Genomic DNA, 69,190 nt, shown 5'->3' with positions numbered 1-69,190 from the left:
GGACTTGACTCAATTGAGAGTAGTGGAGTTGATCAGTGCTTTACAAGCACAAGAGCAGAGGAGGCTAATAAGGCAGAAAAGAAGCATAGAAAGAAGTATAGAAGGAGCATTGAAGACTACGATGCAGCAAGGCGAAAAAGGAGAGGAACGGAAGTGGAATGGGAAGAAGAGTGATTGCAATAGTGGTTCAGAAACTGTTGCAAAAGGTAATAGTACTGAAAATTATAATAAGTATTCTTCATGTAAGTATTGTGGAAAATAGAATCATCCCCATTTTAGATGTTAGAGAAGGCCAGATGTGAAATGCAGAAGGTGTAACTTGATGGGGCATATTGAGAGGTTTTGCAAGGAATCGAGAAATCAGCAGCAGGGTGGAGTACATTCTGTAGTTGAAGAAGAAAATGATCATTTGTTTTTCGTCTCTTACTTCTCATCAAGCATTTTATGTGACAGTTGGTTAGTTGATAGTGGTTGTACCAATCACATGACTTATGATGAGAAGCTGTTTAAAGACTTTGACAGGTCATTGAAGTCGAAAGTCAGAATAGGAAATGGAGAATACCTAGAAGTGAAGGGAAGAGGCAAAGTAGCAATAGAGAGCTGTGCTGGAACTATGTTGATTTTAGATGTTCTATTTGTAGCTGAGATTGATCAAAACTTGTTGAGTGTGGGTCAATTGGTAGAGAAGAGATTCAAGGTGATGTTCAAAGAGGGAATATGTCTGATCCTTGACTCTAGTGGCAATGAATTGTTTAGGATCAAGATACAAAAGAAGATGTTCTCATTGAATCCATTTGAGGAGGAGCAAGTGGCATCCAAGTGTCAGAAAGATAATCCTATCGTGCAAGAACAACTGCAAATCAAGTGTTTTGAGAATGAGGAGTTGCATGCAAAGGTAACTCTCTTGGAGCAGCAGGTGACATCTCTTTCTGATGAACTATCATCTTTTGCACATGAAATATCTGAAGAACATGCTGAGGAGCCACGGAAAAAGAATCTATCTCAAGAGATAAAGAGTAATATGCAACTTTTAGAAGAGAATAGTGGGTTATGTTTCCAAAATCAAAAGCCGACTGAAGATGCTTCATATGCGAAAGAATTGACATCTATAGATGTTCTTGAGTTTAAGAATTTAGTTGGTAAAGTGATTAAGCTTTCAATGCAAAATAAAAAATTGAAAAATGAATTATTAGCTGCGAGAAGATTGGTTAATCAAACTATAAATCGTATTAATCACAAGTATAGTGACAAAACAAGATCTTGAAAGAAGGGAAAGCACTCTGGCCACTTTCATGACTTTTCTAGAGCAACTTGTGATGATTTTGAATTATGGAATTTTGATTTAGATGGCATTGCATGCTAGGAAACAATTAGAGGCAACTCTTGAAGCTACACTAGTCGAGAAGGAATTCATAGAAGGCGAATATTGAAGAAACTGGTTTTCAGAGATCAGATGACGGATATTTTACTACATTTTTCATGTTAATCGTTTTGAGTTTCTTAAGAATAAATTTGGTGTCTGCAGCACTTGAGTTAGGAGGAGAATGTTAGTATCTCAAGGCTGCAGCTATTTTTAAAAAAAATAACGCTAAGTCTTAGGGGATTTGTTAGCTTGTTAGTAGGAGTAGGAGTTGTTAGCTTGTTAGTAGCAATTTGAATTTATTTTTGTTGAGGTTGTTACTTGGGACTTGTATATAAGGGCTGCTTTGTTAGTCAATGAAATCATCCCTTCATTCATATTTTGTTCTATACTTCAATTAGTTCTTTGCTAAACCAACAAATTCACTATGATGAGTGATGGAATGTAGGATCAATCTAGCTAGCCTATCAACCACTTTATTAAGTTCTTATGGCACGTGAGTAATCAGAACGAACCAAAATTGTGATGAGTCTTTGAATTCTTCTGGAAATTGGCAAATTCCCCTCTTCACCTCCTTTGAAAATGTCGATTGTTTTCTTGGAATCCATTTCCAGCACAATTTTTCTAACACCCCTCTCCCATGCGACTGAAAATCCCTCATAAGCTCCCTATAATTCTGCCTCTAATATAGGGCATGAACCAATCCTTTTGCTAAACCCCAAATGCAGCAACTATCATCTTGTGCAACTAATTCTACTGCCACCATTGCAACTCTTTCTACTGCCGCCATAGAGTTAAAGCTTGATATAAATGCATTTGTATTACCTTTAAACCACACAAAGTCTGGAGGACACCACACAAGAGAATGAAACCTGTGATTATTGGCCCTCTTTTGCTGTTGTAGCAAAATATAAAATACAAATTCGAGTATCAAAAATGATTTTTTTTATATATTATTTAGACTAATCAATCAAATAAACCTATCAACGTACCAATTTAAACTAAAAAAATTAAACCAACCTTTAAATGAACCACTCGATATCGATAAAAACAAAAATTGAAAGGAAAGAAAATGATTGAATCAATTTATAAGGGTATAGTACCAATAAAGGCCCATTTCTGAAATTATTTACGAAAATGGGTTGTTCCAAAAAATAATAATGGGAATGGACCGAAAACCCAAAAAAGCACTGACGTGGATGCGTTTTCAAGGATAACGTAAAAAAGCACATTGACAAGGACGCGTTTTTTCTTGTGTTAGGCAAAAGCACGCTGACGTGGATGCGCTTTAGTAAAAAGCGCTGACAGGAAGGCACTTCTAGCTTTGTAGTCTCCCGTGGGTTATTTGCAAATTAGGGCTTAGGTTTAGGGTTTTTGGTTTGATTAGGGTTTAAGAAAATTAAATTAGGGTTTAAAGTTTATGGTTTGGGGGGTTTAGAGTTTATTTTTTTTAATTGCTAAGTATTGTTCTAGGAAAAATAAATTTGACGTGATGTGTTCTGAAAAATTATTTTAACGAGATGGATTTTATTTTATTTTATTTTTGAAAAAACGCTCTAAGTAGGATGCGCAATCAGTAATAGTACAGAAAAAGTTTCCAGCTAGACGATTGTTTTGTACTGATGATTCTGAAAAAAAATTCTCGGGATTCCCGAAAAATCTGATAGTTGGGATTGAGAAACGCTCCAAGCAGTATGCATTGTCAGCAAAAGTACTGAAAAAACTCTCAATTGGATGCTCTTTTTAGTAGTGCTGGTGACAGTGCATCCTTCTTGAAGCGTTTTTCCCTACAAATTTCAACCTCCACTATCCAGGGAATTATACAGAAATGATCATCCCACTATCCCTTAAGCTATAAATGACCCAAATTTCATTCTATTGTTGCATAAGTTACAGCAAGCAAAATTGAAGAAGTTCGGAAGAATAAAAATTGAAGAAGATGAGAATGTATAAGTTGATTTATCGTGTTAATATTTATACGAATCATTATATTTTTGCATAATGTTTTTGTTTTGAATTTCTTTCGACAGATAATTTGGCTGAAAATGAGTGGACATATTAGTGATGTTATTTACTACGATGGTGAGGTCATAAACACCGAGAACGGTGTTGTTTTTTTATTGGAGAACACAGCATGACTGGTTTTTAACCAAAACATAGAATTGACAGAACTTCGTAAAAGAATTAGTCACAAAATATTCAAAATGAAGCCAATGAGAGTTTCGTCTATTAAGTATCAATTTTGTCCTTCGGCTAATCCCGTGACATATGACTCGCTTGATATCAAAGGTGCTCGTGGCTTAGAGGTGATGGTGCAGATGCACCTTATAGAGCCCAAATTTTGCTCGGGCCCAACAAGCAAAACCCAAAACACAAAATAAATTAACAGTCCAATTTACACCCCACTAAACCGACTACTAACTTCATCACCCCACTTGCCTGCAAAAAGAAAGAGGCAATCGGTTAGCAAACAAGTTGTAAAATTTGGCTATAAAAGTCATTCAAAACCATTGTAATGGGGGTTCTTTTTTTTGGAGAAAAAATGAGAGAGATTCAAATACAAGAACAAAAGAGACTTTCAATACAAGAAATACACGAGATTAATCAAAAATCAAAGCAAAAGAGGTATTTTTTTCATCTATTCTCGTTTTAAGTTCCTTGCTTATTTTATTTTATCTTTCAATTTTATTTTGTTTTTTTTACATACGAAAGTAAAAATAACGGGAAGAAACTTACCCATTTTGAAATTGTCTTAAACTAACAGCAAAACCTTAATCCCTCCAGCGCCGCTCCCACACCATGTCAATAGGCACGCCCCATTATCGCCATGTTACCTGCAAAAAAAACAGAGAAAGAGGAAGAACAAAAACAAAGATAAAGAAAAAATAAAATATGTTGTAATATTCAACTATAAATCGAAGCCACCATGTAACACAAAGAAGAGAGAGAAAAAAAAGGAATAGAAGTTTGAAAAAAAAAAGTTGTTCTTTTATTATTTATTTTTAATTTTCAAAGCAAAGAAAAAAAAACAAAAGATTTAATTTTTTTTTTACCTATTAAACTGCCATCGTGGAAACCCCCTTTTTTTTACTTGAGAAGCCTCGGAACCCCTAGGGTTCTGTCGAAGGCCTCGTCGAAAAAAGGAGAAACCGAAGGGTTTCTTGGTCCATAGCCGAACTTTAGCTGAGTTTTTGGGAATTTTAACCTCGAATCTGTATTCCACGTGAAAAGAGGGCAAAAAGGGATTTTTTTGAGAATTTTCAGCCACCGGAGGCGGCGATCGCCGACGTCGATACCAGTGGCTGCGGCAGCATGCAGCAACCTTATAGCCGAAGGCAAAGAGGGGATTTGAGAGAAAAAAGAAGAAATGGAATAGTTTTTTAAAAAAAAAACTAATAAAAATGAATTTTCTTTTTAACATTTTAACTTATATAGCCCCTTCAAAACGACGTCGTTTTTGGCTTGGCTTCAGACGCCCAAAACGACGTCGTTTCAAGGCTGACCTGAATATCCGACCCGATCCACCTACGATCCGCGTGTTTTCACAAGGGATGGATCTAATTGCCACTTTGGTCTTTTCGCTTTTTTCCCCTTTTTAATTTCGTCGTATTTCGTTTTTTATCTGTTTTAATTTCACCCCTTTAATTTTAATTTCTTTACAAGTCAGTCCCTTAACCCAGTTTTGGCCTAAGGGAATGAAATGGGTTTGGGATAATTTCCTTTTGAGTCCCTACACTTTTCTATTTTATTTTAAATTGAGCCTTTATGTTCTGTTTTTTTATAATTTATACTTTAAAATTTACTGCATTTTCAATTTAGTCCCTTGTTCATTTAATTAAATCTCCGTACTTACTTTTTTTAATTTTCACCCTTTAAGTTGCATAATTTACATTGTTTTCCCTTGAATTTCCTAATTATTTTATTTTAGTCCTTTATTTTAATTATTGATACTATTAATACTATTAAGTGATCATCGTTGCTAATTAATATTATTTTTGTTAAAATTTGCTCAAATATCAATATTTTATGTAATTATATTATTATTATACATTTTTTATTATTTAATTATTTTTATCATTATTATATAATATTATTAATTGAAATTTTTTATTGTTATTATTATTTCTTATTATTGTATTCACTATAGTATTGTCATTTTATTTCATTATTTACGTTGTTATTTTGTTAATATCATAGTTTTGCCATCATCATACATTGAAAATATTGCTACATACATTCATTCGTTTTTCTACGCAAGCGCATAAAGAGAAAAAATAATTAAAATCGAGGCAATGTTCGTTATTTTTGGGATTCGAGGAGTCATGCTCCTAACTTACGGAGTATGGCCTCTTCCTAGAACCGAAATAATCAAACATCCTTTTAAAATTCAGTACACGTGGGACTTAGGTAATAATTAAATGGCTATTATTCTTATTTTCAAGGATTTGAGACCTTGTGCCCTTACTTGCGGGGCATGATCTTTTCTTCTCAATTAACTCGAAATAAGAAGGCATTTTTCATAAAATTTAATTTAGTTAGTGATATTTTAATCAAACAACATCATGTAAAAAAAGGAATCGTAGTTTAAATTTTCTTTGAATTCTCAATTCTCGACACTAAGACATCAAGTAAGCAATTAGGTACCAATTTTGGGCGTTATGAGTTTGCTAATTCTTCCTCATGAGTAACCGACTCACGGACTCATTTCATGGATTTTGTAGACCAAAAATCATCGTTTTAGTAAATTTAACCTTTTATTAAAATGATCAAATTACGAAGTTGATCCGATCACACCTAATAAAAGGATCGGTGGCGACTCTATCTTCGTTTTTAAAATTTAAAGTCAATTTCCAAAAAAGGGTTTCGATAACTTCTAATTTATTAAATGAAACAATATAAAAATAATTTATACAAAAATATTCAAAAAAAAACTTATATTTTATTAAATGAAACAATATAAAAATAATTTGCACAAAAATATTCAAAAAAAAGTTCTATTTTATTAAATGAAACAATATAAAAATAATTTGTACAAAAATATTCAAAAATAAATCAATGCATGTGTCGGTCGGAAACAGTTCCACATAGGAGTGGTCAACGGTTACGCGCTAGATTCCTTCTTGGTTCAGCTTCCAGTAGGGGTTGTGGTTGTTCGGGATCAACTTCTATTTGTGGGTATTGGGAAGATGATCCACCTTGATAGAATAAAGATGGCGGAGGTGTTTGCATCACACACAGCGAATGAACGTAACCGGCTTGAATCTTATAAGGCAATGGGGATTATAAATGAATTGAGCTCTCCGACGGTGCCTCGTGCGATCCCTCCTAGGACGATGGCCTATATATCATCGGTTGACTCAGAGTTATCGGGAAATGAGATGCACTGGGTCATACATTCTAACCTTGCATAGGAGTGGAAAAAGGATACATATAAATATTAGGATACACATAAGGGTTAGGATACGCACATTGCATAATCTGAAAGAGCAATGGTATGGGTATCGTTGCTTGCTTCGTTGGGGCCAGTGATTGCGTGGGCGTTATTGATGCGCCAGCCCTGCCATCCCTTGTCCTTGGATTTAAAGGGCCCCGTCGTTCTCTTTCGACACAAATTTGCCGATGTCTCTCCTCTTCCGAGAGCAAATATGGCTTGCCATGGATCCTAAACCATGGCATGTAATATGGATCGCACGCTAACTCCAAAACCATAATCAGTTTGCATGTAGGTATATTATCATACCGATTTTTCCACATTTCGATATATTCCGAGTGGGAAAGCGGCCAATGCGTATCTAGTCATCGTAAGTCGATTTTGTGCTCATCATTGAGCACTTTAGGTACCACGAGAATCAGTTTTCAGAATCCGAATTGCCGCAACACTTTATTCGTCTGGTGCATCTCAATGGTAGCGAGCTGACCAATGGAACCCTAACGTGCCAGATGTTCAAATTCTGTAGGAATTCATTCGGAATTACAGCCTGAATTGTCGAATCCTCGTATGATATCCATTGAAACTATATGAACATGATAAAAATATTAGCTATATACATAATACTAAATACGAATTCGACTATGCTATGTATATATAGTTCAAAATGAAATAAATACTTACATGCACTTCCAACCGTTGGTCTAATAAAAGTTGTATATCTTCAAGAGCAGTAGGTATGCTCCCGTAACTTGGTGAATGATTCCACCTATTTAAATAAAATTTTAGCATAATATTTTATTTTAAATCTATTTAATAATTATAAAATCTAATATAAATTTTACCTTGTTAAGAGTGAGAATGTATATAGATGATCCACTTGAGGACATAAAAATGGAAAGCGAAACCGAGCCCATGATTGTAGCAGTGAGAGGCAACATCCAATTTTGATTTTATTTGGTTGCGTCGCTCGACACATCTCCCGGTACAATGTTGCCAACACGGTAAACCCTCAACTGAGTTTGTCAGCTGTTCTAAAATCGATGAATTTCAGCAGCCACCTCAGATGTATAAGGCTTCGTGCCTTGTCCGGCATCAGATAACCTCTAAAGATATGAAGGATGTACACCCGAGCATATCGTACTCTTTGTACTTCAGTTGAATCATCCCCTGGCACGGGGAATGTCTCTCATAACCAACCCATATCGATCCGGCCTCTGTAAATAATATTTGGAATCGCACCTAAAAGATCGTAAAATATGGCTCCCCCATTAGCAGATTGAGCTTGCCCGGTGAGTACGGACCTATCCACTGGTAACCCTAACTATAATTGCACATCCTCTAAAGTGATGGTACACTCATCACATGGAAGATGAAATGTGTGCGTCTTAGGTCTCCACCTCTCCACAAACGTGCTAACGAGTTTCGGGTCCAACTTTCACCCTCGGTCATATTGGCCATGTGTCAAAACCCGCTTCCCTCAAGTAATTTTCAATCAACGGTGATGGAAGACCAGATAGATTATGAATAAAACATTGTAACACTCTATCTACCAACAATTATAAAAAAAAATTATAAAAAATATTAATTGAATTATAAAAATAAAATAATAATATTAAATAATATTTAAAAAAAATTAACCCTTACCATTTTCATTTGGTCAACGGAGACATGTTTATCAGGTCATTACTAACACGATAAAATTTCTTAAAAATTATTTAAAAAAATACTAATTCAAACAAAAATTAAAAATTTCGAAAGCTTTAAGAGCTTTTTTGAGAAATTTAGAGAGAATTTTAAAAAAATTATAAAATTGGTGTGAAAAATGGGTAGGGGTTTTATAATTTTTTGTCCAAACCGTTTTGCTCAACAGTAAAATTTTTTAAAAGACCATTGGAGATGACAGTTGGGGGATTACACGAGAAAAAGCGCGTCCCCATCAGCGCGCTTTTGCCTAACATGAGAAAAATGCATCCTTGTCAATGCGCTTTTCTGTGTTATCCCCTAAAAAGACATCCAATCCATACCTATTATTATCTTTTGAAACGGCCAATTTCCATATAATACCCAATTTATAAATCTTTTATTTAATTATTATTAAATCGACAATCAGTCTGAAAACCAACGGTCTAACTACCAAAAAACATTGATTTATAAACCATATTCTGAAATGTCAAAATGCATTTCTTGGGCAGATTTGTTTAGAGGGGAAATCAAAGGAAGTAATAAAGGATGGAGAAGTGGTCAGACTTCCCATTATTTTTATGATTAATCACAATGATTTTCGTAATTAATAAATAAGATCAGCAATGCGAAATGTGAATGAAGAGGATGATGAGCAGAGTGAAGCTGAATGATTTCCAGCTTAAGGAAAAAACAATTGCAATTTAGTAGCAGCCATTTATAATAAATTCAAAGCATTGTATGATTCAACAAACAGCTGCCATTACTTTCTGAGGTTCTCAAATTGTATTTGTTCTCTCTTTTCTTTCTCCCTTTTTACATATGAGAGGTTTCTATAGCTGAATTAACCCCCACCACCCATTGTCTCAACACCAAATGTACCTCAACAGCTTCAGATTTTTAACATTTTTGGACTCTCGTAATTTACAGTCCGGAGTTAGCAGACCGTCCGCCCGTAACAAATCGATGCAATGTAGAGATTTTTTGCCCATTTTTCCTGCAATAACACCACCAGAAACAGTGAATAATCGTCACATATTCAAAAACTAAACTCCTCAAAGAGGTGGAGCTTTTAACGCTTGAACAAGTTACAAACTTCATTGCCAGATGTTTTAAAAAGATAACAAGGGGATGAATATCGGCTTATGCCCACCTTTACATGGGTGCTTGGAAAGGCAGATGTGCGAAGAGTTTCCTGAGTTTCATCCATCGTTTTTCGTTTTGGAATGCTCAGTATGAAGGCAGCTTGATCTACGGTCGCAGCCATAGATGTTATCCGGTAACCACTTTCCCATCGCCGATGTATTCCTTCGCTTGGATACAAAAAATCAAGCTCCACAACCTTGAATCATTAAATTAAATACACAATGAAGTTATAACCAGCTATTTTGGAAATGGAGGGCAGTAGAGAAATAGATGTACATAAAGAGCAAAAGAAAGGAATACCTGGTCAGAGAATCCGGCGTTCCTCGACATCACTACACCCCAGCGACTCGCAGCAGTTGTCATTGATGTTACATGAAACCCCTCTTTCCACTTCTTGTTTATCCATTTGAAGGGAAAAGATTCACTTACTTTGTAGGACTGCTGAGTGTAAGGAGTTCCTACAAATCACAGAATTTCCAAAGCAGCTTAATAACAATCTGAGGCATGCTTAAAACTCATTACTTTAGCCAATCTCAGCTTGCAGCTGACAAAGCTAGACGTTAAGCGCACTTTCTTGCTTAAGGTTTAATTACATCAAACAAGCCTCAATGATACAATCTCTAGGCTGATTTGAAAATCTATTCATATTCATCTGTTAATAATCATCAAGCTATAAATGGCTGCAGCATCTTCGCAGCAGGTCCAGGAATATGCACATAAATGGGAAGTGTATCATCCAGGCTAAATTGTAAATATGAAGTTAGTGCAAGACTATGGTCTTAGAAAATTCAGTGGCATAAATATATTTGGTAGGAAATTACCAACCTTTCGACATAACAACCAAGGAACTCCCGTTATTTGCTCCAGCAATTGAACTAATATAGTAGTTCCTTTCCCACTGCTCCATAATCCAATCCTAATGAAATCAAATTGGGATATTAAAGTAAGTCAAAATGTATGTAATCCGAAAAGAAAAATTGACAGGAACTAGTGCTTTAGAATAATAACCTTGTGCAGAAAGACTGCTGACAATTCATAAACCTGGGAAGAGAAACCTGTTCCTGCATCCATGATCAGGGCCCAGAGATTTGCTGCTGAAGCCACACAACTAATAAACAATCCATCTTCATTACCCTTCTCTACATGCTGATGCAACCTTGAATCTGCTACGTTGTAGTGATATCTACAAGATTGATAAAAAGTTACGGAAAAGTGGAACACCATTTGAGAACTAACCGACAAAGAACAAACTCTATGCAGAGCAATTTGTAAACCTCATGGCTCAATATCTCATATTTTAACAAAGAAGCATGCACCATAAAAACAACATCAAAGAGTGGCAATCTGATTTGAGTGGACCATTTTCAACTTTGAACACCATATATGTTTCATCATCACATATGAGACATCAATAATGGAAGTGTTCTCCAAATATGCTACAATATTACTGTGAAGATGAAAACATGCAGAAACAACGAGATTAATGCAATGCCTGAATAGCTTCTGGCAAATGTTGATATTAATACCACTCAATTAAACCCATAAAGACGGAGTGGAGATATAATGATACAGTGGTACATGATAAAAGCAGAAGTACAAATGAATATTATATTTAACAAGAAAATGTAACTTTACCGCTGCTTCATGGGACGTCGTGCATTGTAAACAGAAACCCACTGAGTAGCAGGACTACCCAGTCGTACTTTTTTCTTGGGTTGCTCATCTTCTTCCAAATTAATGACTAATCTTCCACGCTTTTGCCCAACCTATTTATACAAAAGCAAACAGAGAAAGGTTGTTCATTCGAATACCCTATGCAATCCAGTTTACTTGAGGGGGAAAAACAACAACCTTAAGAGCTCCATCAATTCTAATTGGTCTCAATGGTATGCATGGATCAATTAGACTTTCAAAGAAGGATATGAGCTTGGCATAATTGGGCTCCTCATCAAACTTCATATTTATAACAGCTTCAAGAAACTGCTTAAACGGGGCAGGACAAAAGCAGCACATCAACTCTGGAGATGTACCCATCTTTTTCTTGCAAACCAGAAAACTTTTGTCATCCCCCTGTGCAGTTCCAAAAAGTAAACAAGAATTACTCAGGCAGGAAATAAAATCAGATTATGTAAATCATCAATCAAAACAACAATAGAAACCTGATAACCCTGCCATGGTAACCGTCCTTTTATGAGAAAAATCAATGTGTATGCCAATGACTCAAGGTCATCCCTACGACTTCCAGTCCGACCTAAATGAGCATGTACACTAGCATACCTAATTGTTCCCCTGACAGAAGAAATATCCAAAGATATTAATACCAAGCTTAAGCAATAATTAATGACATTTAAAAAAAAAAAAAAAACAGGTATACGCACCTGAATACATCAGGCCTCTGATCATAATCAATGTGTTTATCAGAGTGTGCATCTTTCCATCTAGAGGCTGATCCAAGAACATGGGAGGCAGGCAGTAATAAGTACCAAATCTTGAATAGCATTTATTACATTTCAATAAGACATGACTGAAAATAAAATAGAAATCTTCCATTGAAGAGAATAAAAACTAGTAGTTAACCATAGTGTGATCATGGTTGACAGTTCAGGAAGAAAATACAATTAACAGGGAAGAGAGGACTGAGGCAAATATACCTAAACCAAGATCAATAAGATATAGCTTCTTCTCATCGACTGATCCTGGTTGACCTAATAGAAAATTCTCAGGTTTCACGTCGCCATGCACAAACCTTTCTTCAAGCAGACAATAAACAATAACAATAAGTTGCTACTATGCAAAACAGGAAGGTGAATTCAATAAAATGCAGAAGGGTAATGTATGACCAACCCCTTTAAATGAAGCTTTTCAAGAATTGATATTGCCTCCACTGCAATGCAGGCAACCATATTTGGTGACATCCTGTCACAGTACAACATGTTACAAAGCTGAAAGAGTATAGCAGACATATGTACTCATGTAGACATGTATGGGTAGGTACAGCAAAGAGAAAAGAAGAAGATTCTATTTCTTACGACTGTCCTAGAGAATTCCAAACATCCCAGAGACTAGGACCAAGCATATCCATTACCTGAAATATTCATTATAGTTTTGTAAGATACATTAAGTAATTAGTGAGTTAAGACACTACAGAGCTAAAAACAAAAACGAAAAAAAAATGAAAAATCACCAGAATGTAGAAGTCTCCCTGGCGACCCTTGTAGTGCACCCCAGGAATCCCATAGCATCCGTTTAGGGTACTGTTCATTTCACGATTAGATTAAAAGGAAAACAGTTAGAATTTCCTCACTGCACCAAAATAGATAGTAATGTTTAATAATTTTTATCATAAAAATGTCATACTTGTAGACTTGCCACTCATAAGGTGGACCATAATTGCAACCTTTACTGTTTCGGTGCTCTAACTTCAAGGCTACCTGTGATGAAAACATCTCATAACATTACATCCCAAGTGGTTTAACCTGGAAAACCCTTAAACAAGGCATGAGTTTCCAAGCCATACCTCAACTGCATCTGGTCCAATTCTATCACTACCGCCACTTACCCTTCGGCCGACATAAACTTGGCCAAAACCACCCTTACCCAATTTCCTTTCTACCTTATATGCAGGAGAATTGCCCACTTGTACCTGCAATGAGTAACAAAGTGATATTCAGTCAAGAGCTTCCTTAAGAAGAACGACTAACTAACGAGGAATGTTTTTGTTGGTAAGAAACTAATGATAAACTCGAAACAGAAATGATTATCCAAATAGTTTTCAGCAAATTTAAAATGCTGAAATAAAGAAACCACTATATCTGAAATTGTATTAGCAACATAGTCAGCTCTTAACTGAAAAAAAGCATACAGGAAAAAAAATTGTACTCAGCTGCTTTTCTCATCAAGAGTGAGGCAACTTAATATGGAAGACTTAAGCTAAAAATAAATATATCAAACAAAAAGGAAATATTAAGTTAGTAATATGAAGCACCATTTCAGGAACCGGGGTTGTGCTAGCTTCTTCTTCAAGTCCCACTATTTTGTCACCACTTCCACCCTCCATCGCAATATCTTTATCTGCCACTACCTCTGCTTGGTTGAAAACAGGTTCAGCCGCAGCCAAAGGTGCAGCCTCAGGAAGAACTTGACAAAGCTCAGGGTCAAAATCTGTCAACCTAATGCCCCGGCCTCTACCAGCAGCTCTTGGCCTTGTGGGTACCGCTGGTGAGGGTCCTTTGGCTACACCTACAGCATTACCCCTTCCTCTTCCACCAACTCTCCTCCTGGATCTGTTTTGAGCAGGCAGTACCCAATTCTCTGCTTGAACAACAGGCTGAGAAGGAGGCTCAAGATCACCAAGGCGTTTCGATCTCCGGGCTCCACTTCGCAATTCTGGCATCCTCACTCCATGCAATTCACATTGCCCGACTTCCCTCAGCACCACTCCAGATCTCCTGTAACCAAAAAAGTAACCAACTTTACCAACATAGAAACTAATAAGCACAGATAGCAAAGCACCACAGATTTGCAAAGATCAAATGATCAATGACTAAGTAATGAAATTTTTTAACGCACCCTTATGAAAAAAAACCAAGATTTACATAAGCTTTTGCTGTCGTGACATTGCCAGATACCAAATTATAAACAATAAAAACACAATCATTGAGTCATTTACCAAAATGTGGAAACATGCAATTCTTGCTATAAATCATCCATTACATTTCTCTCAAAGCGGATACCAAATAGACTATTTAGCAAATACCCTTCAAAAGAGATTTTATTTTTACCAATTACAAAGCAAATGTAGCTGCAACCATACAAAAATCAATGCAAGTACATCACATATTTGATAATAAAAAAATCAAACTTCATAGATCGTGGGAATCAGTCATTCAGTATCAAACAAAATAAACATAAAAAATTTACAATATAAGAAATAATATTTCAGCTCATTAAATCTATCAAACAAAACAACAAAGCTAAATCAGCAATATTCAAATTTCATCACCCCCAAAATATGACATAAGAAACAGAAAAATTGAAATTTTCACATAAAAACTTTTCATTTCACAATCAGTTAAGATCAGATTCTCAGTAACCAAACAATTCTCAAACAGATCATTCAAATTTTCATCAAATATAAATAATCAAGGGTAAAACTGATCATCAAACAAGCTTAGGAAATAAAACATGTACCAACAAAAACAAAAACAAAAAACAAACAAAAGAACTCACAGATCAAATATCCTCAAAACAACTTGTTGGGTCACGCTCAGATCCTTACGAAATGTTGAGAAAAATAATTTTTGGGGCTCAACTTAAATAAAGGGGAAAAACCCCAGAAATAAAAATCAATACTTAGGGGAAAAAAGGCAGCCTTGCTCCTTGGATTTTGGGGACATAAAACGAAGATACAAAACTCAGGGCGATTACGGACAGAAAAAAGGGGAAATTTTGAGAGATTGATTGAAATGGGATGTAAAAGATGATACAAAGAAGTTTATTTGGTGGAGAAATGGGTGAGTCTTTAATAGGTCAAACAAAAAGGAAAAAAGAAAAACAAAATTTTTGTGTGAAAATGAAAATGGTGGTGGAGACAGTGGTGTTCTTTGATGTTGTTAGCTAGTTTATCAACATAAATATAGATGTCTCTTAAAATAATCAATATCTTTTCTTTTCTTTTTAAGTTTCTCTTATTTTCAATAATTATTAGGGTAAACTAATTTGATAGTAATTTAATTATTTAAAATTTTTATTTTAAGCAAATATTTTATAATTTTTATAATTTAGACACGTAGGTTATATAATTCAATCATTTTGATCACTCTTTTAAAATTACTCACATTAAAAATACAACTCTTTCATTTTTAAATTCACGTATTCTTAAAATAATTTTTATAATTAAATGACTATTTATATAACTTACCTAAATATTAATACAATTATTTATATACTACCGCTTGCATATATAAAATTAAAATTAAAATATAATACAAAAGCACATTGTACTATTGAAGAAAGACTTGATTCAAACTTTAAAACAATATTATTAAGAGAAATAGTAATCAAACTCAAAATAATTATTTTTATCGAATGTGAAGATAATCTAATTAAAAATTACTATAAGCATGAAAAGAGGAAAATAAGGAAAAAATATATATAAAGAAAATGTTTAACATGTTATAATAAATATGGTATAATAAATAAATCATAGTAAAATATGTGAAGATCTTTAATATCATCATCATCACCCACGTATGGATTATATAAATTTAATTTCTTTGGATAATTATTACCCATAGTGCGCAAGCCTCAATTGAAAATTGAATTGTAACAGCCAATTTTCAATGAAATCGAAACAGTAGTTTCAGGACTACAAATTCGAGTCTGGAAGAAAAATAATTTTAATATTATTTCATGGTCTGCATTATGATTGAAATATCGTATGAAAATTTAGTAGAGAAATTTTATCGGTTACATGTCTAATTTGATGAAAAGGACCAAATTGCATAAAGTGAAAAAGTTGAATTCTAATAGGTAAAAGGATCAAATAGCTATAAAATTCAAAATTGGAGGTCCTTATATGGAAAATAGACCATTAAGAGGAGTTAATAGATAAGTATGATGATTCATCAATGAAAAATTAAATAAAGAAAATAATGAAATTGGAAGGAAAAAGATGAAAAATAATAAAATAAAATAAAATATCATAATATTATCATCTTTCCTAAAACTTAAGATATGGAAACCCTAGTTTGAAGCTTGAAGAAATAAAATCTTATTTGGCTTAATTAGGTTTGTTTTCTTGTCCCCTTTTTAATAATTTGTATATTTCTGAGATCGTAATAACTTAATCTAGTTATCTCAGGGGTTAATTTGTAAAGTTATCAAAGTACTAGGGTTTGCCATGGATTAGTATGCATGAATTATGAAGTTTTATGGTAGAAGATGAAATGTTGTTGATAGATAAACAACTTTTGTAAACTGAATTTTGATGAAATTGTGATTTTGGGACTAAATTCAAAAGATGTAAAATTCATGGAAAAATTCTAAATTTTATGAAATATATGTGCTACTAATGTTATATGTAAAAATTGACTAGGCTTGGAATAAGGATTAAATTGCATAAATTTCATTTTCCAAGCCTAGGGACGAAATCAGAATTAATTAAAAGTATGGGGTAAAATGGTAATTTTACCTACGTTGTAAATTGAATTGAATTGAGTGTGAATTATATTAAATTAATGATAAATTTATTGTATTAAATTAATGATAAATTCATTCATACAGATCCGGATAGACCAAATACGGAGTTAGATCGAGGAAAAGAAAAAGTATCGGATTAGTAGATTTTGTGTAAACGAACACTAGTCAAGGAAAGTTCATGTAACTAAATTGTATATTTATATTTTTGAATTGAATGTTTGTGTATGTGAACTAAATTGTGTAATTGACATGTATGAAAATTGAACACATATCCAAATATATCCGACAAGTATTAAGTCCCGTTTGAATAAATGAAATTCGATGGATACAGGGTTCCCGAATTGGTTGTGGTCTTGTACGTGTTGCGAACACACCACAGCTCGAAAGAGTGTCCCGTTATATGGTTCAGCGAGCTTCCCATTAATAGCTCTTCGGAGCATCCCGATCGGTTGTGATCATGTATATGTTGTGGACACACCGCAGCTCTTATGAGTGTCTCAACATATGGCTCTTCGTAAGCTTCCCGATTAAAGGCTCTTTGTGAGCTTCCCGTTAATGGCTCTCCGGAGCTTCCCGTTACATGGCTCACATGAGCTTTCCGTTATATGGCTCGAAAGAGCTTCCCGTTTATGTGCTCGTATGAATATTCCTGAATATGAATTAACAGATTACAGATTTGTACACTTCTTGTGTACTACTCGAGTATCCATCGATATTTTAAATGGTTCAACGGGCAAATTTCTGATATGAGATAACATGAATTCAAGATAAAATATTATGAGTAAATGCTTGAAATACATAGATATGGTTTATACATGATATATGGATACATGATGTGGAAAATATATGTATATGGAAATTTGATTATTATTGAGCTCATACATGTTTCTTACTGCTTATATGTAATACATGTCTAACAAGATTGATGAGGATATGTGTTAGGGCTTTTGTCCAATTTGGTTTGAATATGCCTTGAATGCTTACCTTAATTGTGATGAATTGGTAAGTTAAATTCCATGTTATACGAACTTACTAAGCATTAAATGCTTACTCTATTTTATTTTTCCCTGTTTTATAGTAATTCGGAAGCTCATTGGGTTAGAAGCTTGGCGGAGATATTTCACGCTATCCATCGGCCTATTTCGGTACAAATATAAAACTGATTTTGGTTATAATGGCATGTATAAGTTAATTGGCCAATGTTGGCAAGTAAATGTTTTGTTGATATTAGCCATTTGAATGGCTAGTGTTTGGTACATTTTGATGTATGTATATATGTATGTGGTATCATAAATTGGTTGTGTGTGTGGATAAATGAATGAAAGTGAAATGGAGATTGAACATGCATATGAGTAATAGGTAGACATGAAAATAAATTATCACTTGAGGTGCCTAAAGGCACATTGGTTGAATGTGGTAATATGTCATGTTTAAGACATGTTTTTGGCATGTTTTGAGTGATTTGATATGGTTTGTAAATGTGAAATTTATTGTGATAGGTTGATGCCAAAATTGGGTAAGAAATTTGGCTTAAAAATGGTCTTATTTCGTCTACACGGGCAAAGACACCTGCGTGTACACACGTCCTATCACATGGGGGTGTGTTTTGGCCTTGTGTTCCCTGCATCTTAAAATTTTCAAAATATAATGCTCAAAATTGATCACACGGCGTGTACATGGGCGTGTGGCTTGGCCGTGTGACCTAAGTCAAAGAGTTAGATGGGTAAAGACACGGGCTGGGACACGGCCGTGTACCCTATTTTGAATGCCCACACGGGCGTGTCCCTTGACCGTGTGAAACACACGACCTGGCCACACGGCTATGTGTCCCCTTCACCTAGGAAAAATTTTGACGTTTTGCGAAAAATTCTCTAAATACCTGGTTTAGTCCCGACTTATTTCTATTGAGTATTTTGGGCCTCGAATGCTCATATAAAGAACAATATAATTGATTATGATGGATTTCTGAAATGAATGGGAAATAATATAAAATTTTTGTACTTGATCTGTAAACTCCAGTAATGTTCTATAACCCTGTTTCGGTAACGGATATGGGTTAGGGGTGTTACAGAAATTGTAATAGCTTTAGAAGGCAATCGATAACAACTTGAGCAACAGATTTGGAGTGACCATATTATAAAATAAAAAAGAATAGTGTTGGTAACGTGTTATAAAATAAAAAGTATTGAAAATAAAGAACAAATAAAATTGTCGGGGATTGACCCAATTAAGCAACAAATAAGTAAAAATAAAGGAAGAAATTGAGAAATTGAACACACAAAGTTAACGTGGAAAAACACTCCTAAGAGGATAAAAATCACGAGAAAAGATAATTTACTGTAATAGCAAAAAAACGAAGAGTACAAAAGATAGAGATAAAAAAACCAAACACGTCAACACAAAATTCACCTCCAAAAGTGTTATGAGTTCTAATATTTTAACAAGTGTGTTTTCTAAGATTGTAGAAGAGCCTATTTATACTAATAAATGTTAAATCTTCTAGAAAGAAAATATATTGTGTTTAATTTGATTTGCAAGCAATCTATTATTTTATTTAACAGAAATTTGGGTCACACAACTCTAACAAAAATAGGAAAGCAAAAGAGATAGCATAATTTTATTGATCAATAGGAATCTTTACTATGCTTCTCCCAAGTCTATATTTATAGATATAAGAAGTATAAATGAAATATAACTTTACTTCTAATGACTATTAAAATTTAAAGCATATCAAAACAAATTTAGATCTTGATGACATACACTTAATAAAATATTCATGACATAACACAATATTTTTTCCTTAAACTTTTGAATTTCGTAATTACATTGATTCTCAAGTAAATATAGTGTAATAGCTCATTTTTCAATGGTGTCAAAAATAGTGGTTTCGGGACCACAAATCTAACAAGTAAGTTTGTAAATATTATTATTTAATATTTACGAGTCAAATATGGTTTTAAAAAGGTTTTTGATTTAGTAATTGATGTTATATGAATGATCAATTAAGTTCAAATGGTAAGACCCTAAAATCAAGTGGTTTTAGAAAATGAGATATCAGAATCTCATTTCTATAAACCGAGCCATAATTATTTTTACAAATATTTACGGAGTTTTATTAAGGTTGTATTAAAGTTTCGTTAAGAAATTTTAACGTTTCGATAGTTAATTAAGCAAAAAGGACTAAACCGTAATAGTTGAAAAAGTCAATCGTTATTAGCTTAAATGTGTTAATTTATTAAAGAATTATAATTGGATGGCCTTAATGGATAAATTACTCATTCTTAATATGGTGGACGGTTTAAATTTTAATTTCCTTTAATTTTATATGTTTTATATACTATTTTTAATATTAAAATAATATAATAATGTTAAAATAAGAAAACATAAGGTTTTCTTCTTCATTTTTTGTTTTGTTCACCACCGAATTCACCATGAACATGCTTCAAGGTTTGGCTATGGCTATACCTTTCCATGATCAAGATAGAGTGGAAAATCGAGTAAAAAGAAAAATTATCAAATAGCCCTTATATTTTGACATTTATGTGATTTAGTTAAGTAAGTTCGTATGGTTATAATTTAACGTCAATATAAATTGTTGAGTAGATTAACATGGTACAACTTGTATATTTATTTTTAATTGTTGATAATTAATGGTAATTTGAAATATAATATTGAATTTGATACTCAATTTGGATTGAAAGAGGGATAGTGTATAATCGTGATTTGGTGTGTTACAGGGGCTTGGAGTGGAGATGGTATTGGAGGGAGATATCTATATATTACCCTAGTAAATCAAGGTTCAACATTTGTTGCGAACTCTCGTATTATACTCTATGCCTGGTGTGTTTCAGTTGGCCCAGCTCTTATGAGCTACTGTCTGGTGTGTTTCGGTTAAATAAGCTCTTATGAGCATCTGTCTGGTGGGTTCAGTTGATCTGACGATGTACTCTTATTCGTAAGTCGTTCTTCGAATGGAAAATATATGTAAGGTAATCTGTTTAATGAATTTGAAAGATTTGTTATTTATTGAATATTGATATGAACATAGATGAATTCATCGGTTGAAATGGTGAATGACAGGGAATTCTCATGGTTGATTATTACTGTTTAGACTGTTGTATTTACTTCGGTAAGATTTATTGTTTTATTTCGTCGAGCTTACTAAGCATTCATTGCTTACGTAGCCATCTTTCTATTACTTTACAGATTATCGGAAGCTCGGTCAAGTGGGAAGCTTGTCGAAGATTTATCACACTATCCAACAATTATATCGGTAGATTTGATATCTTGATCAAGGTTATAATGGCATGTAGAGGCGGATTTGTGTTTTATGAACTAGTTGTTATGTTTGACTTGTAAATATGGTAATATGGTTGGTGTGCTTTTGGCATTTGATGTCTTAATGGTTGGTGTTTTTATTGCCAAATTGAAGCTTGGGTTAAATGGCCAAAGTGGTATGTGTTGGCATTGTTGAAATGTGGTCAATTAAGTTATGTGTTGGTATGAATGTCTTTTATATTATAGATTTTCGGTAATGCTCCGTAACCCTATTCTAGTGACGGATACGGGTTAGAAGTGTTACATATAGATTCTCAAATAAATTCAAAATTGAGTTGGATAGAATTTTTAAATGAGGTAAAGCTTTATCAAAACTGTTTTATTTGTTTGCAACACTCAAATAGAAAATTTTACTTAAAAATATTAAATTTCTCACAACTTGATTCAAATTAAATATTTCAAAATAAAAACTATTCGATACTAAATATTTAAATTTTGCATATAAGAAAAATTATTTGAAACATTATTAGTGGAGTTTTAGACTCGACAAATAGGATGAGAAAGTTGACAAGCGATATATAGGTGTACAGTTTAATATAAAAAAATAGATAAAAATGTTAAAATTTTAAGACTGTTTGTAAAATAATAAAAGAAATACACTGCTATTTTATCGAATACTCACCCATAAAGAAATTGTTTTTGAAATTTATGAGAGATTTTCACATGATTACAAAACTAGATGAGACCCATCAATTCAACCGAGTAAAAGACTTATTAAAAATCATTTGAAATTTAAACTAATTTAAATCCTTAAGTTAATTATTATAATTTACAAAATGGATGTTTTGTGTACACTATTATTTATTTATGTTTATTATTGTTTCCTTTGACTTATATGAAATTTTTAGATTTTTTAGGAAATTTTATATTATTATATTTAAAAGATAAATTAATCTAATCGATTCAATTATTGATCTAAATAATTCTATTATCAATTCAATTTTCACGGACATTAAATTTTTGTAAACATTTTATAATTATGCGTTGACTAGTTTTTCATAGAAAAGGTCGAATTTTGAGGAAATGTCTTTTAAAAAAAGCTTTTTGGGTAATTTACATTAGCAGTAATCAACTTATTAGTAAATTTTTTATTAGTCATCCAACTATGAAAAATTACAAAATGGTCACTCACCAACAATTTTGTCTTTTTCTAATCACCAGTTGGCTAACACAAAAAAATGAAAACACCCGAATATCTTAGGGTGAACAAAAAAGATAAATTTGAATAGTTAAGTAACTATTTTGTAACCTTTTATAATTGATGACCATAAAAAAAGATTTACTAATAGTTTAGTGACTGCAAATACAAATTACCCTTCTTTTACGAGGAGAAAACATTTTTTTAAATACTATTTCCTTTATTTTTCTACTTTAATGGAATAATCTTAAAATAGAAAACAATTTGCATGTCCTTTTATTTTTAATTTTGGTAATTAATGTCCTCTTATTTTATGTGATAATAAATGCCGATGAGGCATACAAATGTGGCTGTACAGTAGCCTAAAGGAAATTATTATTTTTTAGTAAAGAAATTTAATATTTTAGGCTTACTAATTACGTGACTTTACAATATTAAACGTTATATAATGGAATATCATTTTTTCCCTAATAGAGGCTTATTTTAAGGTTAACATGAGACATAATAAATTTTGAATTCAATTCACATATTTTTATTTTTAAAATTTAGTTTTTTAATTTTTTAATTTTTAATTTTAGGTCTAATTGTTAACAATAGGGTGAGTGTTTGATCGAACCAAATAAAAAAAATCAAGTTAGCGAATCTTATTTTATCATCTTAACTTGATTTGAATTTTTGTGGAATCGAGTTAAGTCGAATCTGATGAAATTGTTTAAGTTAAATTAAAGAATTAAACATGTCAAATTAAAATTTATTACAGTATAATTAATTTCATGTTAGTAGTATGATAAACTTGAATCATTAGTTAACTTATTTAAGTCTCAAAAATATTATTCTAGAAAATTTTAATTTTTATCTTTCTTTATATATTTTTATAAGTTTTTATATTTTAAAATATATATTTTTGGAATTTTATAAATATTTTGAATTTTAATTTTTTTTGAATTTTTTTTTTGTAACTTTTGTTGATAAAGAGACCAATTTGCTTATTTTTAAACTTGTCAGGGACCAAAAGGGTATTTACACCGATATGTTATTCAAATTAGTCGAGTTATTCGAATTGTATCGATTCAAACTTGAAACTCGAATTACTTATTCGAGTTGGCTCGAATAATTCGAATAACTCGATCCGGTTAACTCAAAATTTGAATTTTTTTATTTTTCGAATCGAATCGAGTTTTGCTTATCCTAGTTAACAATATTAATTTAAAAAATATTTATTGATGTATTTTGAAATTAAAAAAATACTAACTTGATAGCGATGTAACTAAAAAAATGAACCAAATTTAACAAAATAATTTTAAATGTGTTTATAGTTAGACTTAATTTTTAAATCTGAAACTAGAGAGATTAAATTCTTATAAATAAAAATATAGGGCTAAATCTTAAATTTACAAATAATATAGGAATTTATGGCATATTTTAACATTATTCCAATTATAACTTAATTCTCACAAAGTTTGGTATCGACCACAAATATTTAAATTTTAGGATCTTAAGCATTCAAGTTCAAATTTTATCACATGAAAATTACTAGTGAGATAGTTATTTTCTTGGAATAGTTAATAGTTTTATAGGATAAATATAAAAACTATACATGAATTTTGAAAAATGTATAATTTCATACATGAACTTTGATTTGTGCGGTTTTACATATAAAATTTTAATTTAATTCAATTTTTACAGACCACTAACAACATTATTGAATTGCATACACAAACAATTATATTAATCCAATATGAAAATAAATTTATATATTTATTTCTTTAAATGTATAGAATTAAATCAAAATCAAAGTTTCACGTATACACATAAAACACAATTCAAGTTTCATGTATATAAATATATATATATAATTGCACTAATTAAAATTCATGTATTAAATTGCACATTAAATCAAAGTTCATGAATTAATTTGATATTTATCCCTAATTTTATTAAAAATTAATATAATTTTAATTTACCTTATCTCATTAATATATATATTTTGAACAAATAAATCATTATAAGTTCGATTATATTTGAGTATATAATTATTTATAACCCTTCCAAACCTATAAATAATTGAATAATGAGTTTCAAGATACTCGAATCCACGTCCTCCTATATTTACAATAATATTCATACCAATTGAATTAAAACTCAATCTACTTATTAAAATATATTATGATAATAGAAACAATATAAAAATTAATTGAAATAGGACGTAAACATAGCCTAGTTTGAATAAATGAATATCTTGAAATCGGAATATTACATTATTCATTATAAGCTGAATTTTCCAATTCAACGTACAGAATTAGTCTTTTAATGAACTTTTACTTTTTTAATATATGGTTTTTATAAGTATTTGTGTAGTAAAAATGGTATAATAGCTTATTTGATCCTCTAATTTTCTTTAAAATGTCATTTTAGTCATATATTTAAATTGTCATCTTTTTAGCTCTTAAACTTATATTATTTGTCAAATCACTCCAAAATCAATAAAAAGTTAACGTATGCTAACTTTGCTATGTGACGATCCACATGTATATCACGTTAGCAATTAATTAATTTTTAAAAATAAAAATATTAATAATTTTTGTAATTTTTAAACTTTGTTGAATTTTTCTAAATTTAAAAATTTATTAATTACTAACGTGACAATTTATCATCTTGATAAAGTTAACAGACGTTAACTTTTTCAACCATTTTATCTGTTAAATTTTTAACTATTTTAGAGTGATTTGATAAATAACACATTTTAAGGATAAAACAGACAAAGATCAAATAAAAATTAAAACAATTTTTTTTTAAGTTAGAACGCATAAATTATTTTACCTAAAAAATTTATAGAAATAAGATACAAATCCCTTTTGTTGTGTTTGTAGGAGGGTTTAATGAATACATTTCATTTATGTTAAGATTTTTAAAATTTCAAAATAAAATTAAATTGTATAAAAAGTGTAAAATCCATATCAAATTTCAAAATAAACTTCAGCTACTTACTATTTGTTCGGTTTCATTAATAGGTAAATAAATAATTGTTTAATTGAAAAATTATAATAATTTTAAAAAGAATATGAAAAAAATTCTTTATTATTTTCACTAAAAATATTTTGTAAAATTGAAAAATAATTAAAAATTGCCTTTTAAAAAATGTTTTGTATACTTAAAAATAATTAAAACGAATTGACACTCATTAAAACCTATATAAAAAAAATACTTTTTCGATACAATATTAGGGGCAGAAAATGAGACAACACGACTCGAATCTGTATTAAAAAAATATTAGAAGAAAATTTAATCATCACTCCATTCAAAGCAAGACCCATATAAAACAAAATTATTTTTTTTGTAAAACCTATATAATACAAAAAAATTGATACATTGACTAAAATTACTCATAGTTCCTCTCTAACCCTTAAATAAGAGGATAATGCACTTCAACGTACTTGACCCACGTTCTCTTACACTAACAACAAAACTAATGCCAATAAAACTAAGACTCAATTGACAAAAATATTAAACATGTTACTAGAATCCAATTTTCTAATTTTATTCCTCATATTTCTATGATAGAAAAATAAGTAAAATATGTTTTCAATTTTCCTTATTGAAAATATTTTTATTCACCAAATTGTTTTTAATTTCACAAAATTATTTAAAAACAAATAAAAATATTTTAAAACCATTTAATTATTAATTCAAATTATTTTTAAAACTACTCAAAATCTTATTTATTTAATTCACATGACTTACTATAAAAATATATAAAACTAAACCACAAAATATAATTTTACAAGCTTTAATATATATTTTTATATTTTATATTAATAAAATCATATTAATATACTTTTTTACAAATTTAATAATACCGATTCATGTCATATATTTATTTTATTACGATTGTTTTTCTTTTATAATTATTTTTAAAAATATTCATCAGCAAACACTAATATTTTTCCATATTTAAAACAGTACATATTAAAATACCATCTATTCAAATTTCTTAAAATTTTAAAATTAACATGAAATAAATAATTAACATATTAAAATTTATAACATAAATATTTTAAATATGATTTTAAATTTCTGACAAAAATATTAATATATACTTTTCTAATATTAGTTATTGAGCCAAACACACAGCAGCCTTTAGATAAAATTCCTATTTTTTTTATCCGAAAGAAGTAAATTTCCAAACAATCAAAGAAGGAAAAGTCGAAGGTCATGGCAACTACACCACCAACTCGGAGCCCCGAACTCCGAAAAGACCCTGTTACAAACCGATGGGTCATCTTCTCGCCGGCCCGAGCCAAGCGTCCTTCCGATTTCAAATCCAAATCGCCGGAAAATCCTAACAATAATTCTTCATCATGCCCCTTCTGCATCGGCAATGAGCACCAGTGTGCACCCGAGATATTTCGAGTCCCGCCGGATCCTAACTGGAAACTCCGGGTTATTGAGAACTTGTATCCAGCTTTGAGCAGGAAACTCGATCACCCAAATGGCCAGAATGACGATTCGAGTAGCGAGTTGAGCGGGTTGGGTCGGGTCGTACCGGGATTCGGGTTTCACGATGTGGTGATTGAAACTCCAGTTCACTCGGTTCAGTTGTCGGATTTGGATCCGAGTGAGATTGGTGATGTTTTGATTGCTTATAAGAGGAGGATTGAGCAGATTAAGCAGTTTGATTCAATCAAATATATTCAGGTAGTGGAAAAGAAAAGCCTTCTCTTTTGCGAATGTGTAATAAAGCATTTCTTTGATATAAATTTCTGTCTTTTCTTGAAATATTTGTGTTTATATGGACCTGTGAACTGTGTAAAGAGTATAGTTTTCAGCTATTTGATGATTGCAAGTGCTTTTAATTTGATGAAATGATCTATTTTAGAGGGCTGTATTTTGCATTTCATAAAATCCTGTACTTATCATTCGTTTCTTGTGATTCAAAATTTTGAGAGCTAATTGCTTCTATTTTCCATGGTTTCTTTTAAATAAGGGTCTAAAATAATGTTTTTTAATTAAACTAGCAATTCGCATTACCTGTTCTTTTGTGGTTGTGTATCATAATCGTGTTTTAAGATATTTTATATTATATAAATGTTGACATATAAATAATTTGTATCATATAAATTTTGATACATTTGCATATTTGTGTCCTGTACTGGTGTTTTTCTGTTTCATGTCATGTTTCAGTTATTTTTATCCTTGTTCGTATTCAATATTGTTAGGTCTACTTTTAATCTGTATGATTGTAGGAATATTCTGTAAATATCTTTCCTAACTTAGAGTTTCCTAAAGTAGTGTCATAGGTTGTATATAAAAACTCTGATTTATGTTCTATTTAGTATAAAAAATACTCTGATTTCTACATGGTATCAGCTTAGGTTACGATTTCTTTTTCAACCTAGACCATGTCCGAAACTCCTTCTCCTACTTCGGAGATTACTTCAAATCCAGAAAATTTTTCTAGTTCCGATGCTCCATCGATTCGTTTGGTCGACTATCACCGCCATCGATTGAATGGCAACAATTTTCTTGAATGGTCCCAATCGGTTAAGATTTTTCTCTTAGGCAGAGAAAGATTGGACTACGTTCTTGGTGAAATCAAGAAGCCTCTTTGTGACTAATGCTGGTTTTGCTAAGTGGATGCGTGACAATGGTCGAGTTATGACTTGGCTCCTTCATTCCATGACCCCAGTATAAGCGAAACTTTCTTCTTTACACCACAGCCGCTGAAATTTGGAGTGCAGTCCGAAACCTACTCTAGCACGGATAACATTGCTGAATTATATCATGTTGAAGATCAAGCAGCCACTCTTAAACAAGGAACCATGCTGTTACTCTCTACTACAATACCCTTATCGCTCTTTGGCAACAATTAGATTTGTATGCACATTATGATTGGGTAGATCCAAGAGATCTGCTCTTTATCGACAAATTGTTACTCAACGAAGACTTTTCAATTTCTCCAAGGCTTAAATAAGAACACGGACGAGGTTTGCGGCGAGGTCTGGCTATTTCTCCTCTTCCTCCTTCGAGAGGCTTCTCTATGGTCAAGAAGGAAGAAAGCCGAAGGTGTGTGATCTTGTCGATGAACCATCTTCCACTTCGAAAGATCGCCTTCTTGACCCATCAATCATCTCCCTCTTCCAAAGCGGGAGACCTTGGTGTGATCATTGCAAAAGCCGGCCACTCTAAGGAGAAGTGTTGGAAGCTTCATGGTAAGCCTCGGGATGGAAGTCCAAGCACTCTCAAGATAATAAATCAAGCCTTGTTGCCACCTCTGTCACTAGTTTCACTAAAGAACAGATTGCTGAACTTCAAAAACTATTTGGAAAGTTTCAAGGGTCTTGTGAGGGTAATCTGGTCATAAAAGATCCAGAAGGTAACCTTTCTTCTACTGCATTTTTCTCCTCCCAGTTGACTCCTAATTGGATCCTCGATTCTGGTGCTACGGATCATATGACTGGTAACAAGGCATTGTTTCACAATTTTTTCCATACCTTTGGTAAAGCTGTCAAAACGGCTGATGGTACCTTGTGCAAAATAGAGGGACATGGCACTGTTATTCTCAATGAACAGATTGCACTTAAAAATGTTCTCTTTGTACCAAATCTGGCGTGCAATCTCATCTCTGTTAGTAAATTGTCCACAGACTTGCACTGCTCTGTAATTTTTAATGATCGTGATTGTACTTTGCAGGCACTGAACTCGAAGAAGATGATTGGTAAGGCCAGCTTGCATAATGGTCTCTACATCCTCCCTACCTCTCCTAAAATCGAGATCTCCAAGTCATTTACCGCTTTAGGAAAAGTTGATACTGTTATGTTATGGCACTTTCGTTTAGGCCATCCTAGTTTCCAATACCTTGCAAAATTGTTTCCTGCTCTATTCATTAATAAAAGGCCTAATTCTTTTTCTTGCAAAGTTTGCTCTCTTGCCAAACATACTAAATCATCTTATTTTCCTTCTACATACAAGCCTTCTTACCCTTTTGCTTTGATCCATAGTGATATTTGGGGCCCTTCTCGGGTGAAGAATGCTGATAATTGTAAGTGGTTTATCACTTTTATTGATGATCACAGTAGGATAACTTGGACTTATTTGCTGAAAGATAAATCTGAAAGCTGCTAGTGTTTTTGTGCAATTTTATAACATGGTTCTCACTCAATTTGGGTCTAAAATCCAGCTCTTTAAATCGATAATGGCGGTGAATTTTTGCTAGGTCTTTGGTGATTTTTTAAGGAAAAAGGCATAGTTGATTAGTTCTTGTGTTGGAACCCCACAAAAAAACGACATTGCGAGAAAGAAAAATAGGCACCTTCTTGAAGTTACTCGTTCTCTTCTATTTACCACTAATGTTCCTAAATATTTGTGGGGAAGCCTTATTAATCGCCACATATTTAATCAACCGGATGCCTAGTAAGGTTTTAAAATTTCAAACGCCTCAATCTATATTTTTGCAAAGACTTTCCTCATTTTAAGCCTATCTCCTCCATTCGCCACTTAAAATTTTTGGTCTGCCTTGTTTTTATCCAAAATATTGCTCCTAATAAGTCCAAGTTAGATCCTAAGTCTTTAAAATGTGTATTGGTTGGGTATTCTTCACTTAAGAAGGGTTATAAATGCTATCATCCTCCTTCTAAACGATTTTTCACCACTATGGATATAACATTTAATGAGCAGATTCCTATTTCACTCATTTGAAATTGGGAAACATGGAGTGATTTTCACCACAACAGTATCTCCTCCTAATCTTCATTTTCAACCTTGAATTGCCATCTTGTTCGCCATTACCTGCAGATCATCACTGTGAATGCTCCCATTGATTCTCTGTAGTACCTATGACTAATTCACCTACACCCACTTTAAACACTCTTCCGAAAATACACCTACTCCAATTGACAGTCTTCAAAAACACCACCACCCAAACAACTTCGTGTCTACACAAGAAAAAGAAGACATATCCACGAGACTGCTTTTGCAATCGATTCTTGCCGAGAATTGGATTTGGGTCCGATTGCGAAATGGAAGAAGAAATCGATGAAGTCCACTACTCTAGATGACTTTCCTATTGCTATTAGAAAAGGGTTAGACAGTGCACCAAGCATCCTATTGAAAAATTCTTGGTTATAATTCATTGATGCCGTCTTTTCAAGCATTTACAGCAACTTTGGATAAAGAACGAGTTCCCACAAGCATAGTGAAGCTCTAAAGGATCCAAAATGGAGAAGGGCTATTGAAGAGGAAATTTGTGCACTAGAGAAAAATGTTACTTGGACCATTACGGACCTTCCTCAAGGAAAAAGGTCATCGGTTGTAAATGGATCTTTGCTGTAAAGTATAACTCCAATGGTAGTATCCAACGATACAAAGCTAGACTAGTGGCCAGAGGTTTCACGCAAACATATGGGATAGACTTCACAGAAACTTTTGCACCTGTGGCAAAGCTTAACACTATTCGAGTACTCCTAAGTTTGGCTGTAAATTGCGATTGGAAATTATACCAACTTGATGTAAAAAACGCATTTCTTAATGGCAAGCTTGAGGAAGAAGTCTATATGCAATTGCCACCTGGCTCAAAGTCTATTGAAGGTAGCAACAAGGTTTGCAAGCTCAACAAGTCTCTATACGGGTTAAAACAATCACCCAGAGCTTGGTTCGAGAGGTTCGCTAAAGTCATTCTTCAAAATGGCTACAAGCAGTCCCTTGCCGATCATACGCTTTTCATCAAGGTAACTTCTACAAATAAGAAAGCTATCCTAATTGTGTATGTGGATGACATCATTCTTACTGGAGATGATGAGGAAGAGATTAGCAATTTGAAGAAGTTGTTAAGCAGGAATTGAAACCAAGGACTTGGGAAAGCTAAGGTATTTCCTAGGAATGAAGGTGGCAAGATCAAAAGAAGGACTTGTGATCAACCGGAGAAAGTATGTACTTGATTTACTCAAAGAAGCTGGTTTTCTTGGCGTAAGCCGGTGATACACCAATGGAGGCAAACTTGAGATTCAATAAAGAAGATGAGTCCTTAGTAGACAGAGAGAAATTTCAAAGGTTAGTTGGGAAACTAATCTACTTATCCTTGACAAGGCCGATATAGCTTTTCCGTAAATGTGATAAGTCAACACATGACTAATCCTCTTGAAGAGCATATGGCGTGACAAATAGAATTCTCAAGTACTTGAAGAAAACTCCGGACACGGCTTAATGTTTAAGAAGACACAAGATGAATCATTAAGATTTTACAGACTCTAGTTGGGTGGAGATCTCACCGAAAGAAGATCCACTAGTGGGTCTTGCACTTTTGTTTGGGGTAACCTTACAACTTGGAGAAGTAAGAAACAATCTGTTGTTTCAAGAAGTAGTCTTGAAGCTGAATTTAGAGCACTAGCTTTGGGGATATCTGAAGAATTTGGCTACTTAAATTACTAAAAGAACTTGGCACAAATCGGAGGATCACTTTGAAGTTTTGTGTGATAATCGCCATTCAGATTGCCAAGAACCCAGTTCAACATGACCGAACAAAGCATGTTGAAATTGATAGGCATTTTATTGCTGATCAAGTCAACAAAAAGACAGCCACTCTTTCTTACATTCCTTCGAAGGATAGATTGAGACATTCTTACCAAGGCTTTGCCAAAACACATGTTCAATAAATTCCTATTCAAGTGGGATTATACAATGTATATTCTCCACTTGAGGGGAGTGTAGGAATATTCGTAAATATTTTAGGAATATTTTGTAGATATTTTTTATTAAAATCCCTTATTTTAAGGGATCATATCTCCTATTTAGTATCTTTCCTAACTTAGAGTTTCCTAAAGTAGTGTCATAGGTTGTATATAAAAACTCTGATTTATGTTCTATTTAGTATAAAAAATACTCTGATTTCTACAATGATGTGTTAGTTTTTTGAGCTTATAGGTTCTTAGTGCTACTTCATTTGTCTTTGGTAGGTGTTCAAGAACCATGGAGCTTCAGCTGGGGCTTCAATGAGTCACTCTCACAGTCAGATGCTATCTCTTCCCATTGTTCCTGCTAGTGTTTCTACTCGACTCAACAGTATGAAGGAGCATTTTAATCAGACAGGGAAATGTAGTCTCTGTAAGGTCCAATCAAAGGACCTCTTGATTAATGAAACCAGCCATTTCTTTTCCATTGCTCCATATGCTTCTTCATTTCCTTTCGAGATATGGATAATTCCCCGAGATCACTCTTCTCATTTTGATGAACTGGACAATAAGAAGGTAACTTTTCTATTCCTTCATGTTCATGGCTCTAGTGTTATATGATTTTCACTTGTTTGATTTGTGTTTGGTTCTTATAGTGGAGATAACAGTGCTAGAAACTTTATTGTATGATTCTCACTATCACTCATTCAGGATAAAAATAAAAGCACAACAAGCAAAGAAAGCATTATGTCAAATGATTGTTGAACACTTTTTGAGTGCTTCTATGATTTATTGACTTACTGTTAAAAAGAAATTTATATGTAGCATAATATGATTGTTATTTATTTCCTAGTATTTAGTGAACCCGAGATGGTCTGTTTAGTAGCTTTGCTTTTTTCTGTTAGCATTACTAGTTTCATGATGCCAGTTTGACATTTAAACCTGCATAGGATATAGGGAATCTTTAAGGAGACATAGCAATGTTGTGTGAGCACAAAACTATCATGACTAATATTTAAGTAATACAAAGTTTGAATGAGAGTAAATGAATTTAGTTTTTATGGAAATTCTAATTAAAGGAAAAAATACCCTATTGACTTAAGAAAATTGGTTTTCTTTTGACTTCACTCATGTCAGCTAAAACGCAAGTCATGCTATGTTGAGTTGTAGATAGAGTGATTGAAAGAATTAAGAAGTTTCTGCTTCTTTATGCTATAAAACGCAAGTAGTATGTTCATCTATAACAAAATAATAAACCGATAAAGCTTAGCAATCTAACTTTTCATTCGTTTCCATTCGATTCTCATTTTGCAGGCAGTTGATCTCGGTGGCTTGCTAAAACTCATTCTTAAAAAGATGGCTTTGCAGTTGAATAACCCCCCATTCAATTTTATGATCCATACTTCACCAATACAGGTTACTGACTCTGAGATACCTTATAGTCACTGGTTTTTACAGATAATACCTCAGTTAACTGGTGTAGGAGGTTTTGAACTCGGATCTGGATGTTACATAAACCCTGTTTTTCCTGGTGATGCTGCTAAAATTTTGAGGGAACTTAATGTTCCTATATAGGGATTAGGAGCTGATTAACATCATACTAGTAAAATCATATTGCAATAAGAAAATGTTTCAAACAATTTGCATGAGGAAATCTCTTGTAAACCTATTTGAGCCACACTTTTCTAATTTTATCTATTTGTATTTGTGTGGTAAACATACCAGCTTTTACTGATCTTCAATACTTTTTGGGAAAATGCTGTTCATATATGATAACTTCATATGTGAGTACAGTTGCTTAAAGGGATCCAATGCAGCTAGGCCATCCTTGCTTTTCTTTTAAAAAAAGCTTAAAAAGACTCCTTGATGGGGCCTAAAGTAGAGAGCATATTTCTTGCTTAAACCTTGCTTTATCCTATAGTCTTGATGAGACCGCCTGAACCAGGGACCTTACCAACAAAACCAGTAAGGTTTGGTTAAGGCATGTATGTGTGGTCAAACTTCATGAGAATAATATGTTTATGCAAACAACCCTGATAGACCGTCCTGACCTGATGTTATAGGGTCTGATTTTTTGTTTTTGTTTGGGACTTGAGAAACAAACTGTTGGGTTTCATTCTCATTCCTGGACAAGGCACATGATAAAGATTGCATGTGAAGACTGCTTACAGTATATGCAAATATATAACTCAAACAATTATGTGTATTATATAATCCAAGAAAATAAAAAGGAAGGGGTTAATTACTTCAAACATCTATAAGCTATAGCCCAAACTCTAATTTAGTCATTAAAGTTCAAATCATTTTAAATTAGTCCTTGAAATATCATTATCGTAACAATCATATATTTCTATCGGTCATCCCGTCAATTTAAACATTAATTGTCAATTCAAATTTGACATGAGTATATCTAAATCGGTGTAGTGAAAGTGCTATTCTTATTGATATTATCAGTAATAATTATGCAGTGGATAATAGATTCATGCACTCTTTACTTGTGAAATGTTAGCAAGTTAGATTTCGATATATTTTAAGGGAACAAAATAATGTTACGGATTGCTTTGCAAAAATGGCTACTGGAGATTTAAGCAGAGTTTGCACTTTTACAGAGCCTCCATTCATTCGAGCATTATTGTTGACTGATCTTTAGCATTTCGAAACCAGGATAAACTCTCATTAGAGCTACTTTAATGTAGTCAATTTTATTTCTACCAAAAAAAAATGGTTTAGTTATAACATGCACAACTAGTTCTAAAAGAACTGTTAATAAAGTTTAAGGTAGCTATTTAATTAAAAGAGATCTTGAAATATGGGATCAATATAAAATCTCGAAGTGAAATTAACAAAAAAAAAAAAAAACAAGATCTTGAATTTTTCCTGATGAAGGGCTTAGCACAATATAGAAGTCAATCCATAAGACAAAATCAAAAGTACACACCATGTTTGAAGTGTCCAAATTCTGAAGCCCAAACCAAAAGAGAAAGCGACAATCAGATCTTTCACCATAATACAACAACAAAAAGAGTCAATAATGGAGGGGGTTTTAGCGTCTTCTTTGTGTATTTCTTAAACCCCACCACCTTCCCAAGGCTCCTTGGGTTTTTGGCGGCTACCCCTTTTTTCCACGGCCCACGCGTTTAAATATACTTTCCTTTCTAGGGTTGTTTTTTCCTTCTTTCCTTCTCCTACTCCCTTTGTTCTCTGTCTTTGCTTTCTCTCACTGAATCTGCTACCCCCTTGCTCTTTGAACATGGCCACCGCCGATAGTATCCTTGCTAATTTTACATCTCTGGGTATGATTTATTTTTTTTGATTTGTTGAGAAATGTTTGTGTTTTCTTTTTAGTTAGGATTTATATGTTGTTTAGAGCTGTTAACTCTTTAATATCTGTTATCTGTAATAATAATTAATGGATATTTGAATTTTTATCACGGAGATTTGTTCTAAAGGTTCTTTTTTTTTTACTGGCTTATGAAAATTTTAATTTGTTTTATTAATTTAGGTATGGTGGTTTTTGAATTTCATGAATTTTAATGTATTTTATCTTTGGATCATTGTTGTTGAAAATTCTGGGACTTTTAGGTGGGTTTTAGTTGGGTTTACTGAGAAGTTACCTTCTTATTTTAAAATTTTTGGTTGTGCTTAATTTCAATACACTTTGCTAATTCTTTTTCCCCCTATATTTTATAAATTTGTGTGTGGTGGTTTTGAAAGGGTAGTAATTTGAATGTGTTTTATCTTTGGATCTTAGCTTGCGTATTGTTTGTACACATGGATAAATTTATTGGGTGGTTATGTGATATTGGTAGCTTGAAGTTGTTGGTTTGTTAGTTGCTTTAAGTGATATGTTTTAGATATACTTGAACATTTGTAATGTTTAAGCTGTAAACTGTCAGTTTTGTCTTTATCCTTTACTTCTACAATCTCAGAAGTTGCAGATTCACTGGAGAATTTGTCTATGGATTCACAAGCCAAGACCACAAAAGTTCCTGAGCCTGTTAAGAAGGTAGTGCTTGGATTTTTAGATGCTGATTTCTTGTTCTTGTCTTGGTAAATGTTTTACTTTTCATTAGTTGGATTAGTTGGTTATTGATTTTATTAGATTGTGTGCAATTTGAGCTGTGAATTTCAAGTTAGCTGCTTGGTTACTTGTATGGCTTCGTTATTGTCAACAGCCCTCTTTGTGTGGGTAAGGATGTTTAGTATTGTCCTTCTGCTACCATTAACACACAATTTCTATGTCAAAGGGGTGCTGATTGATGAGATGAAAATTTCTCAGAGATAAATGAATATCTGTTGTAGTATCACTGTTGGTTTAGGACAAATGATAATGCTTTCTTTAAGTTGCTTCAAAACTTATCATTGACAATGGCCTGCTTGCAACATTGAGGTGGCATTGTGTTGCTATAATGGTCTTGCTAACATTTTAATTTTGATGGATTTTGGATTTCAAATATTTTGGTGATCTTGCTGTTATTTGGAAGATGCAGATGTGATTGATTATTAACCTATTAATTCGCTTTGAGGATCTTTTGGTTGCATCTTTAGGATTTGTTTATTTGATAATCTTAATGTTATTGGCAGGATTTTTACAGTGATAATGGCTCTTACATGTACCAGCAAGCTTATGGTTATATGCCATATGGGGCATATTCCATGCCCAGTTCATCTCTTCCACTTATGGGACATGATGGCCAGCTGCATGCACTGCAAGAATACTATTATCCAAGTACTTATTACCAACCACCTCAGCAAACTAGTCAAACAGATGCTTCTCAAGTGGTGGTTTCAACTGTCAATGCAGATGATCAAGCTTCTTTATCAACTGAAACAAATACAGGAAATTTGAGCACTGTAGAAAGTGGTGCGGGTTTGAGTGGTAATACTGGTTCTGGGTCACAAAAATCAACTTTCAAGGTCTCCTCTCTAAATCCGAATGCTTCCTATAAAAGAGAAAGCTTTCCAACAGGTAAATCCGAAGGTCATCAGAATTCAAGATTTAGCTACGAAGGGGTCCAGCCAACAATTCCTTGGATAGATATGTCAGTGTCTTCTAATGGGCAATCCAAGCATACCGCTAATAATGGATTCTCTTCATATGCAAAAAACCTTTCATCTGGCAGAAATGGGAATCTTCATCCCTTTCCTCATTTCATGGTATGTTAAAGTTGCTTTATCACTTGGATTAATTCCTTGCTTTATGGATATCTGGATTTTAACCCTTGCACATGCACAAACAGATATAGTATAAGCCATAAGTAGAATGATAAACATACATACTATGCTAGGTAGACGGATGGATAGATATAACATCTGCACGTCCTGCTTCTTTCATTGTGTGCTGGCATAACTATTCTGTTGATCTGAATGCAGCATTTGCACAATGCAAGACCATCATCAGGTGTAGCCCAAGCATTTGGATACATGAATCACATTTACCCTAACAACATGACCTATGGCCATTATGGAAACACCAATGGAGGGGGTTCTGGTTCTGGTTTTGGATCATATGGCTGCTCTGCCTGGAAGAAAGGGCAAGGGTGCTATAATGTTGGTAACAACAACAAATCTAGGGGTCTTGGTTATGGAAAAGAGAATATGGATGGTTTAAATGAGCTGAACAAAGGACCCAGAGTAAAAGGGAGTAACAACAAGGATGGTTTTGGAACTGCAACACTAGCTGTTAAAGATCAGAACCTTCCATTGACTGAGAGCAATAAGGAGAACAGTGTTTCTCTTGTTCCAGATCTGGGCCAGTACAACAAAGAGGATTTTCCTGATAGTTATTCAAATGCCAAGTTTTTTGTTATTAAATCATATAGTGAGGATGATGTCCACAAAAGTGTCAAATACAATGTGTGGGCCAGTACATCTAATGGCAACAAGAAGCTTGATGCAGCATTCCGTGAGGCCAAGGAGAAGCCTGATGGCTGTCCTGTATTTCTATTGTTCTCGGTGAGTATAATAAATGTTACTATTACTATATGCTGTCTAGTGCCTCTGGTTTCCCAAGTATATGATTTGCCTGATTTTTACTAACCTGAACCTTTTCCCAGGTTAATACCAGTGGTCAATTTGTTGGGGTAGCAGAGATGGTCGACCAAGTTGATTTTAACAAGACTCTAGAGTACTGGCAACAGGACAAGTGGACTGGTTGCTTCCCTGTGAAGTGGCACATCATTAAGGACGTGCCAAACACTTTGCTGAGGCACATAACACTTGAGAACAACGAGAACAAGCCTGTCACTAATAGTAGGGACACCCAAGAGGTATTCTCTCCCTTTATGTTCAGATGCGTATGTTGTTTCTGCTTTTTGTTATCTTTACCCTTCTCTTTGTAAAATGGTTTGTACTGCTGTAGGTTAATTTTGAGCAGGGGATCCAAATTCTTAAAATTTTTAAAGATCATTCCAGTAAGACGTGCATTCTTGATGATTTTGAATTTTATGAAGCTCGTCAGAAGACAATCCAAGAGAAAAAGGCTAAGCATCAGCTGTTACAAGAAAAAGTATGTCTGACTCTGAATTAAATCTAGTACCTAGATTTTGTTTTCTTTCCCACTCATAAAAGATATTTTCATGCTTTTTTTTTGTATGGAATCTTATGGATGCTTTGCATAAACTGTTTAAGTATTAACTACTTTTATTCTGACTAAACAGGTTTTGAGTGGAGAGCCTAATGATGCTGTAATGGAGAAGAAAGAAAATGTGGCAATAGCAAATAACGCTTTGGAAAAGTCTGTGGAGTCAGCGTCGATAAAAGAACCAACTGTTGCATCAACAACAGAAGTAGAAAAGGCTAATGTCGATGTGAAACCTGTACAAGAGAATGGATCAGTTACAGCAACTGAAGATGGCCCCAACTCAGTTTGTGTTGCGAGTGCTTGCTAATTGCCTTCTTAGATTTGGAAATAGTGTTGTCCTTTTGGTTGGTTATTGACAAGTTAGCTGATTCAGATCAGAGCCTCTGATTGGCTGGGACTGGTCTATAGCTTTTTCCATGGAGGTAGGAATGAGCAACACCTTTCAGCATTGTAGGCAAAATAGCAATTAGCAGCATGGTTAGACTGAATGTGACTGCTCAATAGCGTGAGGTTTTCTTTTTTGTCTTTCATTTCTCATCTGTTTTCCTGGTTATTTTCTTTTTCTTAAGGATAAGGAATTGAGAATGAAAAATATTACTCCTATTTGCATCTTGCATTTGATGAAGTGGGTTTTTGTTAACATTTCTAGTATAGGGAAGTAAAAGAGTTGTATTGCAGACTTGTTATGTTCTTGTTCACAATCTATAATTTATGGGGTGTAATAAATTTCTTGTGTGAGAAATGCATAAATCTGTGGCCACTGTTTCAAGGAATAGCATGTTACATGTAATTCAATATGGTCTAACAGTATTTATCCATTAGAAAATAGAAAATATGCATTAGTTAAACTGCTAATGCCCTATTTACTTTTATTTTTTATGTACTGTTCTTTGGGTATGAATAAGCTGGGTGTTAATCATTTAGATAAGCACTTTGTCGCCATTGATGCTGCCATTGTAGTCAACGAACTTTTGGGTCAGCTGCAAAGACTTTAGTAGCATGTAAGTCTCCACAAGAGTTAATTGGTGACGGGGCTAATTTTACAATTTTGTTTGGTGGAAAGCTTCTCCAAAAGCATATTTGGACCTGTTTGTACCGGTGTGAGATCATCAGTGCTCATGCTAAAGCAATTATCAAGGTTTGCACTGTGCTTTTCCAAGTAACGAATGACTTGGGAATTGTTAATGATTGATGATAAACTGTGGTCTTTTGTTATTCAGTTTTTATCTTTTAAAATTTGAAGATGTTTGAGATCTTGCAGGAGCTGGGAGAGGAAGGTTCTAATTCCGATATTCAGAGTAATCATCACTTTGTCAACTCAAATGAAAGCTGTTGTTGCTGGCAAACAACACTGACAGGAAGATATTGCATTCTCATACAAATTGAAGCCGTTGATGCTTTTCAGGTAATTTCTTAGTTGTATGCTAATGTTCAAGTTCACGTAGCTTAAAACTCTGTTATGCAAGGTACTAGTTAGTTCTGCGACTACTAAGTTCCTGCTCATGGAGATAATTGAAAGCCGGTTTAAACGGTTTTTCGGATTGAATTCCAAAGTTCAATAAGCTATCATGTATAAATTAGTGGAATATTGGGAAAAAAATTGTCTTCTTAGATTAAAATGCCATCTTTCAGGTTGACTTGAGTTGTGCTGCTGGAACTCTAGATATACTAACCATTACATTGTTTTCCTTTGTTCACCAAGCATAACAACAGCGACCATTGTGCCATAGTCATTTGGTCCTTAAGGGTAAAAAAAAAAGGAGGCACTGGAGTTCTCTTATCTGAAGCCTGAGGTAATAACATCTTTTCTCTGTTCCCCTTGCTTTGCCTTTGAACTTTTGGACGTAGCAGATTATAATTTTAGCATGTATTGAAGTACTCTATTTGTTGCTCCCTTCATTTTGAATGGGGAAAATGGAGTTCTTGCATAATAATTGTATCCAGAATGATTGTTTTATCTGCATCGGTTCAAGCTTAAATTGATGTGGTTGGAGTTAAGAAAGCCCAAAGGAAGAAACCCGATTGAGAGCTTAAATGGTCATTTTGGAATTTTTGGTTCCTGGATTGGTTTCTTTCTTTTCTTAAGATTTGCTTGAAAAAGTCCACCATCATCAGCTTTTGAACCATTACTTGAGACTAATGAATTAGTATAGTTGTAGAAGGTTATTACATTCCTTCAATCACAAATAGAAAAAATTTTCATTGCACAAAAAGAATCTAAAGAAATCTAAACTAATATCATAATCAACCACAATCCACAATACATAATAAACTTCAAATTGAAAATCGGAGTGGTTCATGTTTGGAAGGAAAAATCCATCTTCGACAAATACCGTTGGGCTGTTGACAGAAGAAAAATCAACATCATTATGAAGACAAGGTCACAGAACGACAATTTGAGGCTTTCAACACCCATTAGTTTTTAGACCTGTAGGTTCCTTAAATAGCCATCAACACTTCAAAATCAACCGGAAAGAGAAGAATAATATCTTCGGGAATCTCGGGTTTGGAGGAGTTTGGGGCATTGTCTCACAAATTTAGACGGTGAGAATGAGGACTCGGACGAGGAGAGGGCATAGTCAAAGTTCGACGATGATCCAATGATGCATGGAGGAGGTTGAAAGGCGAGAAGATCAAGGGTTATGCTTCGATTTTGTGGATTTAGAAGAGGTTTTTTCGAAAAAATAACAATAGATTTAAGGTGAGGAGATGATGGGTTTCATTTTAGTGTAAAAAAGAATGTGAATTGTAGACGGGTGATGGAGTAATGGCAACGAAGGTGGTTTGGGTGTGGAAAATAAACTGGGATTGAATCTTTTATTAGTATCCAGTACCTGTTAAACATTTGGGCTGGAGGAGATTATAATATTTGTTGAATGTTTTTACATTTTTATAAATTTTTAGTATGATGTAGTTGGTATTAGTTAGAATTTTGGTATCTGTGAGAAGTTTAGTGTTAATTAAGAAAAATTTACAATTTGATCAATGAATTATTCTTTAGTTTTTATTTAAGCTATTGGGTTATTAAGAGTTTTTTTTTACAAAATTTTGTTAGCAAGCTTTAAGTGGCGATTAGGCAATCAATACAAGATTAGAACATACTTTAGATTTAAGTCGATTTAATGGTCAGTGTCAGAGCTCAAAAAAAAATTATTTTAATTTTGATTTGCAGATTCATGATATTCAAAGTTGTTTCATAAAAAAAAAAAAAAAAAAAGAAAGCTTTCAGTTGGTGTAGATAGTGCGAACATATAAAGCTATATAACATTGATCTTAATAGTTTATTGACTTAAATGAAATCTTTCAAATAATTTAGTGATCAAATTGTAATGTTTTTAGTAAAGTGACCAAAAGTAAAACTCATCTACAATTTAGTGAGTAATGGTGTAGTTTTTCCTTAAAAATATTAGTATCGGTGAGAAATTTTGATGTTTGTGATCGGTTGATTTAGTTGCGTTTTTTATTTTTTAAGTTAATGAAATCATAGATTTTGTACTGTTTCTTTCAGTTGATTTTCTGTGATTTGATTAATTAAGTCAGGCATTTAGTTTTTTTTCTTTATGGTAAACCTCAATTAATTATAAAAATTTGTGGTGAAAACTAAAACTTTTATATTAAGATCCCTCGCATTAATTTTTATTCTTGAGAGGATCAAAATGCAATTCTCTCTTTTTGACAAAGAGCCCCAAGCCTTGGCCCACTTTTCACTCTTTTTTTATTCCTTTAAAATATTTTTAATTATTTTCTTTCACAAAATTTTAATACAATATAATTTCAAATTTGCATACGCAAATGTTACGTTGCCACAGAGGTGAATTTGCAATTCAAACCCTAATATCGAGTATGAGTCAACTCCAATGAGTTCAGAATTTAAACTATCTAATCTTCCAAAATTATATTTTAACTCATCACTTATAATATCATTTATAATAACTAATTATAACTTGTGGCAACGTAAATTCGTTCAATTTGTCGAGCACTCGTTAAAGTTTTAATAAGTACAAAGTTCAATTTTCACTTACAATTAGGGATGATAATAAAACTAAACAAGTAAATGTTGTTAAATTCATTACCACCCAACAATTGTTATGTTTTGCTTTATCATCTACTTTGCTTTATTATAGATGTGTAATATTGAAAATTACTACTACTTTCATGGATATTAAATGCATCTATTCCTATTCTATACCACCCTATTTCAATTAATTTTTGCTAGTTATTTTTAATATATTCAATTTTTATTGGCAAGTAAATATTCAAACATAATTTTTCAAGAAAATATTCAAAATAAAACATAAGGGTTTTATTATAATACATTTTTATATTTTTACCCTTTAAAAGTTAAAAATATTCAAGGGTAAAATAGTAATTTTATTCAGTGGAACGAGATTGGACGAGGCAAGCCATTATCATAGTTGCTCCATACCCATCATCAAAAGCTAAAATCCACCACGCATTCACTTTTCAAAAAAAAAAAAAATCTACTCCATTAAAAGCAGATTAGGTTGTAATCTATTGAGTGGTTTGGATTTTGGTTTTGTCATTCTATTAGCAACTTGATTTAGACTACAAACACGCCCACCAGGTGAAATTTGTATGTAACAATTTAAAAAAAAAAGATATAATACTTAAATGTAGCTTTAGATGAAATGGTAAAGTTGAGTTTTTAAAAATTATAATCTCTTGGTTTGAATCCATAATGTGCAAATATTTTTCTAGGTTATATATGAAAAGACAATTATCCTCAAAATAATATCTTTGTAAAAAGATTGGGGGTTGGTAAATACTCCATTGAGTTCGGACCCAATTAAAAGGTAACATCAGTCTAGTAAGAATCTTAAATATTAGTATAAATAATGTCACCCAACTTTTAAATTGTTTTCATATTGGTCATAAAAAAATAATCCATTTTTTGGTCATGATTTGGATAAAAGAAATAAAAATTAAAGTGAAAAATAATAGAAACTAAAATAATGCATTGAAAAATTATCATATTGTACTTGTTTACCTCCTTTTCAAAAGTTCTGTCTTTTTAAGTATTAAAATTTTAAATTTCAAACATCAAAATTAATTAAATTAATTGTTAAAAGATTTTATCCCTTCATAGTGTTATCCGATTTGTTACTATTTATATTAAAATTAATTAATTTAATCTCCTTCTCCTAAAATTTAAAATCTTATTTTATTTTTCAAATTAAAATCAAATCGAATAACTCATTTTTAATAATTGTTTACTGAAACTCAGATTTCTTTTGATTATATAATGAATATCTTCCATGTGAAGCTAAAAGTAAAGAATTTTTTCAATTAATTTAATTAATTAATTTTATCTTCCATGTCAAGTAAAATCCAAAATTATTTTTATCACTTTTTTATCCGAGCGAAGAATAAGCAATTAATTTAGGTAATATTTGAAAAACCACCTAGTAATTGGATCTAGGTGTAAATTAATGAGTCTACTGAATTGGGTGTAATTAGACTACTCCAATTACACTTTTCAAGTCTAAGCTCTATTTGAACAGCACAAAGTAATTGAATAAAAGTGTAATTATTAGGGTAGTAATTACACTCTTTTATAATTATAAAAATTGTAATTCCTAAAATGTATTTGGTAGATAAAGTGTAATTACATAGTAATTCCTTATGTCATGTTTGATAGTACAAATTGTAATTACCTAGTTACATAATTTATATTTTTAAAAATATTAATTATTATAAAAATTATTAGTATGATAAAATAATTTCTAAACAAGTAAGAAAAATTAAAATAAAATCATCATATGTATTATATTAGTTTAAATAAGTAGTTGATAATATGATTACTAATAAAAAATAAGAAAAATAAACATCATATGCAATTTTATCTAATGGTTCTAGAGCATATTTATTGTGTTATCCCTCTTTAATATTTAACATATGCTCATCATCATTTGTTATTACTTGATTGAATTCATTATCATCTGAATTTGATTTTGTATCATTAAGGTTATCAAGGCCTATTTCTTTTGTGTACTTCTCGAAGTATAGGCCATCTCAATTCCACTTATAACTGAAGTTATGAAATATAAATATACTAGTACGATCGACCTTATTTTTCATGCTATACTAAGATGATGTCATTAATATCGAAAATATTTTTTAAAACAACAAATATCTTTTCAACCACATTTCAAAACCTTGAATGTCTCAATTTAAAAAGTTTGCGAGTTGTCTATAATACTTGTACCTGATACCTTTCTCTCAAATTGTATCATACTGCATGATATGGTGCAAAAAAAAAAAGATTGTATTTGCATAATTTGTATCGACCTTATAATATTTGTGCTCACAATCCAAATTATCTATAACTTTGTTTATAAAACTTATATAAACATAATTTGGATAAAGACTTAGTTTATGTCTTTTTATAATATGTAAATTAAGTAAAAAATAATATAAAACTTATAATATAACCTTTAAAAATAAGGTTTTATAAATTGTCCAATAGCTTTCATAACACTTTTATAAATAAGTTATGATAAAAAAATTATAATTTTTTTATGAATAAGTATATTATTTTTATAATATATAGCAAGACACATAAATAAATTATGTCTATAATTGTCATAAATTTTTTATAAATAGTTATATTATAAAACTTTTATAAAATATAAATTATTTTTATAATAAACTTTTCCCATAACTTTAGAATTTTTTAGGATTTAAATAATATGTTTTTGCTATAATTTTGTAAAATACACAAATTATTTTTATAATATGATTTTTAATATATATAATATAAGAAATATTTTGTCATAACCATCCCAAACACTCGTACATATACATATTTATAATATAAATTTTATAATTTTATATAAAAATATTTTTTAAAATTGACTTGTGTGTAACTACATGTGCCATTACTCCAATTCACACATCCCCTAAAACCTAAAAAGTATAATTGGGGTTCTTCAATTACACTCAATTCGGTAGGACTCGCCACTTACAATAGTGTTATAATATATTTATTTATAAAAATTATGACCAATAAGTATGGGCATAACTTATTTATGTGTCTTTCTATATATTATAGAAATAATATGCTTATTCATAAAAAAATATTATAATTTTTATCATAACTTATTTATAAAAATAGCTTTCTAAAATTATAACAAAAATTATATTATTTATAAGAAATATTATGAAAGTTATTGGACAATTTATAGAACTTATTTATAAAGGTTATATATTATAAATTTTATATTATTTTTACTTAATTCACGATTACAAAAAATCTAGAATAAATCTTTCTCCAAATTAAGTTTATATAAGTTTTTATAATTAAAGTTATAGACTATTTGGACTATAAACCCAAATATTACAAGATTGATGCTAATTATGCAAATACAAAAGGTTTTCTTGCACCATATCGTGTTGTATGATACCATTTTAGAGAATGGTGTCGACAAGCACCATAAACAACTCGTCAACTTTTTAACTTGAGACATTTAAGGCTTCAAAATGTGGTTGAGAAGACATTTGATGTTCTAAAATATAATTTCCATATTAACATCTTCATACAACATGGAAAAAAAAGTTTGGATTGTATTAGTGTCACGAGGCTAAAACTTTAGTCTTGCAAACCGCGTGACCTTAGGTGCTTTTTTTGCTCTAAATCAACCTAAGTTAACCTAACTTCGCAAAAAATTCTCTAAGGCACCGAAATATAGCGAAGCACACTCAAACCGAAAGAGCAACGAATAATGAGAAAACCAAAGGAAAGTGATGCACGCCAAATGTTTGAGTAAATGCTCTTAAATATATTCACAACTATAAATGAAAATTTTTTGATAAAAAACTATAAATGAAATTACTACAAATGAAAGGGAGGCCTCTATTTATAGTTAAGCTCCACAAGAACCAACGGTACAAATTGAGTTATATTGACGGTCAAAACTTTAGCCTATCTACAATTAAGAATCCTAAGGATTTAAACTCTATACAATTTTAAACCTTTAAGATTTACACTATTTATCCCAGCAATTCTAGTTTTACTAGAGTGTTTCTTTGGACCACCAAGGCTTTAAGTAGATGTGGACTTTTTCAAGAATTCTCTGAATCAAGCTAGTTTATACGGGTCAAACGAGCCACAGTTCATAAGTTGACCTTTTAGGCTCGATTATATCTCGTGGTTGCAATTCAAAATTAAAACTCAAGTTTAATTTTTTAACATTAGGAAAGAGAATATTCCACTCATTTCCATTTATCTTAAATTTTTATTATATGGTGTTGAGTGATATTTTTCGAGCAATATTTTTTATTCAAATTTTAACTTATTACACGAAATGAGAAGGGATTGCATGAAACTGTGATTCCACATCAACCTTATCCCTTTCTAATAAGAGAATGATAAATCGGATTTTTCCTTCGAAAAAATTCAAATCCAACTAAAATGCTAAAATTAGGAGGAAAAATTTGATTTGTCATTCTCCTATTGAAAATGGATAGAGATGACGTGAAATCACAATTTCATATAATCTTTTCTCTACACGAAATATATAAGTGAAAACAATTCAACTTACTACAAATTTCATTTCTTTAGTTCTCAACACAAATTTTTACTAAATTATTTTTAAAAGAATAGACTCAAATTTGTTTTAAATTATATCAATGTAGTAAAACTAACCTTGACAAGCAAATTTTCATTTTACTTCTCACTCCAATTTTTTACTAAATTAATTTAAAATGATAAATAATATCAAATTTATTTAAAGATAATATATATTAAATATTTTTGTAAAATGAAGGATGAATATTGAATGAAAATAAGAATATAATAAGATAAATATATGGAAGCAACCATATTCCCAATAGTTGTAAGAGTATAAATTTTATATATATATATATATATATATATATATATAACATCACTACAACGTATGTTTTAGTTGATTATGATACTTGTTTAAAGTAAAAAACTGAAGATGGCAAAATATTGTACTTTGTATATCATGAGAATTTTTGTAAATTATTAATTAATTTTTAATAATTACAAAATTTAAAAATATATAAAAATATTTTTAATTTCCAAAAATCAGTTAATTACAGTTAATTAAAGATGTGGCGCATTTAATTTTTCTATTTATTTTGAGTAGTTTGACAAATAACGTAAATTCAATGATTAAAGGAGATGAAAAATTAAATGAAAAATTAAAATTATAAAATTGGAAGGTCTCATTATACCAAAAAAAAATTAAGAAGAAACATTTTATACCGTTGTAGAGATTGATCAAATCACATACTGTGATGATTTGAGACTAATATTTTAGCAATACTAGTTTCTAATGTCACATGCATTGCATGTGATTTTATATGTTTAATATTTAATTGATTTTTAAATAATATATTTTTAATTTTTTACCTATTATTGATAATGATAAATTCTCTTAGTTTTTAAATAATATACAAATTTAAACTATATAAAAAAGTAAGCTATAATATTAATTTGAAAAATAAAAATAAAAAATAGATAAAGCAACATGCAACAGTCATAATAATAGTTTATCACAAATATGAAATATATTTACATTAAATTAATAAATACATTTAATAATAGTGATTAAAAATAATTGTTGAAATTTGACTTTATTTTCAAAACAAACCCATAAAATATTTTTCACCTACACTTAAAAAATGACGCATAGATAATATATATATATATATATATATATTATCTATGTTATAGGCCAATTTTGGCCCAGTCCATTTACAAATAACCTAATAGTTAAACAGCCCAAACCCAATGATCCATTACATACCCAATTCACAAACTCTAAACCTAGCCCACTAGTACTAAACATTTTCCACCAAAAAGAGAAAGGAAGACACCCTAGCCATCTAGCCACTTTCCCAATTGCCCCATTTTTCTCCCATTTTTGATATTCATTGTCTGCCACCATCCCCTACAAAAGAAATAGAAAAAGAAATAATAGAAAATCATGTAAAGCCATTCAAAAATCATGTAAGGCCATTCAAAAATCATGTAAGGGGGGTTTTTTTAGAAGATTGAAAAAAAAAGACAAACACAAAAATCCCTCCAAATTTTGAATACAAAAGAAAATCAATAAAAAAGTTTGCATCTTTTTTTTCTTTTTTCTTTTCTTTCGAATCAATTTTCTTTCTTTTCGTTTTTTTTTCTTTCTTTCTTTTTATATACATATATATATATTATTAAAAAAAAACAAATTTTTTACCTTTTTTACCATCATCAGCGATGGTGGCATGCATGACGGTCCGGTGATCGATCTTGTGGCTAGAAATCACCTCACCCCTCTCCCTCTCTCTCTCTTTTTTCCTTTTCAAGTGCAAGAATGAATTTTTTTAGAAGAAAAAGGGCTTTTTATAGCCCCCAAAACGACGTCATTTAGGGGTTGGCCATTAAACCCCAAAACGACGTCGTTTTGACTTGGACCGGTTCGACTCGACCCGACCCGCCTAGGATCCGCTTGTTTTTTTTAAAGGAAGGGCTAATTCGCTTTTAGCCCTTCCGCTCTTTATTGCTTTGCAATTAAGTCATTATTCGTTTTTTTAATTTGGCCCCGAAATTTGTCGCGATTTTCAATTTAGTCCCCGTTGATGTGCTGAGTTTTGATGGGAAGGAATATTTTCTGTTTTGGCCCCCCACTGTTTCCGCGCGTGTTCAATATAATCCTTTCTTTTTATTTTTATTTCAATTTTGCCCTAAATATTTTGTTTTAGTTCAATTTAATTCTTTTTAGTTATTTTATTATTTAAATTAATTATTTTAGTATTATTATTATATTTTATTTACTTATGTAGTGTGTTAATAATTTTTATCATTTCTAATACGTATATATATATTATATGTATTTTATATATATTATGTATATATTTTTTAATGCAATTAGTTATATATTTCTTATACTATTCCATGTATGTATTTTATATCATCTTATGTATATATTCTTAAATATTATTATATATACATATATATATTTTAAATACCATATTGTGTATATATTATTATTACTAATTATTACTATTGCTAGTGTTATTATAATTATTATTACTTTAGTGTATATTTTATGTACATATATATATTTGTACATATCATTATTTTATATTATTGTTGTAAATTTTTTATGTATATATTTTTATGTACGTTTCTTAATATTTTCTTTTATTGTAGATATTATTACTATTATTATTACATACTTTTATTATATGCACATATATATATATATGTATTTTATGTACATATTATTATTTTATATTATTATTACCAAATATATCATTTTTCCTATTTTATTATTAGTACATGATTTGTTTTATTTTCTTTTTTGTAAATATCATTGTTATTGTTATTCTAATATTCTAGTATTCCATGTTAATATTTTTCATTAATTATATCATTTTTTATGTCGTTTATCTATTTTAATTTCTTACTTTAGGAATATTTTTCTCATGTTTTAATTAATTTCAATAAATAAGGCAATGTTTAGCATTTTGGAACATCGAAGAATTGTGCCCTAACTTACGGGGTTTCGATTCTTCGTTGGTTTTAAATAGCTAAATATCCTTTTAAGTTTTGAAATACACGGATTTCCAATTTAAATTAAAAGATGACCTTGTGCTCGGGAATTCATGGTATTGTGTCCTAACTTACGGGATGTGATACTCCGACATCTCGAGATAAGGAAATCTTTAAACAAATCGATTTAAGCTAATTCAAGAATTTTAAAATCAGTATTAATAGAAAAGATCGTATTTCAAGTCCCTTTTCGATTTTTAATTTTCGACATTAAGACAATAACTAATCAATTCGGTACCAATTTTTTTGGGCGTGTCGAGGGTGCTAATCCTTCCTCGCACGTAACCGACTCCCGAACTCATCCTCTCAAGTTTCATAGACCAAAGGCCCTGTTTTAGTAAACTAAAATGTTTTATTAAAACAAAGGTGATCCGATCACACCTGATAAAAGATTGGTGGCGACTCCCGTTTTAATTTTCACTTTCAAACAAAGTCGATCCCCGTTTTCAAAAGAATGGTTTCGACAGCTTGGCGACTCCGCTGGGGAACTCGAGAATCGAGCCTTAAATTGATTATTTTTTGTCTTTTGTCAAAAATCAAAAATTAATTTTAAATTTACTGCATTGCATGTTGTCTGTTATTTTCGCGACTCTCTTCATAATATGCTTGCTTTAAGTGGTTTAATTCTTTGAGGTATCTTTGCATATCGCATCTCATTATTGGTCAAATTTCACCTCTTAAGTGGAAGTGAAAACTACTCCTTCGTGAGGTCTTCACCTCCAGATAGGATAGTGGATCGCGGGATACATCCGTACTGCGTCTTCGTGAGGTTTTCACCTCAGATAGCCGTAGGGAAATGTATTCCCCTGAATCGAACTCGGTTTGTATGAACCTATAATGGGTGAGGATCGAGGAATCTGCTGGTTCAGGTACCTTTACTTTAGAACCAAACTACATGTAATGAGCCCTAGGAGCCTACCCTAGGTAGAACCACACCAAACCCTAGTGGTTACCTGATTAGGTGCTTATTTACTCACTATTTGCTTTGAATTCTATTCTTTGTATATAATACTAACTTGTTGTATTTTGATCATTTGTGCATGACATTTCATCATAAAAGGGTGTTGATTTACGTTCGGTTACTAATTAGAAGAGTTTAGCATGGAAAAAGGATTTCTTGATAGAATGGAGGATAATGCGGCCGTCCGAGCGTAGTCTGAGAGAACGCAACAGGAGAAAGGAGATAGTTTGACCGAGGGATATGAATCGGAGTTGTGGGATTTCACTCGCATCAGTGTGACTCAGAACAACCTGCAAGAGTTAAGGGATATATGGAATAGTTGGAATGGCGAAGTCAAACAACTCTTTTACTGTAACTACGACGACCTACCCTATTTGCTCGATGTAAAGGTGGACAAGTACTTGTTCCGGGCCCTCGCGCAATTTTGGAACCCCGCTTACAGTTGCTTCACTTTTGGAGGAGTTGATTTAGTACCTACGGTGGAGGAATACATGGTGTTACTTAATTGCCCAAAGATTCAGGCCGATAAGGCCTATTCAAGACCTGTTAATGTCCCTCCCTTTTTGAAGAAATTGAGGAATATCACGGGGATGAGCGAGCAATGGGTTGCGGCCCGCATCAAGCAAAAAGGGGATAGTAAATGTATTCCTTGGAGGAATTTGAAGGATTTTATTCTTGCGCACCCGGATTCGAAGAAAAGGGTTGATGTTTTTGCCTTAAGTCTCTACGGTTTGATCGTCTTTCCTAAAGTACTTGGACACATAGATGAAGCCGTCTCAGATTTATTCGATTGACTTGATAAAGGTACCACACCCGTTCCGGTAATCCTAGCAGAAACTTTCTGATCCTTGAATACATGCCGGAGAGCGGGCGAGGGAAGATTTATTGGTTGCGTACAGCTTCTTTTGGCTTGGTTCCATAGTCATTTTTGGAAGGTGGAGAAGGTCTCCTATCGGGTATTCTCTAAGGATTATTCCCCATTAAGAGAATTAGTGGCTACATCGAGGTAGGACGACATCTCCGAAGAGAGGTGGATAACTATTCTCCAAAATTTACGGGCCGAAGACGTTGAATGGAGGGCTCCATGGTTGATTCCTGACGAGATCTTATATAGGTGCGGTGATTTTGTCTGGGTCCCTCTGGCTGGAATATGGGAAGCCATTGGATACGCTCCACTGATGGTATTAAGGTAGTATCGATCAAGGCAGTTTATACCGGTGACACAAGGGTTGGCACAATGTGAGTTCCCCTATAAAGACAACAATTATAAAAAGAGGGTTCGCGAGATATCAGATGCATGGAACCAAACTCGAAGAATGAAAGGATTCACTGCAGGCCCGATGACGACCCCCGAGTATGAATGGTGGTGGGGTAGGAGAGTCAACGAAAATATCCCTAGGCAGAATCAGGGAAACACACAACCTATAGAGGAGCATTTACGGGTCATCCCATTCGAGTTAGAGATCATTAAGCAAGATTTTGAGAAAAGAAACTCGGAGTTGGGGAAGAAGATAGAGTAGCTAGAAGAAGATAAAATGAAGTTGGGGTTAGACGTCGATATCCACAAGCTAGAGGCCGAGAAGTTAAGGAAAGGAAAGAATAAGGCCGAGGAAGATTTAGATAGTCTGAAAATCGATTACAAGAAGCTTCGTATAACGATAAAAACTATCGGATTAGGTAAAACGTCGGAGCAATGGCGTCAAGAGATTAAAGAGGAAAACACTAGAGCCGACCATTGGGAGAAAAGATTTCAAGATGCCCGAGTACGAGAGGACACTCTGAAGAAGAGTTTGTTAGAAACCCAAAACGAAAAGCAGAAGTTACGAGCTCAGGTGGCTGAATTGGAAAGATTACTTCAGCAACATCGTAGTCATAATTCGATAATTAAGCTAAAGACTAGTCTGAGCAGGATCGAAGAGTTGAAAGGAAAAATAGAAGAACTCGAGACCGCACTGCGAGATAGCAAAATTCGAGTGGAACTTCTTGAGACAAACAACGACCATTACAGAGAACAGCTTCACCACTCTTAAAACCAGATTAGACATAGAGACTATGTCATGGGCGAAGCTATAGCTCAGGTTCGGGAGATAGCTGATCACTTGCAAACCTTGGCAGTTCAGGCTGATATATTGAGCTTAAAGTACGAGTCGGAATCAGACCGAGGCTGAAGCTTAACTTGGCTTCTTAGGACAGTTAAAACTTTGGGCATTGGGGCGAAGTCGTATATGTAATCATCCGTTCTATGTAAAGAAATTTTTCTTCTAGTGAAGTTCTTCTAATGAAATTGAATTGAAATCAACACCAATTTCTTGCATTTCTTTCATGACTAACATTCATTTGACATTTATGCATTCATTCATGCATTTATTCATTCATTGCATATCCCATACTCATTCGCTGAGGTTAAAACATACAATTCGCAGTTGTAATACCACAAGACTGGAACCACGTCATTCGTATAGAACACGTCGACAAGCTAGAGTAATGGAGGACGAATTCAACGAAAGGATTGAAAGGATGCAAAGAATTCAAAGGAAATTACAAGAGCAACTGGCCAAATCGCAGCAAGAGACAAGAGACTTAATGGTGAGATCCCGAGAAGAATCGTTCGAAAAAAAAGATTAAATGGCCAAGATAATGGAAATGATGTCAGCTTTAGTTAAGGGAAAGGGACCTATGAACCCCGACATTGTAAAACCACGGTTAAGGGGTAATCTCGATTAAGATCCGCCTCATTCGCCAGGATTTACTCCACCGCATGCCCACGCAACACAAAAAGGATACACTCAATGGGAACCTACAGGCTCGGAGCAACGACCTGCACCACCTGTTAACTTGGGACAAGGAATGTTCGTGTCGAACCCAGGGGCTAGTCCTACTGATCCACTAGTTCTAGATTTGGACGACCCAACAGAGATAGCTAGGTTGCAATTAGATAATCATGACGCAAATGAGAAGTATAGGAGCCTTGAAGAAAGACTTAAAGCAATAGAGGGTACTGAAGCCTTCTCTGCATTGAGTGCCAAAGAGTTCAGTTTGGTGCCTGATCTGGTTCTGCCTCCGAAATTTAAAGTACCAGATTTTGAAAAATACGATGGCACGAGATGTCCAAAGGCGCATCTTATCATGTTTTACCGGAAAATGACTGGTTACGTGAATGAAGACAAGCTACTCATACATTGTTTTCAGGATAGTCTAGTAGGATCGGCTCTTCTGTGGTACAACCAGCTTAGTAGGGAAAAGATCTGATCTTGGAAGGACTTGGCGTCAACCTTCTGTGAGCAGTACAAGCATGCGTCGAATATGGTGCCTGATCGAATGACCCTACAAATGATGGGAAAAAAACCAGCAAAAACTTTTAGACAGTATGCGCAAAGATGGAGAGATATCTCGGCCCAAGTGGAGCCTCCACTGACTAAGACTGAGATAACAGTCCTTTTCATCAATACTCTAAGAGCATCATTCTATGACAAGCTGGTGGGAAGTGCTACGAAGGATTTTTCTGATATCGTAATATCCGGAGAACTTATAGAGAATGCCATCAAAAGTGGGAAGATGGAAGGTTCAGAAAGTTCAAAAAGGGCAGCGTCCATGAAGAAGAAAGAACCAGAAGCCCATATGGTAGCAAAAACCAACCCCGACCTCGAAATTATCCTCCTCCGAATTTCTATTATCCTCCTCAAACCCCTTACTTCCAAGTATCACCTCCTTCCTACCCTGTATACGCCATGAATAACCAAAGGCCCGTCACTACATTCCTACAAAACACTCTATCCGCTCAAAGCCAACCCAGAAATGCACCAAGACCAACAAGGCCCAATCTCGAGAGACAGTGATTCACCCCTATTCCGATGTCGTATGGGGAACTGTACCCAAAACTTCTAGAGAAGCAATTAATATCTCCCCATTACATGGCACCCCTTAAACCTCCATACCTGAAATGGTACGATCCAAATGCTAGTTATGCATACCATGCCGGGAACCAGGGGCACTCTACGAAAAACTGCCTGGCCTTCAAAAGGAGAGTTCAAGGACTCATCGATGCGGGTATTCTGTGATTTGATGGCACTGGCGGTACATCCGGGAACCCATTCCTAAACCACGCCGAAGGGAATGTGAGCGCAGTGGGAGAGGAGGACAAACAACAAAGTAGAAGATGGGTTTCTGAAATAAGAACACCTCTGCAGAAAATCTGGGAGGTGCTAGTTGAAAAGGGTTTGCTTTGTCATCTTAACAGAGTATTCCAGGGAAGGAATACAAAAGATCAAAGTTTTTGCGAATTCCATGGTATTGAGGGGCACGACATTCAATCCTGCGAAGAGTTCAGGAGATTACTACAAAATATGATGGACAATAAGGAGATTGAGATTTTTTATAAAGGCGAAGAGGCCAATAGAGGAGAAATATGCGCCTCTGACCATCAATCGTTAGGTTTCCCGTATAGCGCCGACCGACCGTTAATAATTTATTATGACGCGAAGAAGGAACCGGTGAAACCAAAAATGATAATTGAGGTACCATTTCCTTTCCCCTACAAGGACAATAAAGCAGTACCATGGAAATATAACGTTAATATCGTCACACCTGAAGATAAAAAACCCAAACCCATGACTGGAAGCGTTGGGGAAGTAAGTCATTTCACTCATAGTGGAAGATGTTATTCGAAAGAGGTCGAATCAGTAAAAAAAACAGTGAGTTGAAACAGAAAGGAAAAGCACCGATGCACGTAACCGAAGATGAGTATGAAACTGTGCCTGAACAAAAAGCTAAAAAGCCTGTGGACGAGGAAGAAGCACAGGAATTCTTAAAATTTATCAAGCACAGTGAGTACAACGTGGTAGAACAATTGAGTAAGGAGCCAGCACGAATCTCAGTATTATCTCTGCTGTTGAATTCAGAACCACACCGGAACGCTCTGCTGAAAGTGTTAAATCAAGCTTATGTGGCAAACAATGTATCCGTTGAAAAACTGGATAGGTGGGTGAACAACTTGAATGCGGATAATTTCATTTCTTTTAATGATGATGAAATACCGCCCAATGGTAGAGGCCCAGTGAAAGCATTGCATATCACAACCCGTTGTAAGGGCTATATAATACCGAACGTGCTCATCGACAATGGATCGGCACTCAATGTCATGCCTTTGGCCACACTTTCCAAGATTCCAATGGCTTTGTCCTATCTAAGGCCCTGCCATTCTACAGTAAGGGTAATCGATGGAACAAGACGAAAAGTTATGATAAAAATCGAGATCCCTTTAGAAGTGGGTCCCTATATATACGATGTTGAGTTTCAAGTCATGGACATTACACCATCATACAATTGTCTCTTGGGAAGACCTTGGATCCATTCTGCTGGAGCAGTCCCATCATCCCTCCATCAAAAGGTGAAATTCATCATGGATGGCTGTTTGGTCACCGTCGAGGGAGAAGAAGATATTGTAGCATCTATTTCTACTGATGCACCATACATTGAAGTGAGTAAAGATGCTTTAGAATGTTCCTTCCGATCCCTTGAATTTGTCAATGCCACATTCGTCGCTGAGGGAAACAGAATTCCCGCGCCAAAACTATCAAGAAATATCAGGATGGGTATCAAACTAACTGCAGGAAGGGGAGCTCGAGCGAAAAAAGGTTTAGGGAGATATCTGCAAGGAATAGTCAGGTCTCTAAAACCAGTGCACCACAAGGCCCGAAACGGCTTAGAGTTCCAGCCGGACATGCATCAAAGAAGAAGACAGTGGAAGAAAGATCAGGAACGAAAGATCGCGAGAACCTTAGGCCGAGAACCAGAATGGAAGCCTATAGAATTTCCTCCTTTGTCAAGAACATTTACGTCTACAGGAATGATATACCCGAGCAGGACAATGCACAAGGCACAATGTTAATGATCGAAAAGGGTTTTCAGAACATCAGTATAAATGTCATTGACAAAGGAGCTGACACAAGTAAAGATGTCTCAAGGATACGCCTTTGTCCCCCAGGTTTCATGTTGAACAATTGGACTGCCGAGGACCTTCTTGTAGTTTATAAGTCTTCAGAGTAATGCTAAAACATTAACATGCTATTGTGCCGTAAATAATAGAATTCTTTTGTAAGAGCTTGCATTCGCTCTTTATCATTCAAATGAATATCAATGAAGATGCATTTTGTCATGATCTTTCCCATTATCACTAATTTAATAATCATTTTCTCATTTCATAACCTGTCCTCACATTTGCCTCATGTCATGCCATAACATTTCGTTTGTTGGTTCCAATACTTGGATGCCCCTCTATAGTCTCCTTTTTCATTCAACTTTCAGGTGCTCAGATGTCAACAGCATGATCAAACCCGTTGCGAGTCCTGAAATCGATTTTGAGAAGGTTGTTTGTTTAGGAGAATTTAAAGCCGAAGAAAATGCTGAAGACTATGTCTCGTCTCCTGACTTGCTAAGAATGGTGGAACAAGAGGATAAACAGATTTTGCCTCATCAAGAATTTGTTGAAACAATAAATTTGGGAACTGAAGAAATGAAGCAAGAAGTGAAGATTGGGACCTCTATTTCAGGGGCACCAGGCATAATTTGATTGCTTTGCTCCGCGAGTATAAAGATGTATTCGCATGGTCATATCAAGAAATGCCAGGATTGGATAAAGATGTAGTGGTTCATAAGCTCCCGTTAAAACTAGAATGCAAACCCATTCAGCAAAAGCTAAGATGGATGAGACCTGAGATACTGTTGAAGATAAAAGAAGAGGTTAAAAAGCAATTCGATGCGGTTTTCTTACAAGCTTCCAAATATCCAGAATGGGTGGCCAACATAGTCCGGGTGCCAAAGAAAGACGGCAAAGCACGAATGTGTGTGGATTATCGTGACCTGAATCGAGCAAGTCCTAAACATAATTTTCCCTTACCGCACATTAATAAGTTGGTAGATAACACAGCAAAACATTCATTGTTTTCTTTCATGGATGGATTCTCAGGGTATAATCAGATCAAAATGGCCCCTGAGGATATAGAGAAAACTACCTTCGTAATAATGTGGGGAACATTCTGCTACAAGGTGATGCCATTTGGGCTAAAAAATTCTGGGGCAACATATCAGAGGGCTATGGTGACGTTATTCCATGACATGATGCATAAAGAAATAGAGGTCTATGTCGACGATATGATCGCTAAGCCCCGAGGAGAAGAAGAACATGTGGTGAACCTCAAGAAGTTATTCAGAAGGCTAAGAAAGTTTCAACTAAAACTTAAACCAGCCAGACGTACGTTTGGGGCTACCTCGGGAAAGTTGTTAGGCTTCATTGTCAGTGAAAGATGTATCAAGGTTGATCCGAATAAAATAAAAGCCATTCAAGAGTTACCACCTCCGCGCACACAAAAAGAAGTTAGAGGATTTTTAGGGAGGTTAAACTACATCGCCCGATTCATCGCTCAACTTACCAACTAATGCGACCCAATCTTTCGGCTTCTTCGAAAACATAACCCGGGAGAATGGAATAAGGAATGCCAGGTGGCCTTTGATAGGATAAAACAATATTTGTCTAGTCTTCCAGTGCTAGTACCGCCAACTCCGGGAAGACCATTGATATTGTATTTGACTGTGTTCAAAAATTCAATGGGTTGCGTACTGGGTAACAGGACGAGTCAGGAAAGAAAGAAAATATGATCTACTACCTCAGTAAAAAGTTCACTGAATATGAAGCAAAGTATTCATCCATTGAAAAATACTGTTGCGCTCTGGTTTGGGTAGCTCGGAGACTTAGGCAATACATGTTGTATTATACAACATGGTTAATTTCAAAGCTGGATCCAATAAAGTACATGATGGAATCACCGGCACTCTCAGGAAGAATAGCACGATGGCAGATCCTCCTATCGGAATACGACATTGCCTATGTAAGTCAGAAGTCGATAAAAGGGAGCGCAATAGCTGATTTCTTAGCTGCTCGAACGACAAAGGAATATGAGCCCTTAAGATTTGATTTTCCGGATGAAGACTTGATGTGCATTGCAGAAAAAGAATACGAGTCATCAAAAAAGAAGTCATGGAAGATGAGCTTTGATGGTGCATCGAACGCATTGGGGCATGGGATTGGAGCAGTCTTAGTATCGCCAGAAGGGAACCATTACCCACTCACTGCCAGGCTGAACTTTTTCTGTACCAATAACATAGTAGAATATGAGGCTTGTATCATGAGACTTCGTGTAATGGCCTAAATTCAAGGTTATCGGAACAATGGTTTCGTAACCATAGATCCGATTTAAAGAAAAATTTATTTTAATATTTTTGCTTGAAAATTTATATGATAGGAAAATCGTATGAAAATATTGATAGGAAAATTTTATCGATTTAGTAATTAGTTCGAAAAAGAAATGATTGAAGAAATTGGGTAAAATAAGGTATCGGGACCTCTATCTCATAAAACCGAGTCAAAAATAATTTTATAAATATTTATGAAATGTTATTAATGTGGTATTAAAATTTCGTTAGGAAATTTTAATGTTTGGGTAGTCAATTAAATGAAAAGGACTGAATTGTAATAGGTGTAAAAGTTGCTAGAGTGATTAAATAGCTTATTAGTCTAATGAGAAAGGATTTAAAAGGTAATTAGACCCAAAAGTTATTTGGGCTGGCCGGCAAGGGTATGCAATCGCAGAAAAATTGATAAATTAAGGGTAAAATTGGAATATTGCAAAATTAACTAAATAAAACTAGGACTAAATAGGAAATATCTAGATTTCTCTTCATTTCTCTTCAATTCCAGCAGCTAAAAACGCCATAGGAGGGTTCTCTAAGCTGGTATTTCATAATTTTGCACCAAATCCGAAGATTCAAATACGAAGCTAGATCGAGGAAAGGAAAAGTTCGGATTAATAGATTTTATTGTTTACAATCAAGTATCAAGGTAAGTTCGTAACTTGAATTATATTCTTAAATTATTTGAGATTGTATGTTTTTGATATGAATATGATTTGAATGTTCATTGTATGAAAATTTATGAAACATTGATATATTTGATAAAATGGGAAGAAATCCCGTTTGAATGAAAGGAAAATTCGATGGATTTCAAAAGGAATTGACGGTAAAAGGATCTAGCCGGACGGGTGATCCTATCTGATATAGCCCTCCCAAGAATATGTGTAAAATGGATTTAGCCGGACGGGTAATCCGAATTAGGTCTCAATTTAGCCTCGACTGTAATTCAGATCCAAGCTCATTAGAGTAATTGTCGTTGCAGGGATTTATCTCGACCGGTAATCCCGACAATACTCTATGAGTTTATATTGTAGGATTTAGCCTAGACTGGTAATCCCATTGCAAGGTTGAGGTTCGCGAGTGTGCTCTCTGAAATGGAAATGTGCGACATGAATATGAATTGACGGATTCTAATTGTACACTAAAAGTGTACCTCTGAAAATCCATTGAAATTCGATAAATTCAACGGGATAAATATGAAAAATAATAAGGGAATGAAAATCATGGTATTGATGAGTACATCAATCATGGTATATATATATATTATTGATACATGGAAATTATTGTACTAACTTGAATGTTGAGTTTGTGCATGTTAGGGTAATAATGCATTGAATGGATATATGAATGTTTATTATATTGTATTGAAAATATTAGGTAAGTATAATTCTTGTTACATGAGCTTACTAAGCACAAAGTGCTTACCCCGTTTCCTTTTTCCCTGTTTTGTAGTGTTAAGAGCTCGGAGGTCGGATTTGGTCGGAGACACATCACACTGTCAACCTCAGGATTTTGGTATATAAAGAAACTTTATTTTGGAAATCAATGGCATGTATAAGCTAACAAAGTAAATGTTAACGTGAAATGAATGTAAAGTTAGCCATTAGTATGGTTAACAAACCTGGTTATAGATATGTGATGACGTTATTTTATATAAATGCATGAATCTATCATAAAAATATGTTGAATTGATTTGGTTGATGTGGATTGGTCTCGATTTAATATTACAGGGAATGTTAGATATTTATAAAAGGGCTATATTGAATATAAAAAAAAATTAATTCGTAAACTCCGGTAATGCCTCGTACCCTATTCCGGCAATGAATACGGGTAGGGGTATTACATTTATTGGTATCAGAGCTACGGTTTAGCCGGTTCTAGGACCGATGTAGCAAATACGGGATTAGCTATACATGCCATTTAAATTATTATTGATAGTGTGATATCTCCTGACCATTTAAAATGTGTTTTTCTTATAGTAATGTCATCCGACCGAGCTCAATCTGAGGAAGCTGGGAGTCATGCTCCGGCTTCAGTACAAAGAGAAGAAACTAGCAGTAGAAGGCCCGAGACAGAGGGTCGAGGGGAGGAGGCAAAAACAGCCTTCTTTCAAATGATGAATGAATGGTTTAATCAATACTTAAGAACTAACCCTGTAGTGCAGCAAGTTCAAGCTTCCCCTCCTGCTCCTTCACCGGTTCCCGAGATCCCACAAGGTACAGGTACTGAATCTGTCAGAAAAGGGAAAGCTCCAGTAGATAAAATTCGAAAATATGGGGCCGAAGAATTTCGAGCAAAGAATTGATGATGATTCGAACGGGCTGAATTCGTTAGAAAATACTACTCGGGTTTTGGAAGAATTATCTTGTACACCGTAAGAATGTCCAAATGTGCCGCCTCACCGCTAAAAGATACAACTTACCATTGGTGGAATACTAAAGCTTTAGTTGTTCAAAGAAGAAATTACATGGGAATTCTTTCGCATCGAGTTCAAAAAAAATATATCACCAAAGGTTCCTTGACCGTAAAAGAAAAGAATTTCTTGAGCTAAAACAGGCAATAGATCAAGATTCGAATATGAAAGAGAATTTGTTCGATTGAGTAAATATGCTCGAAAATGGGTACAATGAAGTGAAATGTGCAAACGATTGAAGAAGGGTTGAATGAAGACATTAAGTTCTTGATCGAATTCTTGAAATTCGAGAGTTTGCTACATTGGCGAGAGAGCTTATAAAGCAGAAGAATTGAGCAAAGAAAAGAAACAGGCTGAGAGGGAAGCTCGAATTTTTAGTAAAAGACCGATGGGAAAATCCCAGGTTTCTGCTTCAAAGAAATTGAAGAAATATCCGGATCGTTCTACTTCAGCCATTGGGTATTCGGGCAAAGAGCGAGGTTCTCAACGCACTAATCCAAGGCCTTCTACTCCATCAGTAACCAGTGTTGGCAGTGTTGGCACTCCTAAACCGAGATGCCAGTAATGTAATAAAGCTCATTTTGGTGAATGCCGATTTAAGAGTGGGGCTTGTTACCGATGTGGTTCTTTTGACCATTTCCTCGAGATTGTCCGAAAGGGTTGAAAAGAAGTTGAACATATATCGGCCGAGTAATCTAGTTTCGAGGTAGACCACCTCGACCATCCCGTAATGTCGGTGGTAGTCGAGGAGCTACAAAAGATACTATAGGTAGGCTCGAGGTACGAGCACCTGCTAGGACATATGCCATTCGTGCGGAGAAGATGCTTCAAAGACCGATGTTATTATCGGTACATTTTCTTTACTTGATATCGATATTACTGCATTGATTGATCCTGGTTCTACGCATTCATATATATGTGTTAAACTTGCAATTGTTAAAAATTTATCTGTTGAACCTACTGAATTTGTGGTTAAAGTCTCAAACCCCCTGGGCCAGTCTATGTTAGTGGATAAAATTTGTAAAAATTGTCCACTGATGGTAAGAGGTTATTGTTTCCCGGCTGATTTTGATGTTACTGCCATTTGATGAATTTGACGTGATATTGGGTATGGATTGGTTAACCCAGCATGATGCGGTAGTAAATTGTAAACAAAAATATATTGTGTTAAAATGTCAGAATGGTGAGTTGTTCGGTGAAATCTGATCGCATGTAGGGTTATCGATATGATTTCGATAATGGCGATGAGGTATGTCAAAAAGGGTATGATGCTTACTTGGCTTATATACTCGACACCAAGGTATCTCGAGTCAAAGATACGAAGCAGCCCAATGGTATGTGAATTTTCTGATGTGTTTCCAGAAGAATTACCAGGATTGCCACCAGAAAGAGAAGTGGAATTTTCTATAGATTTGATTTCGTGAACTACTCCGATCTCCATAGCTCCATACCGGATGGCTCCTATAGAATTAAAAGAGTTAAAGACACAATTGCAAGAGCTTGTTGACTGGGGTTTTGTTCGACCGAGTCATTCACCTTGGGGTGCTCCGGTTCTATTTGTGAAAAAGAAAGATGGGTCTTTGAGATTGTGTATCGACTACCGGCAGCTTAATAAAGTAACCATAAAGAATAAGTATCTGTTACCCCGGATTGATGATTTATTTGATCATGAAAGGTGCTACTATGTTTTCAAAGATTGATCTTCGATCAAAGTTATTATCGCCACGGGTAAAGGAGTCGATGTGCAAAAACAACCTTTAGAACTGTGTACGGGCATTATGAGTTTCTAGTTATGCCGTTTGGGCTAACTAATGCACCTGCAGTATTCATGGATTTGATGAACCGGATATTTAGACCGTACTTAGACAGATTTGTAGTAGTATTCATTGATGATATTTTGGTTTATTCTCGGGATGAAGAAGAACATACAGAACATTTGAGAATTGTGTTGCAAATTCTACGAGAGAAGCAGTTGTATGCTAAATTCAAGAAATGTAAATTTTGGCTTCGAGAAGTGAGTTTTCTTGGACACATTGTATCGCCAAGGCATCGTGGTAGATCCAAGTAAAATCTCGCCTATTGTCAATTGGAGTCCACCAAAGAATGTATCCGAAGTTAGAAGTTTCTTGGGTTTAGCTGGTTATTATCGGAGATTTGTACAGGGATTCTCTATGATAGCTTCTCCAATGACTCGATTATTGTAGAAAGATGTAAAGTTTGAGTGGATGATGAATGTCAACAAAGTTTCAACCGATTGAAAGACCTATTAACGAAAGCACTGTATTAGTGCGGCTGAACCGTAAGGAATTTGTTATTTACAAGTGATGCCTCATTAAATGGTTTAGGTTGTGTTTTGATGCAAGAAGGTAAAGTAATAGCCTATGCTTCAAGACAACTTAAACCACATGAAAGAAATTACCCAAGACATGATCTTGAATTAGTCGCTATTGTATTTATACCAAGATATGGCGGCATTACTTGTACGGTGAGAAATGTCATATTTATACCGATCATAAAAGCTTGAAATATTTGATGACACGTAAAGATTTGAATTTGAGACAAGCAGTGGCTTGAACTAATAAAGGACTATGATTTGATTATTGATTACCATCCCGTAAGGCTAATGTTGTAGTGATGCTTTGAGTGGAAATCTCTGTTTGCTTTACGAGCTATGAATACCCGGTTATCATTGACTGATGATGGTTCAATCCTAGCTGAATTGAGAGCTAAACCGACATTTTTACAACAAATATGTGAAGCTCAGAAGAATGATGAGAAGTTACAGGTTAAACGGGCACAGTGTGAGTCAGGTAATGATTCTGAATTTCAGATTGGTTCTGATGATTGTTTATTATTCAGAGGTAGGGTATGTGTACCTCAGAATTCAGAGCTCATACAGAAGATTCTACGCGAGGCCCACAGTAGTACTATGTCTGTACATCCGGGGAGTAATAAAATGTATAATGATCTGAAAAAGATGTACTGGTGGTCGGGAATGAAACGTGATATCTCTGAGTTTGTATCAAGGTGTTTAATATGTCAACAAGTTAAAGCTGAACATCAGGTACCTTCGGGGTTACTTCAGCCAATTACTATACCGGAATAGAAATGGGAAAGAATCACTATGGATTTTGTATCGGGGCTACCTTTGTCTCCGAGGAAAAAAGATGCTATTTGGGTGATTGTAGACCAATTGACAAAGTCAGCTCACTTTATTCCGGTACGTATGGATTATTCTTTAGATAAACTAGCTGAACTGTACATATCTGAGATTGTCAGGTTACATAGAGTGCCTGTCTCCATTATATCAGATAGAGATCCCCGATTTACGTCTCGTTTCTGGGACAAATTGCAAGAAGCCTTGGGTACTCAGTTGTATTTCAAAGATCGCATTTCATCCTCGCATGATGGTCAATCTGAGTGTGTAATTCAAGTATTGGAAGATATGCTCGATGTTGTATACTAGAGTTTGAAGGTAATTGGGAGAGGTATCTACCTTTGATTGAATTTGCTTACAATAATAATTATCGCCTAGTATTAAAATGGCTCCGTATGAAGCTTTGTATGGTAGAAAATGTAGAACACCGTTATATTGGACAGAGCTCAGTGAAAGGAAGATACATGGGGTTGATTTGATTTAGGAAACAGAAGAAAAAGTAAAGGTTATTTGAGATAGTCTAAAAGCAGCTTCCGATCGTCAAAAATCATATGCCGACCTTAAGCGAAAAGTGATTAAATTTCAAGTCGGTGACAAGGTATTTCTGAAAGTGTCTTCTTGGAAGAAAGTTCTTCGATTCGGTCGAAAGGGTAAATTGAGTCCAAGATTTATCGGGCCCTATGAAATCATAGAAAGAATTGGACCGGTCGCTATCGATTGGCATTACCACCGAACTTGATAGAATCCATAATGTTTTTCATGTATCTATGTTACGACGATATCGATCGATCCTTCACATGTTATTTCTCCGATGTAAGTAGAGATTCAACCGGATATGACTTACGGTGAAGAACCGGTCAAGATATTGGCACGGAGACAAAAGAGCTTAGAAATAAAAAGATAAATTTGGTGAAAGTATTGTGGCAAAAGCACGGATTGAGGAAGCAACATGGGAACCGGAGGAGGCAATGAGGAAACAATACCCAAACCTCTTTATTGGTAAGATTTTCGAGGACGAAAATCCTTAAAAGGGGAGAGTTGTAATGGCCTAAATTAAGGTTATCGGAACAATGGTTTAGTAACCATAGATCCGATTTAAAGAAAAATTTATTTTAATATTTTTGCTTGAAAATTTATATGATAGGAAAATCGTATGAAAATATTGATAGGAAAATTTTATCGATTTAGTAATTAGTTAGAAAAAGAAATTATTGAAGAAATTGGGTAAAATAAGGTATCGGGACCTCTATCTCATAAAACCGAGTCAAAAATAATTTTATAAATATTTATGAAATGTTATTAATGTGGTATTAAAATTTCGTTAGGAAATTTTAATGTTTGGGTAGTCAATTAAATGAAAAGGTCTGAATTGTAATAGGTGTAAAAGTTGCTAGAGTGATTAAATAGCTTATTAGTCTAATGAGAAAGGATTTAAAAGGTAATTAGACCTAAAAGTTATTTGGGCTGGACGGCAAGGGTATGAAATCAAGAAAAATTGATAAATTAAGGGTAAAATTGGAATATTGCAAAATTAACTAAATAAAACTAGGACTAAATAGGAAATATCTAGATTTCTCTTCATTTCTCTTCAATTCCAGCAGCTAAAAACGCCATAGGAGGGTTCTCTAAGCTGGTATTTCATAATTTTGCACCAAATCCGGAAGATTCAAATCTGAAGCTAGATCGAGGAAAGGAAAAAGTTCGGGATTAATAGATTTTATTGTTTACAATCAAGTATCAAGGTAAGTTCGTAACTTGAATTATATTCTTAAATTATTTGAGATTGTATGTTTTGATATGAATATGATTTGAATGTTCATTGTATGAAAATTTATGAAACATTGATATATTTGATAAAATGGGAAGAAATCCCGTTTGAATGAAAGGAAAATTCGATGGATTTCGAAAAGGAATTGACGGAAAAAGGATCTAGCCCGGACGGGTGATCCTATCTGATATAGCCCTCCGAAGAATATGTGTAAAATGGATTTAGCCGGACGGGTAATCCGAATTAGGTCTCAATTTAGCTCGGACGGTAATTCAGATCCAAGCTCATTAGAGTAATTGTCGTTGAGGATTTATCTCGACCGGTAATCCCGACAATACTCTATGAGTTTATATTGCAGGATTTAGCTCGATGGTAATCCCGCTGCAAGGTTGAGGTTCATGGAGTGTGCTCTCGAAATGGAAATGTGCGCACATGAATATGAATTGACGGACGGAATTGTACACTAAAAGTGTACCTCTGAAAATCCATTGAAATTCCGATAAATTCAACGGGATAAATATGAAAAATAATAAGGGAATGAAAATCATGGTATTGATGAGTACATCAATCATGGTATATATATATATTATTGATACATGGAAATTATTGTACTAACTTGAATGTTGAGTTTGTGCATGTTAGGGTAATAATGCATTGAATGGATATATGAATGTTTATTATATTGTATTGAAAATATTAGGTAAGTATAATTCTTGTTACATGAGCTTACTAAGCACAAAGTGCTTACCCCGTTTCCTTTTTCCCTGTTTTGTAGTGTTAAGAGCTCGGAGGTCGATTTGGTGGAGACACATCACATCGTCAACCTCGGGATTTCGGTATATAAAGAAACTTTATTTTGGAAATCAATGGCATGTATAAGCTAACAAAGTAAATGTTAACGTGAAATGAATGTAAAGTTAGCCATTAGTATGGTTAACAAACCAGTTATAGATATGTGATGACGTTATTTTATATAAATGCATGAATCTATCATAAAAATATGTTGAATTGATTTGGTTGATGTGGATTGGTCTCGATTTAATATTACAGGGAAGGTTAGATATTTATAAAAGGGCTATATTGAATATAAAAAAAAAAATTAATTCGTAAACTCCGGTAATGCCTCGTACCCTATTCCGACAATGAATACGGGTAGGGGTATTACACTTCGTGCAGTAATTGGACGAAACATCAAAACTTTAGAGGTATACGGAGACTCAGCCCTGGTGATATACCAAATCCGTGGAGATTGAGAAGTGAGAGATTCGAAACTGGTCAAATACAGTAATCTAGTGGCAGAGCTGATTAAAGAATTCGAAGAAATAACTTTTAATTACCTCCCACGAGAAGAAAACCAATTGGCTGATGCCCTGGCCACTTTGGCTTCAATGTTTAAAGCAAACAGAGAAATAGAAATAATGCCTCTTCAAATGAGCATATATGAAGTCCCTACACATTGTTTCAGCATTGAAAAAGAGCCAGATAGACGGCCATGGTTCCATGATGTCTTAGAATATATTAAGTATCAAAAGTATCCCGAACAAGCAAATAAGAACGACAAAAGAACAATCAGAAGAATGGCAGCGAGATTCGTTCTTGATGGGGATATCCTGTACAAAAGAGGAAAAGATCAGGTGCTCTTGAGATGCGTAGATGCCATGCTACAAAAGATTCTTGATAAGAAACGTGGAAGAGTTCGTGTGTTGAATATCTAGAGTATCTGTATCCATTGAATGCGATCCGTTTTCTCTTTATGACACTTTCTCATTATCATTGGTTAACTTTCTTTGTTTGCACGTTTGAAATAAATAAATGTGAGGTATCCCTTTGTCCCTACCTGACCATTTTCATGCATCTCATTATGTCGTGAAATGACATACTCTAAACAAAAGAAATGTTAAGCATTACCTGGATAAGAACTTGAAAAGTACAAGAGCCTCAACGCAAGGACAATGTTCAACCAGGGGCAAAAGAGTGATATCTGAGAAATGTAGATTACTCATGAAGCTTGAAGATGGGTACAAGGCCTAAATAGAAAGTCAAGAGTCAAAGCAATGAACACAGATCATCAAAAATCATGACGAAAGATGACATAAGACAAACATGCCGAAGGCGCATAGCATAATCATGTAGGCATAAAGGCATTTAAGACAAACATATACATATCATGATAACGTTATGCATGACATCTACAGGCACTCCAATGGAGCAAGAGGATGTGATGATAGCTATACTGAATCAAAGGAAAAGACACCTGAATTCCACCAGTTGATGTTTTTTGGTATTTTGATATTTTTTATTTCTGTTTCAAAAAAATCAACTCATATTGCGAGAGGTGAGTTGAGCCTCAAGACACGTTGAGGTATTTTCAGTCTATTTTTTCAAAAAAATCAACTCATATTGCGAGAGGTGAGTTGAACCTCAGGACATAGTGAGGTAGTTTTAATTTCTGTTCATCAAAAAAATCAACTCATATTGCGAGAGGTGAGTTGAACCTCAGGTCACATGTCGAGGTATTT

At 33.7% G+C, this 69,190-nt stretch overlaps 3 protein-coding genes and 1 long non-coding RNA gene across 5 annotated transcripts; 3 read left to right on the top strand and 1 right to left on the bottom strand.

Moving 5' to 3' along the window:
* Positions 1-9,168: 9,168 nt before the first annotated feature.
* Positions 9,169-15,276, bottom strand: LOC108479668 (casein kinase 1-like protein HD16). Its single transcript, XM_017782389.2, has 17 exons — positions 14,847-15,276; positions 13,603-14,065; positions 13,135-13,260; positions 12,975-13,048; positions 12,802-12,871; positions 12,647-12,702; positions 12,462-12,533; positions 12,269-12,363; positions 11,996-12,062; positions 11,777-11,906; positions 11,469-11,687; positions 11,253-11,383; positions 10,626-10,800; positions 10,443-10,533; positions 9,918-10,075; positions 9,625-9,813; positions 9,169-9,468 (listed from the first exon to the last, which is right to left on the bottom strand). The coding sequence occupies exons 2-17, from the start codon at positions 14,008-14,010 to the stop codon at positions 9,409-9,411; spliced, it is 2,121 nt and encodes a 706-aa protein (XP_017637878.1). The 5' UTR covers positions 14,011-14,065; positions 14,847-15,276; the 3' UTR covers positions 9,169-9,408.
* Positions 15,277-26,390: 11,114 nt separating this feature from the next.
* On the top strand, positions 26,391-33,672 carry LOC108473624 (ADP-glucose phosphorylase). The gene is made up of 3 exons (XM_053022351.1): positions 26,391-26,988; positions 32,241-32,531; positions 33,270-33,672. Exons 1-3 carry the CDS (start codon positions 26,506-26,508, stop codon positions 33,528-33,530), a joined length of 1,035 nt encoding a protein of 344 aa, XP_052878311.1. The 5' UTR covers positions 26,391-26,505; the 3' UTR covers positions 33,531-33,672.
* On the top strand, positions 28,533-29,208 carry LOC128284340 (uncharacterized). Its single transcript, XR_008274746.1, has 2 exons — positions 28,533-28,666; positions 28,984-29,208. It is a non-coding gene; the product is annotated as an uncharacterized LOC128284340 (long non-coding RNA).
* Positions 33,673-34,886: 1,214 nt separating the features above from the next.
* LOC108473499 (YTH domain-containing protein ECT3-like) lies at positions 34,887-39,311 on the top strand. Of its 2 annotated transcripts, none has more exons than XM_017775092.2 (7): positions 34,887-35,248; positions 35,885-35,961; positions 36,540-37,112; positions 37,329-37,910; positions 38,012-38,224; positions 38,317-38,463; positions 38,615-39,311. In XM_017775092.2, exons 1-7 carry the CDS (start codon positions 35,206-35,208, stop codon positions 38,843-38,845), a joined length of 1,866 nt encoding a protein of 621 aa, XP_017630581.1. In that variant the 5' UTR covers positions 34,887-35,205; the 3' UTR covers positions 38,846-39,311. The 2 variants fall into 2 exon arrangements, with proteins under 2 accessions (XP_017630581.1, XP_017630582.1); XM_017775093.2 differs by having other exon boundaries at positions 34,891-35,221.
* Positions 39,312-69,190: the final 29,879 nt, after the last annotated feature.

Source organism: Gossypium arboreum, chromosome 11, assembly GCF_025698485.1.
Source record: "Gossypium arboreum isolate Shixiya-1 chromosome 11, ASM2569848v2, whole genome shotgun sequence".
Classification (NCBI taxonomy): Eukaryota; Viridiplantae; Streptophyta; class Magnoliopsida; order Malvales; family Malvaceae; genus Gossypium; species Gossypium arboreum.
Note: the sequence above shows the minus strand (reverse complement) of the source record. Positions and strands in the feature narration are given on the sequence as shown.

Bases quoted from the DNA above. Each gene is read 5' to 3' on its own strand.
- LOC108473624 (XM_053022351.1), top strand. From the start codon at position 26,506: ATGGCAACTACACCACCAACTCGGAGCCCCGAACTCCGAAAAGACCCT. The intron at 26,989-32,240 runs GTAGTGGAAAAG...TGTCTTTGGTAG, and splicing joins ATTCAATCAAATATATTCAG to GTGTTCAAGAACCATGGAGC. The intron at 32,532-33,269 runs GTAACTTTTCTA...CTCATTTTGCAG, and splicing joins ATGAACTGGACAATAAGAAG to GCAGTTGATCTCGGTGGCTT.
- LOC108473499 (XM_017775092.2), top strand. From the start codon at position 35,206: ATGGCCACCGCCGATAGTATCCTTGCTAATTTTACATCTCTGG. The intron at 35,249-35,884 runs GTATGATTTATT...CTACAATCTCAG, and splicing joins TGCTAATTTTACATCTCTGG to AAGTTGCAGATTCACTGGAG. The intron at 37,113-37,328 runs GTATGTTAAAGT...ATCTGAATGCAG, and splicing joins ATCCCTTTCCTCATTTCATG to CATTTGCACAATGCAAGACC.
- LOC108479668 (XM_017782389.2), bottom strand. From the start codon at position 14,010: ATGCCAGAATTGCGAAGTGGAGCCCGGAGATCGAAACGCCTTGGTGAT. The intron at 12,364-12,461 runs GTTGGTCATACA...GCTTGAAGAAAG, and splicing joins GAAAAGCTTCATTTAAAGGG to GTTTGTGCATGGCGACGTGA. The intron at 10,801-11,252 runs GTAAAGTTACAT...TCAATCTTGTAG, and splicing joins CGACGTCCCATGAAGCAGCG to ATATCACTACAACGTAGCAG.